The sequence below is a fragment of the Mustelus asterias genome, chromosome 22, assembly GCF_964213995.1.
Source record: "Mustelus asterias chromosome 22, sMusAst1.hap1.1, whole genome shotgun sequence".
NCBI lineage: Eukaryota > Metazoa > Chordata > Chondrichthyes > Carcharhiniformes > Triakidae > Mustelus > Mustelus asterias.
Genome location: NC_135822.1, coordinates 50,353,480 through 50,425,568, shown reverse-complemented (window position 1 = coordinate 50,425,568; position 72,089 = coordinate 50,353,480). Strand labels below are relative to the sequence as shown.

General features: G+C 44.2%; 1 pseudogene; it reads left to right on the top strand.

The window, feature by feature from the left end:
• The first annotated feature begins 38,610 nt into the window (after window positions 1-38,610).
• On the top strand, window positions 38,611-65,430 carry LOC144510225 (scavenger receptor cysteine-rich domain-containing protein DMBT1-like; annotated as a pseudogene).
• Window positions 65,431-72,089: the final 6,659 nt, after the last annotated feature.

Genomic DNA, 72,089 nt, shown 5'->3' with positions numbered 1-72,089 from the left:
TCGGCTGGGGGACCCACAATTTCCTCTCTCGCCTCCTACGATGTCCTGGGATACACTTCATCAGGTCCCGGAGATTTACTGACCCTGATGCACTTTAAGACTTCCAGCACCTCCTCCCTGTAATGGTACACACCTCAAGACATCACTACTAATTCCCCAAGTTCCATAAGATCCATGCTTTTCTCAAGAGTAAATACTGATGAGGAATATTCATTTAGGATCTCACCCATCTCTTGTGGATCCACACATAGATGACCTTGTTGATCCTTAAGAGGCCCTATTCTCTCCCGTATTACTATTTTGCCCTTTCTGTATTTGTCGAAGCTCTTTGGATTCTCCTTTGCCTTATCTGCCAAAACAATCTTGTGTCTCATTTTTGCCCTCCCAATTTCTCCCTTAACTCTACTCCCACCACCCCGATACTCTTCACGGGATTCAATTGATCCTCTGCATTTCATGTGCCTCTTTTTTCTTCTTGACCCGGGCCTCAATGTCCCGTATCATCCAGGGTTCCCTACTTCTGCCAGCCTTGCCCTTCACACTAAGAGGAATGTGTTTACCCTGAACCCTGGTTAACACACTTTTGAAAGCGTGCCACTTACCAGACGTCCTTTTGCCTTCCCACAGACTCCCCCATTTAACTTTTGAAAGGTCCAGCCTGATGCCATCAAAATTGGCCTTGCCCCAATTTAGAATTTTAACTCTTGGGCTACACCTATCATTTTCCATCGCTATCTTAAAACCAGTAGAATTATGGTCACTGATCCCAAAGTGATCCCTCATGAACACTTCTGTCACCTACCCTTCTTTATTTCACAAGAGGAGGTCAAGTTTTGCCCCCTCTCTAGTCGGGCCATCCACATACTGAATGAGCAATTCCTTCTGAATACACTCAACACATTTCTCTCCATCCAACCCTCCAACACGATGGGTGTCCCAGTCAATGTTGGGAAAGTTAAAATCTTCGGATGTTACCACCCTATTTTTCTTGGAGCTGTCTGTAATCTCCTTACATATTTGCTCCTCAATTTCCCGCCGACTATTTGGTGGCCTATAGTACAACCCTATCAATGTGATTCCCCTCTTCTTATTTCTCTGTTCTACCCACAGAGACCCAGTGGCCGAACCCTCGGATATATCCCCTCTCAGCACAGCCGTGATGCTTTCCCTAATCAAAAGTGCAACTCCCCCTCCTCTCTTATCTCCTGTTCTATCTTTCCAATAGCATCTGTACCCTGGAAAATTGAGCTGCCAGTCCTGTCCCTCCGTTAGCCATGTTTCAGTAGTTGCTACAATATTCCAGTCCCACGTATGCATCCATGACGTGAGTTCAGTGTCACAAGCTTGGCTGTTTTCACTCTGTCCTTTGACATTGTGTCTGAGGACTGACTAGGTTCGCTATGTCCTTTGAGATTCAGTGTGATAGGCCTCATTGGGTTCATTGTGCCCTTTTAGATTCAGTATCACAGGCCTGGCTTGGTTCCTGCTGTCCATTGAGCTTCAGAGTCACAGGGCCTGTTGGGATCACTCTGTCCTTTCAGATTCAATTTCACAGGCCTGGCTGGTGTAAATGTGTACTTTTTGATTCATTGCTATGGGTCTGGCTGAGTTCAATGTGTCCTTTGAGATTCAGCGTCACAGGCTTCTCTGGGTTCACTCTCTCCTTCCAGATTCAGTGCAACAGGCCTCGCTGTGTTCACTGTGTCCTTGGAGATTCCACATCACAGGCTTGGTTGGGTTCACTCTGTCCATTGAGATTCAGGGCCTGATTTTACCATTTTCACTCTAAGTGTCGAATCTGGGTGTAATGTAGATACGAATTAGAAAGCTGCTTTCAAGCGCACCCATACGTTCTCAAGCATCTCCAGTCCCATTCGCGCTGTGGGCGGGGCGTACCACGGCCGAAACGATCGGAGCTCTGAACTGCGCGTGCGCAGTTAGAAAAAAAATGAAAAAGTGCGCCCGTGTCAGATCACTCCCGGGCCGCAGAAAGTGGAGAAAGCACCCAGAAACGAAAAGCGGAAGCAGGGGTGTATCTCGGGGGGGGGGGGGGGGCGGGCAGCGAGCGGGGGGCAGCTGGAACTCTGGTGGGCGGGCAGATGGAAATCTGGTGGAGGGGCAGATGGGTCTCTGGTGGGGGGGGGGGCGCATGGGGGTGTCCGCTGCCACTCTGCGGGCGATTGGTGGGGGGAGAGGGGCAGGGGGGGCGATCGGTCTGGGTAGTGGCGGGGGTGGATAAGGGGGGCAGTGATGTGTTTGCATCCCTTATCCATCCCCCACTATGCAGACGAATACCCACCCTTGTCCCCCTCCCTCCCACCGATCGCCCGCAGAGTGACAGCGGAAACCCCTGCCCCCCCCCCACCCCCACCCCCCCTCCCCCATCGGTACCAGAGATTCATCTGCCCAGCCACCAGAGATCCATTTGCCCCCCCCACCAGAGATGCGTCTGCCCACCCCACCAGAGATCCATCTGCCCCCACAAGAGATCCATCGGTGCCCACCAGAGATCCATCTTCCCCCGGCCCCAGAGATCCATCTGACCCCACCACAGATCTATCTGCCCCCCCCCCCCACCAGAGATCCATCTGCCCCAAAACTGAGATACATCTTACCCGCCTGCCTCCTCCCTCCCCCCAATGATCTGGTCTCACTCCTCCACCCTCCCCCCCCCCCATGACAACGATCCGGCCTCACACCATTCCCCGCTGTACAACAATCCGGCTCACTGCCCTCCCCCGCCCACCCATACAACGATCTGGCTCCCACCTCCGCCGGCCCCCCCCACCAGACGACGATCTTGCTCCCCCCCCCCCGCCACTCCCATATACAACGATCTGGCTCACTCCAACCCCCCCCCCCCCCCCGCCGCCTCCGCCCCCCCCCCCCCCGCCGCCTCCCCCCAGATGACGATCTGGTCTCACTACCGCCGCCCCCCTCCCCCTCCCCCCCCCCACGCGACAACAATCTCCCCTCACTTCCCCAACCCCAGAGAATGGTCTGGACTCACTCCCCCTCCCCTAAAGAGGAACATCTGACCCGCCTCCTTCCCCCCCGCCCCTCCCCCGCACCACTAGACAACGATCAGCCCTCCCCCCGCCGCCAGAGACACATCTGCCCCGCCTCCTCCACCTCCATCCCCCCCCCCCCCCAACCAGACGATGATCTGACCTCATTCCCCTCCTCCCCCCTCCAACCACAGAATGATCTGACCAGCCTCCCTCGCCCGCCCTCCCGCCTCCCCCCCAGCCCCCCACCTCCCCCCACACCACTGATCTGAGCCAGAGAGCCGTTGGAAACACTGAATGTGCTGCTCAGAGGCTGAAGCACCCGACTCAGACATTTATTAAGCAGGTCCGTTCCAGCGCGGTTCCAGACTGGCAAACATGGTGGTAAAGGGGAAATGCTGTTAAAGTTGGGCGGGCAGTTCATTAGTTCAATTTAAATGCATGCAAAGTGGCGATCTGCACGGATGCGGGTGCAGATCGCTTTAATGGCCTCACACCCGACTTTACGATGTTTTCGCAACTGAAAACGGGCGCGAGGTAAAATAGGGCCCTCATTGTAACTTGCCTGGCTGGGTTCAATGTGTCCTTTGAGATACATTGTCACAGATCGGGAAGGTTACACTCTGTCCGGAGACATTCAGTGTCACAGGCCTGACTGTGTTCCCTCTGCCTTTGAGCTTCAGTGTCACAGGCCTGGTTGGGTTCACTTTTTCTTGTGAGATTCAGTGCCAAAGGCATGGTTGGCTTTACTGTATTATTTGAGATTCAGTGTCACAGTCTTGGCTGGTTCACTGTGTCCTTTAAGATTCATTCTCATAGGCCTGGCAGGACACACTCTGTCATTTGGGATTTACTGTCACAGGCCTGGCTGTGTTCACTGTATCCTATGAGATTTAGTGCCATAGGCCTGTCTGGATTCAGTCTGCCCTTTCAGATTCAGTGTCACAGACCTGATTGGGTTCACTGTGTTCTTTGAGATTTTGTGTCACAGCCCTGGCTGGGTTCACTCTGTCCTTTCAGATTCAGTGTCACAGGCCTGGCTAGATTCACTTTGTCCTTTGAGATTCAGTGTCACAGGTCTGGCTGTTTTCACTGTGTCCATTGAGATTCAGTGTCACAGGTGTGGCTGGATTCACTGTATCCTTTGAGAAACATTGTCACAGGCCTGGCTGTGTTCACTGTGTCCTTTGAGATTTAGTGTCACAGGCCTGGCGGGATTCACTGTGACCTTTGAGAAACATTGTCACAGGCCTGGCTGGGTTCACTCTGTTCTTTGAGATTCAGTGTCACAGGCCTGGTTGCGTTCAGAATGTACTTTCAGATTCAGTGTCACTTGCCTGGCTTGATTCACTCTTTCCTTTGAGATTCAGTGCCACAGGGCAGTCTGGGTTTACTCTGCCCTTTGAGATTCAGTGTCACAGGCTGGCCGGGATTCACACTGTCCTTTCAGATTCACTGTGACAGGCTTGGCTGGATGTGCAGACCCTTTTTGTTCCTTGGAACTGAACGGAATTGGACATTTTCGGTTTTCCGACGGGGTTGTGACCAATTTCTGTGCAGATAAAGATTTGCAGCAGCAGACAGATTTTCAGCTTCCTCACCCTCTGGTTAAGTGGTTGTGTTGAGGTGACCTTATTTCATCATGTTGGGGAACACTGATCTCTCTCTATTTCCTACTACCAATCTCACAAATCAAGCCGACATCACTGCACATTTAGTGCTCCATCTGACCTCTGTCTTATTCTCACTGTGCATCAGGTAACACCTGATGTGGGACATGAGAAGTCCTTGGCGGTTCGGATCAAGGAAAAGCCCAAGGCCTTTTACTCTTATGTGAGGAATAAAAGAATGACCAGGGTGAGGTTAGGGCCAGTCAAGGACAGTGGTGGGAACTTGAGTATGGAGTCAGTAGAGATAGGCGAGGTGATGAATGAATACTTTTCTTCAGTGTTCACCAAGGAGAGGGGACATGTTTTTGAGGAAGAGAAGGTGTTACAGACTATTAGGCTGGAGGAAATAGATGTTCGGAGGGAGGATGTCCTGGCAGTTTTGTATAAACTGAAGGTCGATAAGTCCCCTGGGCCTGATGAAATATATCCTAGGATTCTGTGGGAGGCAAGGGATGAGATTGCAGAGCCTTTGGCTTTGATCTTTGGGTCCTTGCTGTCCACGGGGATGGTGCCAGAGGACTGGAGAATGGCGAATGTTGTTCCTCTGTTTAAGAAAGGGAATAGAAATGACCCTGGAAATTATAGACCGGTTAGTCTTACTTCGGTGGTTGGTAAATTGATAGAAAAGGTCCTTAGGGATGGGATTTACGATCATTTAGAAAGATGCGGATGAATCCGGGATAGTCAGCACAGATTCGTGAAGGGCAAGTCGTGCCTCACAAATTTGATTGAATTTTTTGAGGAGGTAACGAAGTGTGTTGATGAAGGTAGGGCAGTTGATGTCATATATATGGATTTTAGTAATGCATTTGATAAGGTTTCTACATGGTCGGCTTACGATGAAAGTGAGGAGGTGTGGGATAGAGGGAATGTTGGCCGACTGGATAGGTAACTGGCTGTCTAATCGAAGACAGAGGGTGGTGGTGGATGGAAGATTTTGGGATTGGAGGCAGGTTGCTTGCGGAGTGCCTCAGGCATCAGTGCTTGGTCCTCTGCTCTTTGTGATTTTTATGAATGACTTAGAGGAGGGGGCTGAAGGGTGGATCAGCAAATTTACTGATGACACCAAGATTGGTGGACTAGTGGATGAGGTGGAGGGCTGTTGTAGGTTGCAACGAGACATAGATAGGATGCAAAGCTGGGCTGAAAAATGGCAAATGGAGTTTAACCCTGATAAATGTGAGGTGATTCATTTTGGTAGACTAATTAAAATGTGTATTACAGGGTCAAAAGTAGGGTTCTGAAGACTGTGGAGGAACAGAGAGATCTTTGGGTCTATATCCACAGATCTCTAAAGCTTGCCACTCAAGTGGATAGAGCTGTGAAGAAGGCCTATAGTGTGTTAGCTTTTATTAACAGGGGGTTGGAGTTTAAGAGCCGTGGGGTTATGCTGCAACTGTACAGGACCTTGATGAGACCACATTTGGAATATTGTGTGTAGTTCTGGTCACCTCACTATAAGAAGGATGTGGAAGCGCTGGAAGGAGTGCAGAGGAGATTTACCAGGATGCTGCCTGGTTTGGAGGGTAGGTATTATGAGGAAAGTTTGAGAGAGCTAGGGCTGTTCTCTCTGGAGCGGAGGAGGCTGAGGAGAGAGGTAATAGAGGTTTATAAAATGATGAAGGGGATAGATAGAGTGAACGTTCAAAGACTATTTCCTCGGCTGGATGGAGCTATTACAAGGGGGCATAACTATAGGGTTCGTGGTGGGAGATACAGGAAGGATATCAGAGGTAGGTTCTTTATGCACAGAGTGGTTTGGGTGTGGAATGGACTGCCTGCAGTGATAGTGGATTCAGACACTTTAGGAACATTTAAGCCGTTATTGGATATTCACATGGAGCACACCAGGATGATAGGGCGTGGGATAGCTTGATCTTGGTTTCAGATAAAGCTCGGCCAACATCGTGGGCCGAAGGGCCTGTTCTGTGCTGTACTGTTCTATGTTCTAACACATTATCCTCACATGGTACTCTTTCCACTCTTCCAGGTAAATCAGTTATTCACTCGGAATATCACCACCAATCCAGTAACATCACTGAGATCGCCATTCATGTCACTAAACAACCAGGTTCTAACAATTTCCTGACTTGGATCATCAATCCGGATATCCAGAAACTTCGCTGAGCTCGGTCTTATTTTCATTACACAATCGGACACATCATTTAATTTATATCACCATGGCGGATATTATCTGATGTTAACCAGTCAATTTGAAATACCATCCATCTGTAGTTGCAGATGCCAGCCTGAAAAGTGGATAGATATTCTGTGGCAGGGAAGCAAAACATTGAATCGGGAAAATTGTTTGAAATGTGTGACTTATTGAGATCAAAATTTGTGTCATTTCTTCAAAACACTCACTATTCATATCATCTATTAGTTCATTTTAAATTCACTTTATTGTTGTCAGTACCCATTCAGGCACAGAACTGAACGGTCTTGCAGTTCTGTAAGGCGAGGTAAAGACATGACACATTTCTTCCCTTTGGGGAGGGTATAGAAACTTTAAACCTAATCCCACAATATGGAGCGGAATCTTTGGATTGCTCTTGGAGTACATTCATCGCACCGAGACTGGGAACACTTTGGAATCATTAATTTCATCAGGCGGTGACTGCTTGGTAAATGTGTATATTCAAGATAAGTTCAATCATTTTACAGCTATAAAATAAATCAGCGTATAGACAGTGTAAGAAAATTAGATTTTATAATTGAATGATGCATCTCGCTCGAGGGACCGAATTGACAATATCTGCACTTATTTTCTGTATACGTATGTCCAGATGAATCAGTGACTTCACTCCCATTGGCGATAATACACTATAAATATGTGACAGCACATGCAGAGACATTTTAGACCACATTCTTAACATATCAAATCGCCCATTTACATCGTTGAACAAATTCCTATTGCTATTATTTAGCAAGGCACTTCACTCGCTTCGATACATTTTTCTGACATTCCGGATTACATAAATAACCATATTTATTGCTCTTGCACCGACGAAGATACATTACTGATGTTCAAGTGAACGCTTTGTAATTTACTTCCCTCATTCATATTATTCCGACTCACCCAGCTGCATTGACCACTCAATGCGATTGTAATGACCCATCTAGCTCCAGACATCTGGCTGTATAGATGGTGCGTTCTGAAATGGTCGAGCTGGTCATTCCTTTCCATCAAACCACACCAGACAACAAACAGATGGACTGCAGTGGCTAATGAATTCTCACCACCCATTGCCCAAGTGCAATTTAATATGGACAATAAATGAGAACCTTACGTGTGATACCGACATGCCAAGAATGAATAAAATGGATCACTGCTGCAGCATTGCACAAGGCCATAGCCTCGGGAATATGATCCTGTCTTTCCTCTTTCCTTATATCTCAATGAGCATACGCAGAGCTGTGGAATAGAAAGTTAGCATCCACAATTTCAGTCTGTTCCTCCACAGTCACCTTAGGTTTCTTTGAATACGAAATCTATAATGTATTTTGAATAATACCAAAGATCTCAGGACAGAAGCATGATGTTAAATATTACCATTATTTATGAAAGTTTCTGTTTCACCATGACTGATGTGACCTGATGTCTGCCAGTTAAATTGATTTCCATTCATCTGTCGTTGCAGATGCCAGCCTGAAAAGTGGACAGATATTCTGCGGCAGAGAGGCAGAACATTGATTTGGGAAAGTTGTTTAAAGACATTGAATTATTGAGCTCCGAATTAGTATCATTCCTTCAGGACACTAGCTTTTCATGTCAACTATTATTTCAATTTAAAATAAAGAACAAAGAACAAAGAACAGTACAGCACAGGAAACAGGCCCTTCGGCCCTCCATGCCTGTGCCGCTCATTGGTCCAACTAGACCATTCGTTTGTATTCCTCCATTTCCAGAATGCTCATGTGACTATCCAGGTAAGTCTTAAAAGATGGCAGCGTGTCTGCCTCCGCCACCCTACTTGGCAGCGCATTCCAGGCCCCCACCACTCTCTGTGTAAAAAAACGTCCCTCTGATATCTGAGTGAAACCTCGCCCCTCTCAACTTGAGCCCGTGCTCCCTCTTATAGAACATATATAGAACATGGAAAGCCACAGCACAAACAGGCCCTTCGGCCCACAAGTTGCGCCGATCACATCCCCACCTCTAGGCCTATCTATAGCCCTCAATCCCATTAAATCCCATGTACTCATCCAGAAGTCTCTTAAAAGACCCCAACGAGTTTGCCTCCACCACCACCGACGTCAGCCGATTCCACTCACCCACCACCCTCTGAGTGAAAAACTTACCCCTGACATCTCCTCTGTACCTACCCCCCAGCACCTTAAACCTGTGTCCTCTCGTAGCAACCATTTCAGCCCTTGGAAATAGCCTCTGAGAGTCTACCCTATCCAGACCTCTCAACATCTTGTAAACCTCTATCAGGTCACCTCTCATCCTTCGTCTCTCCAGGGAGAAGAGACCAAGCTCCCTCAACCTATCCTCATAAGGCATGCCCCCCAATCCAGGCAACATCCTTGTAAATCTCCTCTGCACCCTTTCAATGGCTTCAACATCTTTCCTGTAATGAGGTGACCAGAACTGCGCGCAGTACTCCAAGTGGGGTCTAACCAGGGTCCTAAAAAGCTGCAGCATTATCTCCCGACTCCTAAACTCAATCCCTCGATTAATGAAGGCCAGTACGCCGTACGCCTTCTTGACCGCATCCTCCACCTGCGAGGCCGGTTTAAGAGTCCTATGGACCCGGACCCCAAGGTCCTTCTGATCCTCTACACTGCTAAGAATGGTACCCTTCATATTATACTGCTGCTTCATCCCATTGGATCTGCCAAAATGGATCACTACACACTTATCCGGGTTGAAGTCCATCTGCCACTTCTCCGCCCAGACTTGCATTCTATCTATGTCTCGCTGCAACTTCTGACATCCCTCCAAACTATCCACAACACCACCTACCTTGGTGTCGTCAGCAAACTTACCAAACCAACCCTCCACTTCCTCATCCAGGTCATTTATGAAAATGACAAACAGCAAGGGTCCCAGAACAGATCCGTGGGGCACTCCACTGGTCACTGACCTCCATGCAGAGAAAGACCCCTCCACAGCCACTCTCTGCCTTCTGCAGGCAAGCCAGTTCTGGATCCACAAGGCAACAGCCCCTTGGATCCCATGCCCTCTCACTTTCTCAAGAAGTCTTGCATGGGGGACCTTATCGAACGCCTTGCTGAAGTCCATATAGACCACATCCACCGCTCTTCCTTCATCAATGTGTTTGGTCACATTTTCAAAGAACTCAACCAGGCTCGTAAGGCACGACCTACCCTTGACAAAGCCGTGCTGACTACTTTTGATCATACTAAACTTCTCTAGATGATCATAAATCCTGTATCTCAGGATCCTCTCCATCAACTTACCAACCACTGAGGTTAGACTCACTGGTCGGTAATTTCCCGGGCTGTCACTGTTCCCTTTCTTGAATATAGGGACCACATCTGCAATCCTCCAATCCTCCGGAACCTCTCCCGTCTCCATCGACGATGCAAAGATCATCGCCAAAGGCTCCGCAATCTCCTCCCTCGCCTCCCACAGTAACCTGGGGTACATCCCATCCGGTCCCGGCGACTTACCAACCTTGATGCCATTCAATAGTTCCAACACATCCTCTTTCTTTATGTCCACATGCTCGATCCTTTCTGTCCACCGCAAACCAGCAGTACAACCACCCAGATCCCTTTCCACCGTGAATACCGAGGTAAAGTATTCATTAAGCACCTCCGCCATTTCTAACGGTTCCGCACAAACTTTTCCCCCTTCACCTTTTAAGGGTCATATGCCTTCACATCTCATCCTTTTACTCTTGACATATTTGTAGAAAGCCTTGGGATTCTCCTTAATCTTACCCGCCAAGGTCTTCTCATGACACCTTCTCGCTCTCCTAATTTCCTTCTTAAGCTCCTTCCTACATCCCGTATACTCCTCTAAATCCTTAACACCTCCTAGCTCTCTGAACCTTCTGTACGCCTCTCTTTTCTTATTCACCAGGTTCATCACAACCTTCGTGCACCACGGTTCCCGTACCCTACCAACACCCCCCTGTCTCATCGGAACGTTGTCATGCAGAGCTCCAGACAAACATTCCTTGAAAATCCTCCACTTTCCTTCGGTACTTTTCCCCAAGAATGCCTCCTTCCAATTTACCCGTCTAATTTCCTCCCTGATGACACTGTATTTCCCTTTACTCCAGAGAAACACTTTCCTTGCCTGCCTGATCCTATCTCTTTCCAATGCTATCGTGAAGGAGATAGAATTATGATCGCTATCCCCAAGATGCTCAGCCACCGAGAGATCCTCCACCTGTCCAGGTTCATTAGCCAGCACCAGATCAAGTACAGCCTCTCCTCTAGTAGGCTTATCCACATACTGTGTCAGGAAACTCTCCTGGACACACCTAACAAACTCCTCTCCATCCAAACCCCTAGCCCTAGGGATATTCCAATCTATGTTTGGGAAATTAAAATCTCCCATCACGACAACTCTGTTATTCCTACATCTCTCCAGGATCTGTTTCCCCATCTGCTCCTCAACATCTCTGTTACTATTGGGCGGCCTATGGAAAACACCCAGCAACGTTACCGACCCCTTCCTGTTCCTAACCTCCACCCACAGAGACTCCGTAGTCAATCCCTCCACGGCGTCCACCTTCTCTATAGCCGTGACACTATCCCTGATCAACAGTGCCACTCCCCCCCCCCTCTCTTGCCTCCCTCCCTGTCCTTCCTGAAACATCTAAAACCCGTCACCTCCGACCTGGGAAAAAGCTTCCCACTGTTCACCCTATCTATAACCTTCATAATTTTGTACACCACTATTAGGTCTCACCTCATTCTTCGTCTTTCCAGGGAGAACAAGCCACGTTTACCCAATCTCTCCTCATAGCTAAAACCCTCCATACCAGGCAACATCCTGGTAAACCTTCTCTGCACTCTCTCTAAAGCCTCCACGTCTGTCTGGTAGTGCAGCGACGAGAACTGGACGCAGTACTCCAAATGTGGCCTCACCACCGTTCTATACAGCTGCAACATCAGACTCCAGCTTTTATACTCTCTACCCCGTCCTATAAAGGCAAGCATACCATATGCCTTCTTCACCACCTTCTCCACTTGTGCTGCCACCTTCTAGGATTTGTGGACTTGCACACCTAGGTCGCTCTTTGTTTCCATGCTCTTGATGGCTCTGCCATTTATTGTATAACTCCCCCCTCCATTAGTTCTTCAAAAATGCATCACTTCGCATTGATTTGGATTAAATTCCATCTGCCATTTCTCTGCCCAATTGTCCAGCCTATCTATATCCTGCTGTATTGTCCGACAATGTTCATCGCTATCCGCAAGTCCAGCCAACCTCGTGTCATCCGCAAACTTGCTGATAACAGCAGTCACACCTTCTTCCAAACCATTTATACATATTACAAATAGCAGATAAGATAACTTTATTGCCTTGATTGATCTGCTAGTTTTAAATTTAATCTAATCAATTTGTGGTAAGATATATGTGACTGAGTGTTGGAGAAGAAAGTTCTAATTCTGTTGCTCAGTTATTAGAATGAATATTCTACATTCTACAACCTGCATAACTGTATTAATTTACCATTAAATTATAGTTGCAGTTAGTTAAATAATCAAATTTACGTGTGTTTTCTCGTTACGTTTTATGAAATCACAGAGTATTTTTCAACAATTCCCGAGCCAAATTCGCCACGGAATTTCACATCTCCGTCCTTTTCAACTGAATCGTTATATGAAAATCGGCAACTACCTCTGCGACTTCAATTCCCCCTGCAAAATGTTGACATACATATTCAAATTTGCTGTCAGGAATTTCAAAGTGTTCTTAAGTTGTATAGTGTTGCCCCATTGTCTATTGCAGTCCGAGGGTTCTGCAAAACGAAACATGAATTTTCTGTCTGTAAACATCGACTTCAGATTTATAACGTGTCAAATACTTTGAGACAGCTATCAAGAAATACAGATGAATAGTGTCTGTAATCTTCTTTCATTCCAGGGATGTGGCACCGCTGTCAAGGCCAGTATATTTTGCCACTGCTTAATTTTTATTGAAACAAATAACTTGCTGGCAATTTCAGTGGGCAGTTAAGAATCAGAAGTATATTTTGACCTGACATGACAGGAATGGCAGACTTCCTTCGGCAAGGAAACAGATAGTTTGTTTATGACAGCAGATGGCAATTTGATCGTCATTATTACACAGACTATTTTAAAATTCCTGCCATTTTACGAATTGAATTTTAATTTCACTATTGACCGAGGCAGAATTTGAATCTCCATCCCTGCGTTAGGGAAGTGGTCTATTGATGTTAAAATTACTCCACAATCTCACACAGATATACGTCATGCATAAATATGCATTGATATTCAAGAATAGATCTGAACAATTCTCCCAACAAATGGCATCTGCCACACAACATGTTCATACCCAGTCACCGTTCTAACACACATTTCATTCCAATAAGCCGACTAATACTCAATCTAATATTAGACACACTGATAGTTAAATTTGGAGTGAGTGGAGTACGAAAGAATTCAGGCAAATAACACCCTGCATGTACCACTGCACTCGCTCAATGAGAGTTATTAATGGAACGTTGTTCTGCAGCTGCAGTGAATAGTTATTTGGGAGATAATTACATGGTGTCTTATATATATAATATTTGCTCAAATTAAATTGGCAACTTAAATCTACCTCTGCGTTATAGCTTCTCAGGGATCATTCAATGAGGCAGTGGGGATGAGAAATAAGCTTTCCTTTCCCTATTAGTGTTTGAAGGGCTTCAGTTAGATGAACGTTTGGCAGATGAACGTATGTGAGAATTTGGATAGCCCGAAGGTGCAATGAAAATTCTATATACTACTCAGTTTCGGATGTGTCCTCGAAGACGTTTCTCGTGATGTAAAACATGAAATGTACATGTTTTTATTCATTTATAGGATTTTGAATTTGTTTCATTGTCCAACATTTGGTTCGCTTGCATAATGCCCTTTCCAAGATGGTGGTGGGCTGTCTTCCTGACTCGCTGCAGACTCGAGTTGCAGGTAAATCAGACTGCTGATAGGGAGGAGATTCCAGGATTTAAACAGTGAGGAAATTGCGATGTATTTCCAAAACAGGATGTTGAATGGCTTGAAGGGGAACTTCCAGATGCTGGTGTTCCCAGTTATCTGCTGCTATTTTTCGTCCAGATAGTTGACATCGTGTGTTTGGAAGATTTTGCTTAAGAAACATGAGTGAATTCCTGCAGGGCATCGTGTATATGGTACACACTGATACCACAGCTCGAGGAATTGAATATTTGTTGCAGTAACAGCAATCAAGAGGAATGCTTTGTCTTGGGTTCGATGACCTGAGTGTTGTTGGAGCTGTACGCATTCAGAAAATGGGAGGACATTCCAGCACACTGAAGAATTGTGACTTGTAGTGAGTGGACAACAATGGAGACTCAGAAGGGTGACTAATAAGTGCAGGATTTCGAGCCTTAGACCTGAATTTGGTGTTTGTTGCAGGCCAGAGGGAGGGTCTGATGAAGAAGGCATTCTTAAGGGGGACTGGAAGGGTCTGAGTGGAAGGGGGTTGTGCTTTTTTCAGTCAGGCTGAGTATGAAGGAGGCTGGGGAGGTGGTCTGCGGCGAGACTGCGGCTGTGGGATACACTGAGGGTGTCTTAGTGTGAGGGAGGTGAGGTGGGACGGGACCTGAGGGGAGTTCAACAGTGTCTGAGTAAGGGAATGCGGCGGAAGAGAGATGAAAAGGGGGGATGTCGGATTGGGTTCCCTCATGCCTGCATGGTGTGAGGGTGACTCGCTATTTCAGGGCACTGGAGGAGGATGACTCTCTGGGGCTTCGTTGCTGGTTCTCCCCTGATCCCGAGGATATCAACATTTCGGTTTCTGAGGTAGGGGACCATGAACGCATGTGGAGATGGGAACCTCCTTTTAACTTTGTAACCCGATCTCTGAACATCTAGGCGGGTCAGCATGATTCGTGGGGTGCATTCCATTGCATCTTTCAGCTTGGTGAATCTCGCTTGATGGACGCTGCCATCGCCGATGGGAAAGACTTCGGATGTCGCGCTGGCAGCGATACCTGGTGCTATGTACCTGAATGACGCCCAGATCTCCCTGGTGCAAATCCCATTATGGCTTTAGAAACATAGAAAAACTACAGCACAAAACAGGCCCTTCGGCCCCACAAGTTGTGCCGAACATATCCCTACCTTTTTTGCCTACCTATAATCCTCCATCCTATTAAGTCCCATGTACTCATCCAGGAGTCTCTTAAAAGACCCAATTGAGTTTGCCTCCACCACCACTGACGGCAGCCGTGAGAATTTCCAGCCAGAATGGGATTTGCTCCTGTGTGGAGCGGGACCGGAAGTACTGCACCCCCATGAAAATTCCGCCTTTTTTTTGCATTTTGTTCTTCCTGGGAAACAGATTAAATTGAGCAAACTCAACATAAAGAACCGCTCAGACACTCAAAGGAACTCAAATGCATTATTTTACTCAATGGCTCTTTCATAACAAATTCAAAATACGTCCGTCCTTAAGCAGAGGAAGTATTCCTGTTACAAATTCCCCAGCACATGCAATTTCATTTTGTCAAACACGAATGAGGTTGCGGGAGATTGAAAATGGTGGTATTTCTGATGGACAGAAGGGGGAGCACTATTCAATGCAAATTTTGTCCTTGCATTAAATGCAACAACTTCATCTCAGCCTTGTTTTGGGTTTGCAACAAGCATCTCCCCTCTTGCTACATTGTTATTTGGATTTATTTGCACTCCTGACTTATTCCACAGTTCTCCCCACATGAAATCAATAGCACGTGATGGACAGTGCAAGCAGCCTCAATCTATGTGCCCGTAATGAAGCGAGGCTGGATACTGTATGTAAACACACTGGTGGGCATAATTGGTGGTTATTTTCAAAGTAACTTGATTATTACTTTAGTCGTGAAGACACAATTTACTGGCAAAACTCAAAGTATCTGGGATTATCTGTAGCGAAAATTTCCAGTTCAATGTGTTTCTTCCAGGCAACGCTGCAACGCCCTATTTGCATCTAGCATAAAATAAATGTAATCGGGAAACTCCTGTCATGATGTTGGAAAATTCTTTCAGTCTCAGGGTGTGTTCAATTTGAGGATGTTTGCCCTGCTTTTGAAAGAAGTAACATCTATTCGGAAGCTTAGGTCCGTTAATTGACAGGCAATCTGATTTAAATAGAAAACAACAGACTCTGCAGCTTTAAAAAGTGTCATTCTTCAGTTACAATAGATTGCATTGCTTAGATTATTGGCTTATATTGCACTTTATCCTATCGTAGGTGTTCGGCTGTGTTTCCAATTCTTCTGATGAGAACTGGGCGCAATTGGACTTTGGCGCTTCAAGATGGGATGTCAGTACCCATCAGTTCCCACATCTCCCGGATGTGTCAAAAAATAAAATGAATGGAATTTCAGGGGAAGTTCTGGTCAGCTGACTGGACTTTCTTGGCATTAATTAAAAAACCCACTAAACTCCTTGAGGTGAGCATTAACAGACCAGCGAAGGCCGGTCATTGATTTCAATATCAGAAAATACAGAGCCAGACGTGCTTTGCTGCATGTACACAGTTAATGCTCTCAACCTTTCAAGACATTATGTAATTAATTTTGCTGTGAAAATGTATGATTACTGGATAATTTTAATCGAGGTCCAAGAAAATGTATTTCAATTGACAATACGACACTTCTGTGCGCGGTGAAGCTGCTTCCTCCGCAAAACGCTGCCGACCACTAATTTGGTAAAAGCAACATCCTGAGGATGCTAGAATCTGAAACAAAAACAGAAAATGCTGTAAAATGTCAGCAAGTCTGGCAGCATCTGGGGGAGAGAATGCAGCCAACGTTTCGTGTCTAGATGACCCTTCGTCAGAGATGTCAGACCGGCTGAGATCTTCTGGAGCTGACGAAGGGTCATCTGGACTCGAAACGTTGGCTCTATTCTCTCCCCGCAGATGCTGTCCGGCTTGCTGAGATTTTCCAGCATTTTCTGATTTGTATCAATAATTTGGTGCTAGGTTCCCCTCTCGTCCTGTTCTGGCATCTCAATTTTAAAATTTCATCTTGGACACTATCGAACATCTAGTTCCTGATCCCGAATTAAATGAAGCCTTGAACTCTCTCTTCCTCAGAGATCTCCTCTCATTTAGCAGACCGATCCAACAAAGAGAGAAGGAAAATGCAGCAGTCTTGTTTTGGAAGTGCAGAGCAATTCTCAGCATTCCTTCTCCCAACTAACAGCACATCAGTAATCTTGGGATCTGGAGCATTAATTATTCCTTAAAAGAAACACGCGCCAGAAACGTAGCCCAAAAACTGTTAAAATCAAAACGTAAAAGATTATTTTTTTCTTGCATCCCGTCATTAGAGATGTAACATGAAGTCAAAACTTGGTTGTTTATGTGTCATACAGCTGCAAGCAAAAAAGAAAGACAATTAAAGGATAACATTAAGACACATGCTAGTGTGAGTCAATTGTGACCCAACTTGTCAAGTTAACCTGGATCCAATGTACTTTTATCGTATTGATCATTCTGCAATGTGGTAAATTGTCAAAGCGTTTGCTGGTATCCATAGAAGTTATATCAATTGTACTTGGTCTATGGTTCTATGGTACTTCCCTCATCTACGCATCCAATCACCTTGTTGAAAAATGCATCACATTTATTCGGCATCATCTCCCTCTGACAATACCCTGCTGACTGTCGCTGAGTAATCCTTGACTCGCCAAGTGGATTCGGCTTCTGAATTATTTCTAGTTCCCTGAAAACTGATGTTTTCAACATTTACCAATAATTTGCATGTACAAAGGACAAAGAACAGTACAGCACAGGAAACAGGCCTTTCGGCCCTCCAAGCCTGTGCCGCTCCTTGGTCCAACGAGACCAATCGTTTGTATCCCTCCATTCCCAGGCTGCTCATCTGACGATCCAGCTAAGTCTTAAAAGATGTCAGCGTGACTGCCTCCACCACCCTACTTGGCAGCGCATTCCAGACCCCCACCACTCTCTGTGTAAAAAACATCCCTCTAATATCTGAGTTATACCTCGCCACTCTCACCTTGACCCGTGACCCCTCGTGATCGTCACTTCTGATCTGGGAAAAAGCTTCCCACCGTTCACCCTATCTATCCCCTTCATAATCTTGCACACCTCTATTAGATCTCCCCTCATTCTCCGTCTTTCCAGGGAAGACAACTCCAGTTTACCCAATCTCTCCTCATAGCTCAGACCCTCCATGAGAGGCAACATCCTGGTAAACCTTCTCTGCACTCTCTCTAACGCTTCCACGTCCTTCTGGTAGTGCGGCGACCAGAACTGGACGCAGTACTCCAAATGTGGCCTAACCAGCGTTCTATACAGCTGCATCATCAGACTCCAGCTTTTATACTCTATACACCGTCCTATAAAGACAAGCATACCATATGCCTTCTTCACCAAATTCTCCACCTGTGTTGCCACCTTCAAGGATTTGTGGACTTGCACACCTAGGTCCCTCTGTGTTTCTATGCTCTTGATGACTCTGCCATTTATTGTATAACTCCTCCCTACATTATTTCTTCCAAAATGGATCACTTCGCATTGACCTGGATTAAATTCCATCTGCCATCTCTCCGCCCAATTTTCCAGCCTATCTGTATCGTGCTGTATTGCCCGACAATGCTCATCACTATCCGCAAGTCCAGCCATCTTCGTGTCATCCGCAAACTTGCTGATGACACCAGTTACACCTTCTTCCAAATCATTTATATATGTCACAAATAGCAGAGGTCCCAGTACAGATGTACATCCAGCAAGAGCAAAAAATGAACAAATTCCACGATCTAATTAACAATAATTAGTAAATTTTGCAAAGATGGTCAGACTCAATGACCATAAAATAAATCCAAGCAGCTAAAATGATCTAGCGAAAATCGGTGCTCAGTCTGTCCTGAAACTGACATACTAGTAATGTGTTGACGAGAAACCAGGCTTTGACCAAGAACTTGTTAACTCACTGAATTCACTGATGGAATCTCATTGATGTTCCGCAGGCTGATAGATAGCAATGAACATCTCCATAGAATATTCTGCATCTGTAATTTCAGTTAAAGGCCATAATTTAAGCCAGCATACAAAACCTATGTGAGAGGAGCAGTGTTCTTGTGTAAGATTCATAAGGAGGTTGTTTACCTCAGAATCCAACGTGAATGCATTGTGTGTATTTACCGAATTAATTGTCAAGCATTTAAACTCAGTCTTGCGATTGAGCTTGACATTGAACCTGAGTGAATATGTTAAAAAATATATCATGCGGCCTGCAAAGGAACGCTGGCTGCGATTTTCTGCTGAGACGAACAGTATCTCTTCGGGGTAGATGGTGTTAGATTTATATCACAAAATATTTGGATCTGTTTTCAAGAGAGGAAAATGTTGCAGGACTTTCAGAGGAAGCATTGCACATTTTAGATATACATAAGACAAGTAGGAGATCAATAGGTATTTGGCAGTGTTCAAAATAGCAAAATTGCCTGGTGAATAATGGGCGGGATATCGTAAGAAGTCTCACAACACCAGATTAAAGTCCAACGGGTTTATTTGGTATCACGAGTTGTCAGAGCGCTGTTCCTTCATCAGGTGAGCGATGAAAGAGCAGAGCTCCGAAACCTCGTGATACGAAATAAACTTGTTGGACATTTACCTGCTGTTGTGAAACTTCTTACTGTGCCCACCCCAGTCCAACGCCGACATCTCCACATCGTGGTCAGGATGTAGATAGCAGAGAGAGACATTGAATGTTCATTTGTACAAAGGAACTGAACCATTCCAAAACAGTGCAAAGGTGGGCAGGTTAGGTCAATTACTAATTGCCCCTCAGTGTCTCCGCTTTAGCGGTATAAATATGTGGAGTTACAGGGATGAAGCATGAGTAAGATGCTCTGTTGGAGAGCCAGATCAGGCTCGATGCGTCGAATGACCTCCTGCTGCAAAATAGGGATCCGATGGTTCAATCACTGAGTGTTAACCTGTGAGTTCCGGTATGGGGGTTCATGCATGTATGTTGGGATTTTAGTTAATACTTAGGTAACTAAGATTCTTCACCAAGACATTTAGACACTGATCAAACAAACAGTCAAATAACCAATATATTTTTACTGGGAGATGTGGGAAGTGAGAAATTTTAGCTGGAAAAGTATGTTCGGCAGGAAGGTGCTGCCAAATGGAAAGATGAATGCTAATGATATCAAAGAGCAACCAATGCTTGTTAATTCAACCTCCATAAACAGACTCTATACACACAGTCCTTCTTTAATTACCTGTACGTGGTAGAATAATGAGTCTCCACCCTGGATAATATATCAATATCCGAAGCTCTAATTTCTATGGCACCCAGTACCTGCTTAAGACTTTATCTCTTCACAAAGTGACGACAGTGCTCAAGCCACTCTCTCAGTAATAGAGGAAGCCAGGGATGCCAACGTAACCAAATGACCCATATGGAAATCACCGCGTGTTTATTGTTTATCATTTCATAGATTGGATACATTTCTGAGAACTGAAACACATTGAAACTGACCAAAAACAGTAAAGATATTTTGCCACTAAAGGAGGAGCTCAATCCATTATCCCAAGTTCTTATCTGTTCTCATCTCAACGTTATAAGTGAACTTGTGCACCCGGTCTGCTGTGTCCACCGAGGAAGCACTGAGGGATAATAGATATGGGGCTGAATGGTGGGTCCACTGCATCGAAGTGTGGCAAAGGGCTATGTGTTATCTATTGATTTATGCAGCCCAGGCAATTGTTTTAATCTCAACTATTGATTTTCATGTTGTTGAACACAAGTGAAATTTAATAAGGTTTAGCTACACACGATTCCTGGAGTCCACGGATAACTGTAGGAATATTTCTAGATACCATTCTATCATATGCTGCTGTCGAATTCATGAAGGTACTTGAAGTTTTACATGTTCCAGTGCACTGCCCGGCACAAGTTCGAATGTCCAATTGCAATCTGTCAATGTTCAAGCGTAATAGCGACTAACATGAGAGCAGAGACCTGACCACAAGGCCAGGTGTTTCCTGTCGGTTCAACAAAACAGGAAAGCGCACCTCGAATTTTCGGAGGCTGTGCAGACTGCGAGCTGCTTTGGGACGACACAAAGTATAATTCAATACCAATTGCTCAGCTTCTCAGGAATCATTTCTTCTTTTGTGGAACAAATATGTTTGTGGGCTTCCCTTCTCTGCACGCGGCTCGGGAAAGACATTAACTCAAATGACTGTCAAGTTTATCAGTGAAAGTAAAATTACATTTGTCCAGTAGATAAGAAATATTTCTGAGCGACATGGGCCCGACATACTCTGTCACTCTAAACTGGGCGCAGGCAGCAAAATCGCTCAGAGATGTAATGGTGGCCTCTGCAGTATGTTCGAAAAGTAATTAAGTTCAAATAAAGAATGAGTGTTTTAAATGAAGAATTTTATCCAAGATTTCCTCACAGAGGCGTTACATATGGGAAGTAATTTGTGATTTCCTTGATATTTAGATTGAATATCGTTTGAAGAGCAACAGCTCGCTACAGCCCTTAACTGCTTATCGTCTCTGTAAGCACGTTCTTGGCGGTGATACATACAGTTTTAGTCCGTAGGGGAATCACGTTTTATAGAGATCAGGTAGGAAAGTGCATTTGAGGATCATCATATCATATTAGGCATGATCTCTTCGAATGCCAGAGCACATTCAATGGGCCAAACGGCAGACTTCAGTTGCTGCGTCTGGTGGATTTATGGTCTGGAACGCAGATTAAATCAATTAGCTATTTCTGTACAGCATCACAGACAATAATCTTCGGCATATTTCAATATTTTAATTGGTTGGTGATTGTAGAAAATCCGGGGAAACAATATAGACGAGAAACAAATTCAATTTGGATATCATGGCAGTAGCAAATTAAAGTCTAAAACAATTTTAAACTGGGCGCTTTAGTTCTTTGGAAATAGCAATAAAAGTTGTAATCAGATGTTCCATATCATGGTTTTCATTCTTTTCCAACTGTATGAAGGGCAGGATAGAATATTTCCGAATGTGTCAGATCTTGTTTTCAGTTAGTAGTTAAAGAAGTTGTGGAATATTGGGTGATACATTTTGCATTCTGCGATTGGCATTGCGCGCTGTAAAACACAATGTGCACAAAAACTGACTGCAGCCAGGATAGTGTTAGGACACAGAAAGTGGTGGTAGAATGCGCTTTGTCGAACTGGAGGCCGGTGTCCACCGGTGTACCACAGGGATCAGTGTTAATTCCCTTATTGTTCATGACATATGTCAATGATTTAGGGTGGGACTATGTGTGTGTGTGTGTGTGTGTGTGTGTGTGTGTGTCTGTTTGTCGGGTTGGGGCGACGGATGATTCTGTTTGATTACGGATGATACCAAGATTGGAAGAATGGTTAGTACTGAGGAAGCAGGTCTCACTTTGCACGAAGATATAGCCGAGTTGGTAAAATTGGCAAATCGGCAACAGATTGAGCCCCGGGAAGTGCGAGCTGATACATTTTGAAAGGATTAGGAAGGCAAGGGAGTACTCAACGAATTGCAAGACCCTAGGATGGTTCTGGCCTGCTACATAGGTCCTAGAAGGCAGCAGACGACTTGAAAAGGATAGTTTAAAATGCATTTGGGAAAATTGTCGGCGGGGCAGAGATTATTAGGGAGAGAGGTTATATTGCAGCTGTACAAAACATTGTGTAGGCCACAAGTGGGTTACTGTGTGCAGTTCTGGTCGTCACACTACAGGAAGGATTTGTTTGCAATGGACAATGTGTAGATGAGATACACCAGGAGCATTTGAACAATGAAGAGAGGCCGGTTAGCCTCTTGTTGCTTTTGTTAGAACAGAGAAAGCGAAAGGGGGGGGGGGGGCTGATTGAGGTGTACAAGATTATGAGGCGTATGGACATAGTGGATATGAAGCGGCTGTTCCTCTCAGTTGAAGGGAAAAGGACGATGGGGCACAACATTCAAGGTGAGGAACTGAGTGGTGTGGGGGTGGAGTCATCCAGAAGGTCATGGCAGTCTGGAATTCAGTACCTGGGAGGGTGAAGAGGTAGAAAACCTCACAACCATCAAAAGCAACGTGGATGAGATTCTGAAAGATCAAATTATGCACGGTTCTGGGCCAAGTGCTGGGAAGAGCGATTAATGTAATTTTATCGGTGCAGACACAAATGGCTGCAGGGCCTCTTCCGTACTGTGTGACATTCTGACCGTGTGACTCTGAGCCAGTCATTGGTGCTGGTTCACTTTGTCAGTGCTGATCGGTTTATCTTGCTGAACAAGCATATTTGTCCAATATCTGTTGATCTGTGCAGAGATCGATCATTCAGACTGGGCTATTTGATTTGTGGGGCAGATAATGCTTGGTGCCAGGGAGCTGCGTGATGTATAGCCCGACATTACTGTACATAGAAACATAGAAAAACTACAGCACAAACAGGCCCTTCGGCCCACAAGTTGTGCCGAACACATCCCTACCTTCTAGACATATCTATAACCCTCCAGCCTATTACGCTCCATGGACTCATCCAGGAGTCTCTTAAAAGACCTTATACAGGCGAATTGTCTGGTCACAATAAACTCCAAGGACATTTACAGCTGTGGGATAAATATTGATAGCACCCAGCTGCATAATTAAAACGTGCTACTGCTTATGAATCATCGTAGTGAAATTCCTGAGTATAAAGACAGAAATCAGAGATCATGTTCTGAGCATACATTCTGAAATCAACCTTCCGAGAAATCCCTGCCGCAAACTCTAACATCAAATGGTGGCTTTCCGTGTTAGATATGCAAAACAGATTCGTGAGGTTTGCAATTTCAGCTGTATGCATACAAAACATTCATTACGTTGCATTGGAGGACATGAAAAGTAAAGCATGTGATAGCTTGATGAACAACTATAGAATCTGATCCTGCAAAATATTTTCTACATTTCTGTCATTATTTTTTGAGCAAATGTTCATGAATTTTACTTGATTATGTCATAATTTTATGTGTTTTGCTTTTTAAAGATCCAAAACTCTATTTTTAAAAATATTTCATTAAATCAATGAGACTAATCCTTTCCAGCAGTTGCACTGCCAGATTTCTATCCTTGCAAGCACATCTATTCATGGGAAAAACTTCACGGAAGACTGCGTCAAATTCCTTTCATTTTCTGCCGTCGCATCCAACGCTCTCAGCTCAGCTTATCATCTTCCTCATCAATTCAACCTGCTCGATTCTGCTTTAATCCATGAAGCTGATAATGTATTGCTTTCACCATGGAAAGTACATCCTTACTTTCCTGAATTCATGCTGGATTTCTTTGACCTATCTTCATTCCACGCTGCCTCTATGCCTTTCCATTCTGCTGTTCCGTGCTGACACATTTGTATAATTGACACTCCAAAGTGGATCATGCAGCAACATTAACTATTTCCGTCGCAAACTTTGCTCCATGTTAATGCCATTCATCAACAAGGCGGCACGGTGGCACAGTGGTTAGCACTGCTGCTTCACAGCGCCAAGGACCCGGGTTGAATTCCGGCCTCGGGTCACTGTCTGTCTGGAATTCGCACATTCTCTGCGTGTCTCTCCTTCAGGTTCTCTGGTATCCTCCCATAGACCAAAAAATGTGCGGGTTAGGTTGATTGGCTGTGCTAAATTGACCCTAGTGTCAGGGGGATTAGCAGGATAAATATGTGGAGTAATGAGAGTAGGGCCTGGTTGGGATTGTGTTCGGTGCAGATTCAATGGTCCGAATGGCCTTCTTCAGCACTGTAGGTTTCTGTGATTCCAATTTCCACGCTGTTTCCCCAACCCTTCTTTTGCAATCAATGTCCTCTTCTCTTATCGAATTTCCATTCACTCAATTCATTTAACTTGCCTTTTATTTGCTCCCTTGCTCACTCTCCATTCCCTAATGCACCTTCATACGACAGAACATCTCGGAAAGCGTATTTCATCTGATGAACAGAACATTGGAAAATCTCACCTTGAGTAACGCCATCGCCACAACACCACCCGTCCGAACAAGGCCGTCAACATGCTCACAGTTTTGTAGTCTGGATTGCCACTTCTGTATGCTGTACCCTTGTACATTCTGTACACAGCTGTACTGCGGGAGGACACCACAGAGGGCTCATACAGTGAGGCAATATGTGTCGAGCTCAGTAATAGGAAGGGTGCAGGTACAGTGTTAGGGGTTTACTATTGGCAGCCCAACAGCCAGCGGGAGATAGAGGCAGAGATATGTAGGCAGATTTTGGCAAGGTGTAAAAGTAACAGGGCTCTTGCGGTGGGAGATTTACCTTCCCCAAAATTGACAGTGACTCACCTGGTGCTCGGGGCGTGGATGGGGCAGAGATGGTAAGGAGCTTCCAGGAGCGCTTCTTGAAACAGTATGCAGAGACCAACGAGGAAAGGGATAGGAGTGGACCTCGTATTGGGGAATGAGCCCGGTCACATGGTCGACATTTCAGTCGGGGAGCAGTTTGGGAACAGTGACCACAAAATCAGTCAGCTTTAAGGTACTAATGGAGAAAGATAAGTGTATTCCTCAAATGAAGGTGCTAAACTGGGGGAAGGCTAATTGCAGCAATATTAGGCAGGAACTGAAGAATGTTGATTGGGGGCAGATGTTAAAGGGCAAACATCTGGAAAGTGGGAGGCCTTCAAGTGTAATTGACAGGAATTCAGGATTGGCACATTCCTGTAAGGATGAAGGCTAAGCATGGCAAGATTTGGGAACCTTGGACTACGAGAGTTCATGTGCGCCTAGTCAAAGAGAAAAAGGAGGCACTTGTCAAGTCCAGCAAGCTGGGAACACGAAGCAAGTGTTTAAGACATGGAAAATAGAAAAAAATAACTTAATCAAGGAGTAAGGAAGGCTCTAAGGGGTCGAGAAAAGTCATTGGCCAGCAGGATTTAGGAAAATCCCAAGGTTTTTTATGCGAATATAAAGAGCAAGTGGGTAGCCAGGGAGAGGGTTGGTCCAAACAAGGACAGGGGAGGAAATATATGCGTGGAGCCAGAGGAAATGGATGAGGTATTAAATTAGTACTTTGTGCCAATATTCACTAAGGAGAAGGACTTGGCGGATGATGAGTCTACAGAAGGTATGAAGATAGTTTGAGTCATGTTAAGTTCAAAAAGGAGGCTGGTCAAGTCCCCAAGGCCTGATGGGGATATACCCCAGAATTCTGAGAGATGCAAGGAAGGAAATTGATGGGGCCTTGAGAGAAATATTTGTATCCTCACTGGGAGGTCCCTTGTTTTCCCTTGTTTAAGAATGGTAGCAAGGATAATCTGGGTTATTGCAGGCCGGTGGGCTTTACGCCAGTGGTAGGGAAGTTATTGGAAAGGATTCTTCAAGGCAGGATTTACTCCCAATTGGAAATAAGTGGACGTATTAGCGAGATGCAACATGGTTTTGTGAAGGGGAGGCCGTGTCTCACTAACTTGATCGAGTTTTTCGAGGAAATCACGACGATGATTGATGAGGGTAGGGCAGGTAATGTTGTCTACATGGATTTCAGTAAGGCCTTTGACAAGGTGCCTCATAGCAGATTGTTACAGATGGTGAAGTCGCACGTAATCACACGTGAGCTGGCAAGGTATATACACAACTGGCTCGTTCAAAGCAGTAGTACTGGAAGGCTGCATTTCTAAATGGAGTGCTGTGACAAGTAGCCTTCCTCAGGGATCAGTGCAGTGACCTTTGTTGTTTGTAATGTATAAACATGATTTGGAGGAAAATGTAACTGGTGCGATTAGTCAGGTGCGAATGACACAAAGGTTGGTGGATTTGTGGATAGCGATGAGGACCATCAGAAGTTACAGCAGGATCGGTTGGAGACTTGTGTGGAGAGATGGCAGATGGAGTTTAATCCTAACAGATATGAGGTGATACATTTTGGAAGGTCTAATTCAGATTGGAAATATACAGTAAATGGCAGAATCCTTCAGATTATTTATAGGTAGAGGGATTTGGGTGTACAGGTACACAGTTCACTGAAGCTGGCAACGTAGGTGGAGAAGGTGATCAAGAAAGCATACAGAATGCTTGCCTTCATCGGCCAGAGCATTGAGATTAAAAATTGGCAAGTCATATGGCAGATTTATAGAACCTTAATTAGGCCACACTTGGAATATAGAGTTCAATTCTGGTCGGCATTCTACCAGAGGATGTGGAGACTTTGGAGAGGGTACAGAAATGATTTACCAGAATGTTGCGTGGTACGGAGGGCATTAGCCATGAGGAGAGGTTGGAGAACTTGCTTTTGTTCTCACTTGGAAAATCGGAGGTTGAGGGGCCACTTGATAGAAGTGTGGAAGATTATGAGGGGCCTGGACAAAATGGATAGTCAGAAGCTTTTTCCCAGGGTGGAAGAGCCAATTACTCGGGGGCACAGTTTTAAGGTGCGAGGGGCAAGATTTAAAGGGGTTGTGCGAGGCAAGTTTTTTTATACAGAGGGTGGTGAGTGCCTGGAACTGGCTGCCGGGTGAGGTAGTGAAGCAGATATGATCGTGACGTTTAACGGGCGTCTGGACAAATACATGAATACGATGAGAATGGAGGGATATTGTCGCTGGAAGGGTAGGGGGTTTTATTTCATTCGGGTAGCTTGGTCGGTGCAGGCTTGGAGGGCCAAAGTTCCAGTTCCTGTGCTGTAATTTTCTTTTTTCTTTGTATTCTATAAAGTATGATCGCAAAGGCCGTTAGTATTGACGGCAAGTGGGGTTTGCGGTTGTGTCTGTGTTCGGCAGAGGGCGAGTGGTTGGGGTGATGGTGCGGTGGAGTGGGGCTGATGATGCCAAACTAATATGGCCAGATTATCTTTGGAAGGTGAAGAGAATGCTAACAGAGTGAAGAGATCAAAGTTGATGTCCTTTCTTTTACTCTCATTGTTATAACGTTTTCATTGGACCTCAGGTATATTTTAAGCAATGCTGCGGAGGATATTTAAACATATGGGAGAACTTGTTCACATCTCTGTTTTACAAGCACACAAACTCATGTTAAACCGTCAAGTGACAAGCATCTTTTAACATTTTGGCAAGGTGCAAAGCAAAACACGATGGCAGATAAATTTATCCTTTTGGGAACAATGCACATATAATGTGTTGATAACGTGTTTTACCAGTTAGGCCTTTATTTCATTTTTCTTAATTCGTTATGCAATTATTAAAACTGTTTCCAAACTTACAGATTGATCGCTTGGCACAGGAACCTCTATTTGTGTTGGTATATGAAAGAGTATCTCCCACCCTTCCTTCTCCCAACTTTTAACAGGAACAACGTTGCCAATAAGTTAAAAATGCAATATCCGACACTATTCAAACATAAATGAGAATTTCAATCTCACACTGTTGTTGTGTCTAAGTTTAAAATGACATTTAAAATGCGGATTATGGAATTGAATCATGGAATCATAGAATCTGCAGCACAGAGTGGGACCATTCTGCCCATCATGTCTGCATCGGCTCCCGTAGCCAATCCCATTCTCCACCTCTATCTCTGTAGCCCTCTTAATTACTCACTGTCAACTATGTATGCAGCCCTTCTTTGAAAGCTTCTCTGGAATCCGCCTCCACTCCTCTCCCAGGCAGCACATTCCAAATCCCAACAACGCTTCAAGTGAAGAAGATTCTCCTAATCTCAATCCTCACTCTCTTTCAGATGATCATGACATTGTGACCCCAGTCCCGGATATACCGACTCGTGGAAACAGAATATCCTTCTTTACCCTTTCAGTTTGGAACACCTGAGTAAGGTCACCTCGGAATATTCTCTGCTCTCAGGAGAGTAAGTTCAATTTCTCTGAGCTTTCCTTGTGTCTAAAATTTATCATCTCAGGTAAACTACACGTAAATCTCCCTTGCACTTTCCCGAGGGCTTCGACATGACCCATTTCCTACTTAAATTCTACATTTTGATTGTGCTGCCGATATCTGTGTTATGAACCCCACTTTCAGCTGGAGAAGGACACATCACTCAGCCTTCACTGGCAGCTGCATTTCTGGGGAGAATTGCATCTCACTATCGGACAGAGTAGTTGTTTCAGGAGAAATTTCTTTGCGAATGATTCTGGTTTATGTTTATTTATGAAAGTCATCTTAGCATGAAAGGCTGCATGATTTCCTGCAAACATGCTACATGATCTGGTAATTCATTCAAGCATTTTCCATTGTATGTTTATAATCTGGGACCTGGGTTCGTTTCCCGGCTTGGGTCACTGTCTGTGTTGAGTTTGCACATTCTCCTCGTGTCGCGTGGGTTTCCTCCGGGAGGTCCGGTTTCCTCCCACAGTCCAAAGATGTGCGGGTTAGTTTCATCGGCCATGCTAAAATTTCGCCTTAGTGTCCTGAGATGGGTAGGTTAGAGCGTTTAGCGGGTAAATATGTAGGGATATTGGGGCAGGGCCTGGGTGGGATTGTGGTCGGGGAAGACTCGACGCACCAGATGGCCTCTTTCTGCACTGTAGAGTTTCTATGATTCTATGATAATTCATATCACCAGGTTCGCCGCTATTTTGCTTATGTACAGCATAACGAACCTCCGTCCAAGAAACAGGGAGATAGCAACACTGAGAGAAAGAGAGATATATAAAGAGTTAGAAATTTAATTACAAATACCGAGCCAAAAATATAACGAGAGATGGACACATGCACCCTCACGAGAACACATTCATACATGCACACAATCACACAGACACACAGATTTAAAATTTTTGATTGAAGTGTTGCTGGAGTGAATATCCTTCACTTTTCCCTTGTGAAGATGTGACAATCAGGTTGCGAATACATGCTGTATTCAGATTCCCCAGGATTCTTGAACACCTGATTAGATTTGTCGGTAATACACTTAGTTACAGATTTCTTGAGGAAAGTTAATGGATCTGACATGCAGCTGCGATAGGCCGCTGTGTCTGTGCTGTAAGATATGATGATTCCACGATGCTGGGTTGGTGACTCACTTCCTTTTCCAAACGGTAGGCCTCATTAGCCGCACAGGACAAAGAGGTGGATATAACTGTCATTGGTATCTTTTATCAAACGGCAATTTACAATTCATACATGGGAGCATCGATTCGTCAGACGGGAGGAAACATTATTTTATGAACCAAGTGTTCTCAAAGAATTCATTCCGGGTACGTTTGGTGTTTCAGAAATTGTTGGAAGGACAGCCCGGTACCTGTGTACAAAGCTCGGTGAATAGTCAAATCTGATCGCAGCAACCGACAGTCGGGACGATGCTGCGCTCCTTCCTGACTCTAATTGCATTGCAGCTTCTCAACTGTGAGTTATTATTGATTGAAAGTATCCCGATGTCTATTGAGAATTCACTAACATAAAATTGTAACAAATGCACGGATATATTGATCTTTCGTAATAAAAATGTTGGTGACCTATGCAAGGAAAGGTTGATTATTTGAATAATAAGTGCCATCTCGAGATAATGGGATATTAACGTAGATCAATTTACAATGAGAGGAGCCGAGTTCAGCGTCTGAAAATGTACTTGCTTATGCGTGTGAAGTATTGGAACGCACAAAGGAGCCAAGGACAGGCTATTTGGGTTTGACTGAATTGGTTTTATTCCACCCGGCACAGTCACTCTGGACCGAGGGGCCTAACGCTTTGGCCGAATATTGCTCTGAGTCTACGAGTGTCCAACGGAAGTTGTAGTTAATCGCCGTCGAACTGACATTCGTGTGCAGACTAAATAAATTGGAGTTGAAAATCAAAATGGATTGTCAAATCCAAATCTGGAAACGTATATATTTTTCCAGCAGTGTTTTGGATTCTCCGCTCCACTTAGGAAAAAGGCTGTAATATATACAAATGCGTCCTTCATTGTTATGAAGCGCGCATTGAAATTGCGAATTTATTTAGCAGAAGTTTCATTTGCTGAATAATTTAGGTTTGCTGTTCCTTTTTTAATTATTTCCTTTCAAATATATTTAGAATATAGAACAGCTGATTAATGCATGTTTTAATTTCCCAGACGAGACTGACGGCAACCTGAGATTTAAATACAAAATTGAATGGAAATGCCGTGCTTGTGCATCGACAACATATTACTATAAAACCTCTATTCGGACTCCTTGATTTGTGTCGGTACAAATTAGAGCAGTCGCCGTTAGAATCTGCTGAAAAGGAGTTTGAGTGGAAGCCAACTCGCTGCGTTTAAAAATTGAAGAATTTTAGCGAGGACCGTCCACACATATTTCTCTTAGATATATCTCAGTATATTTTCCATCTGAAACCCGTGTAGAGAGAAAACAAACAAATCATTTAAAATAGATGCCTCAGCCTCGGAGTGTTGTGCAAGGTCTGTGAATAATGCATTTTAACACATTAATATGAATAGCAATTAATAATGTCATTGATTGATTTCATTAATATGAAGACAATACTTATGTTGTTATGTTGATGATGTAATTTGCTAAATATGCGTGATTTGCTTTGTGATGTTTGCTGCTCAATTACCTCATATCTTCTACAGAAATATTACCAGAATGCGTTAAATTAATATTTCTATGCATTGATTTTTTCACGTTCTAATTATTTTTCTTTCTCAAAACTATTTCACGCTTTCATGTTCTCTCTGTCTCATGTCGTTTTCATTGGTATATCGAGACCTGTTCTTTCATCTCCTTCCAGGCCCAGTCGTTTTGTTGAGATTTAAGTCGTTGACTTGGTCCAATTTCACTCGCTTCCCAATGTGCCTCTTTGGTAATGTTTATTAATCCCAATGCTGTTTAACTGATAGAGAAGCGCCCCATCCCTGTTAACAAACACTTCACGCAGTAAAGGACATACAGTCCGCGAAATAAATTCTTAAAAATACTGTTTGGACTTTGCAGTTGCTTAAAAGAACATGTCTTGTAAAAGAAAGCAGAACAAATGTGATGTTGCGATGCAATAAATCCGTTGCTCAATAAACTCATCTCATTGAAACTTGATTTTTTTTCTTGCTACTGATTCTCCAGTTAGCGTTTTATGAAGTGAATTTCGAAATCGCTAATTAACTTGTCGACACTTATCAAAACATACTTTGAGCAAAGTTGCATTTTCAGTTCATTAGTCTCCAAAAACAGCAGCAAATGAATAAGAAACTTAGATTTACCACGGAATCCAACTCAGATACGGCGGCAGGTAGAATTATATACCCCACTGGGTCTGTTGTGCAGACGGAACATACATGAACTGAAATTCTAGCTAAATAGCGCAGTCTGGGTGTAGATCGCCGCCACTGTTCGAATAGCATGCATTGCCGAATGAAATCTACTTGAATTAAACGCTTGCAGAATCCCAGTAAAAGTTACAGTTGCTACTAATGGAATGCGTGCACTGATTTGGGATAGACATTTCTCAGCGGAATAGTGTATGCTCGTCGTGTGGTACAGTGAGCTGCCAAATGTTAAACAAATTATTTTGAGTTGGAGTATTGGACACGGCTGTAAATACTGAAAAGTTAAATACTAAATCTAGGTGGGACCAACATTGCTTTAACAGGCATATTAAGCAATAAACTTAATATCAGTCGCACCAGCGAAATAATAGGAGAGTGAAAAATCCGAATTCTTCGGCGAATTTGCAGCAGCATGAGTATTTCTGATTGTTATTTAGAAATTAAAACAAAGCTTTCAAATCCATACATTAACATCAGCATTGTGCATCAGTCACTGGATATTTGACAGCCTCTTCCCAGACACTCTCAGTATCCATTGAGCTCTCTGTTGCGTATAATGAGCTATGAAGACCTGTTACTCCTTCCAGATAGGCGAGCTCCACCATTTCCTTGTAAAATGTTTTGAACCATTTTATACCATTAGCTTCGAACTCCAGGCCCAAGAAAAACATCACCCTGTCTCGCAAATATTGGATAAGTGTTCGCTTATATTCTAAATGTGATATCTTATATCAGGCAAGTGTTAATTCGGTATGGCCATACATTTGGAAATTGTGGTTCCACGAGCGATTCATAATCTGTCCTTTCTGCTGTGAGCTAAATCGTTCCAATGTTTAACGGTGGTTTTAAAGTACGATTACTGTGATATACAACTAATTCCACTCGTAAGACTGATATTTATTTGTTACGTGTTAGGTCTCATAGATTAGGATAAAATATTATTGACCGATCGAATGCTCAGTCATGGGGAGATATATTTGCTGCCTGACTGTTTTGTGCTCATGGCGTTTTGTGATCTTTAAATGGGCCTACATTTTACATTACCCAACTCTCCTTGTCTCTGTATCTCTTTCAAAAAAAGCTTGATAACCTATATTGTGAGCCTAGTCAAAGCTAGGAGTCTTGGAGCATACAAAGCAAGTGTGGAATACAAGGAAAGTAGAAATAAACTTAAGTAAGGCCTAAAGGGATTCACGAAAAAGCATTAGCCAGCAGCATTAAAGAAAATCCCACGACTTTATATATATAGAGAGAGAGAGCAAGAGGATAGCCAGGGAGACTATTAGCCCACTCAAGGACAAGGGAGGGAATCTATGCGTGGAACCAGAGGAAATTGGCGAAGTATTAAATGAGTACGTTGCGTCAGTATTCACTAAAGAGGAGGACTTGGTGGATGATGAGTCTGGGAAAGGGTGTGTAGACAGTTTGAGTCGTGCTGAGATCAAAAAGGAGGAGTTATTGGGGTTCTTGAGAAACATTAAGGTAGACAAATTCCCAGGGCCTGATGCAATATACCCCAGAATACTGAGAGAGGCAAGGGAGGAAATTGCTGGGGCCTTGAGAGAGATCTTTGTATCCTCACTTGCAACAGGGGAGGTCCCAGAGGATTGGAGAATAGCCAATCTTGTTCCTTTGTTTAAGAACGGTAGCAAGAATAATCCCGCTAATTACAGGCCGGTGAGCCTTAAATCAGTGGTAGGGAAATTATTGGAGAAGAGTTTTCGAGACGGGATTGATTCCTACTTGGCAATAAGTGGATGTATCGGTGAGAGGCAACGTGGTTTTGTGAAAGGGAGGTTGTGTCTCACGAACTTGGTCGAGTTTTTCAAGGAAGTGACAAAGATGATTGTTGAGGGTGGGGCAGTCGATGTTGTCCATATGGACTTCAGAAAGGCCTTTGACAAGGTCCCTCATGGCAGACTGGTGTATAAGGTGATGTCGCATGGGAGCAAAGGTGAGCTGGCAAGGTGGATATAAAACTGGCTCGGTCAAAGAAGACAGAGCGGAGTAGTGGAAGGGTGCGTTTCTGAATGGAGGCCTGTGACAAGTGACATTCCTCAGGGATCACTGCTGGGATCTTTGCTGTTTGTAATATATATCAATGATTTGGAGGAAAATGTAACTGGTTTGATTTGTAAGTTTGCGGACGCCACAAAGGTTGTTGGATTTGTGGATAGCGATGAAGACCATCAGAGGATGCAACAGGATACAACTCGGTTGGAGACTTGGGAGGAGAGATGGCAGATGGAGTTTAATCCAGACAAATGTGAGGTAATACATTTTGGAAAGTCTAGGAAATAGGCCGTAAATGGCAGAACCCTTCAGAGTATTGGAAGGCAAAGGGATCTGGGTGTACTGGCACACAGGTCACTGAAAGTGGCAATGCAGGTGGAGAAGGTAGTTATAGAACATAGAACATAGAACATAGAACAGTACAGCACAGAACAGGCCCTTCGGCCCACGATGTTGTGCCGAGCTTTATCTGAAACCAAGATCAAGCTATCCCACTCCCTATCATCCTGGTGTGCTCCATGTGCCTATCCAATAACCGCTTAAATGTTTCTAAAGTGTCTGACTCCACTATCACTGCAGGCAGTCCATTCCACACCCCAACCACTCTCTGCGTAAAGAACCTACCTCTGATATCCGTCCTGTATCTCCCACCACGAACCCTATAGTTATGCCCCCTTGTAATAGCTCCATCCACCCGAGGAAATAGTGTTTGAACGTTCACTCTATCTATCCCCTTCATCATTTTATACACCTCTATTAAGTCTCCCCTCAGCCTCCTCCGCTCCAGAGAGAACAGCCCAAGCTCCCTCAACCTTTCCTCATATGACCTACCCTCCAAACCAGGCAGCATCCTGGTAAATCTCCTCTGCACTCCTTCCAGCGCTTCCACATCCTTCCTATAGTGAGGTGACCAGAACTGCACACAATATTCCAAATGTGGTCTCACCAAGGTCCTGTACAGTTGCAGCATAACCCCACGGCTCTTAAACTCCAACCCCCTGTTAATAAAAGCTAACACACTATAGGCCTTCTTCACAGCTCTATCCACTTGACTGGCAACCTTTAGAGATCTGTGGATATGGACCCCAAGATCTCTCTGTTCCTCCACAGTCTTCAGAACCCTACCTTTGACCCTGTAATCCACATTTAAATTTGTCCTACCAAAATGAATCACCTCACATGTATCAGGGTTAAACTCCATTTGCCATTTTTCAGCCCAGCTTTGCATCCTATCTATGTCTCTTTGCAGCCTACAACGCCCTCCACCTCATCCACTACTCCACCAATCTTGGTGTCATCAGCAAATTTACTGATCCACCCTTCAGCCCCCTCCTCTAAGTCATTAATAAAAACCACAAAGAGCAGAGGACCAAGCACTGATCCCTGCGGCACACCGCTAGCAACCTGCCTCCAATCCGAAAATTTTCCATCGACCACCACCCTCTGTCTTCGGTCAGACAGCCAGTTACCTATCCAATCGGCCAACTTTCCCTCTATCCCACACCTCCTCACTTTCATCATAAGCCGACCATGGGGGACCTTATCAAACGCCTTACTAAAATCCATGTATATGACATCAACTGCCCTACCTTCATCAACATACTTAGTTACCTCCTCAAAAAATTCTATCAAATTTGTGAGGCACGACTTGCCTTCACGAATCCGTGCTGACTATCTCGGATTAATCCGCATCTTTCTAAATGGTCGTAAATCCCATCCCTAAGGACCCTTTCCATCAATTTACCAACCACCGAAGTAAGACTAACCGGTCTATAATTACCAGGGTCATTTCTATTCCCTTTCTTAAACAGAGGAACAACATTCGCCATTCTCCAGTCCTCTGGCACCATCCCCGTGGACAACGAGGACCCAAAGATGAACGCCAAAGGCTCTGCAATCTCATCCCTTGCCTCCCAAAGAATCCTAGGATACATTTCATCAGGCCCAGGGGACTTATCGACCTTCAGTTTATTCAAAACTGCCAAGATATCCTCCCTCCGAACATCTATTTCCTCCAGCCTATTAGCCTGTAACACCTTCTCTTCCTCAAAAACATGGCCCCTCTCCTTGGTGAACACTGAAGAAAAGTATTCATTCATCACCTCGCCTATCTCTACTGACTCCATTCACAAGTTCCCACTACTGTCCTTGACCGGCCCTAACCTCACCCTGGTCATTCTTTTATTCCTCACATAAGAGTAAAAAGCCTTGGGGTTTTCCTTGATCCGACCCGCCAAGGACTTCTCATGTCCCCTCCTAGCTCTCCTAAGCCCCTTTTTCAGCTCATTCCTTGCTAACTTGTAACCCTCAATCAAGCCATCTGAACCTTGTTTCCTCATCCCTACATCAGCTTCCCTCTTCCTTTTCACAAGACATTCCACCTCTTTTGTGAACCATGGTTCCCTCCCTGCCTGACAGGAACATACCTATCAAGGACATCCAGTATTTGTTCCTTGAAAAAATTCCACTTTTCATTAGTTCCTTTCTCTGACAGTTTCTGTTCCCAACTTATGCCCCCTAATTCTTGCCTAATCGCATCATAATTACCCCTCCCCCAATTGTAATAGTTAAGAAGGCATAAGGCATGCTTGCCTTCATCGTCCAGGGCAGTGAGTTTAAAAATTGGCGCAGTCATGTTGCAGCTTTATAGAACCTTAATTAGGCCGCACTTGGCACATAGTGTTGCATTCTGCTCGCGACACTACCAGAAGGATGTGGAGGCTTTGGAGAGGGTACAGAAAATATTTGCCAGGATGTTGCTTGGTATTGAGGGCATTATCTATGAAGCGAGGTTGTTCGAAACATCGCTTGCCCTCATGGAACGACGGACTTTGAGGGGCGACCTGATAGAAGTCTTCAAGATTACGAGAGGCATGGACAGAGTGGATCGTCAGAAGCTTTTTCCAAAGCTGGAACAGTCAATTACTCGGTGGCTCAGGTTTAAGGTGCGAGGGGCAAGGTTTAAAGGAGATTTAGAAGGCAGACTTTTAACACAGAGAGTAGAGCGAGTCTGGAACTCGTTGCCGGGGGAGGTAGTGCAACATCATATGGTAGTGGTTTTTAATGGATGTCTTGACAAATACATGAATAGGATTTGGTCCCCGGAAGGGTAGGGGGGTTTAGTTACGTCGGCCAGCATGGTCAGTGCAGGCTTGGAGGGCCGAAGGGCCTGTTCCTGTGCTGTAATTTTCTTTGTTCTTTGTTCTTATTCAGCCACGGCTTTTGCACTCTTTTTATTATTATTTTATCTGTTGTGAAGTCAGTGTCCCTGGCAATGGCAGCATTTATTGCCTGTAGCCAGATGCCTTCAGGAAAAGATATCTGAGCCTTTTTTTGCTGCCTGGCTGCAGCGTACGATGTACTATTGCAAACATAGTTATATTAGGGATTGACCTCACACGAGAATGAAGCAACCCCGATATAGTCCCAACTCAGCATGGTATCCGACTTAGAAGGGAATGCGCAATTCAGGGTATTGCCGTACGTCTGTTCTTTTACTTCTAGGCGCTAGAGATCGCTGGTTTGGAATGAACTTTCGAATGAGTCTTGGTCATTTGCTGCTATGTATCATCTACACGGTACACAAATGATGCAGGTCATGAATGGTATGTCCAGAAAATCAGGCTGCTGACAAGCACCTTCTATTTTATTCCTTGTTACTGTCATTAGTGATCTGTTACAGGAGGAAAGGGGGTACAGGTTTAAGGTGAGAGGGGGAAAGTTTAAGATGTGTGAGAGAAGCTCAGAAAGTAGAGCCTGTCGGGAACGCGCTGCCAGAGGAGGAGGTGGAAACAGGCACATTAGCAACATTTAAGAGGCATCTGGATGGGAACATGAATAAGGAGGAAATAGAAGGATACGGACCGAAATAGGGCTGCATGTTTTTTTTAGTTGGGCATCATGATGGACAGGGGCTTGAAGGACCGAAGGGTCTGTTTCTGTGCTGTACTTTTCTTTGTTCTTCAAATTGGGCAGCGATTCAGTGGGAGAATTACTGAATGCTGAAAAGTTGAGCAAAAGATAGAAAGACGGAATGGGTGAAGAGGATCCAGAAATTCCAGTTGGACCATAGTGATTGTGAACATTTTGAGTAAATATTGAAATATTATCCCACAATTCTGGCAATGAGCACAAAGTAAGTGGAAGTTGTGCGATATTGATTGCGACGAGTTAATAAGGACAGCTGAGGATTGTCTGCATTGGAAATAAATGACGCACTCTCCGTATTGTGGAAGGTGGTGCAGAGATATTCGAGCAACTTTCTGATTGTTACTCTGTGTATCACGTTAGCAATTTCAGCAATCCAACCGGAGACAAGAATCACTGCCCTGCTGATTCTATAATGTAAATTGGAACTAAAAGGGATTAGGAGATTTGACAAACACAAAATCTCCCAGTTTGGGAATACGGTAACACGCGGTTAAAAATATATATAAAAAAGGAATGAGACCAGGATATTCATCGGGCATCATACCCCGGATGTGGTAATTTGAATAAAACGTTTTAACATCAAGTGCTTGCAAATCATATCGTGAAGAAATAACACAGATACTCGGTGCTGACTTGAGATGTATGGTTTTGGCAGTTTTGTTCATCTCGTGTTCCAGCAAAGACTAATTTTCAAAATTTCATTTCAGGCAGACCAGGGAACGGCCAGGCTGATCCATCAGGTAATCGCCCTCCAAGGTATTATCTGACATTTTACTGCACTAATCCATCCAACTGAATGACAAATCCCTGAGACAATTTCAGTATCTTTGCGTTCAATGGTTCGGTTCAATGTCTGACTGACACTTGTGAAGGAAAATTGGCTTGCCATGTTTTCCTGGAATTCTTTAACTGCTGCTCCCTAATTCAGAACGACATTAAATTAGATCCCTGAGGAGCAGGATGAGAGGCAAAGTGGCCCCGCTGCCGTTTAGAAATACATTTTCACTTCCCTAGTTTCCAGCCTTCAGTGAAATGCAATGCGATGTTATGGCCCTTCCACCGCCTGTATATTAGGGTTCCGCCGAAAACTCGCCGCATCTTACTGCCCCGGGATGGGCTGGAGACTACCTGACTATCCAATTCGGCTGGTTGCAGCAGGGCGGCCCTGGTTCGACAATGATGGCAGATATCAAATCCATACTAAGATTGGGATTCCACTATATTAGTCCAGGCAGTATGGTGGACTGCGGACCATGACAGTCCTGAGTTGTGTGGATTGAATCAATTAAACACCTATTGACACTCCTGCCTGACGCAGCCGAATGATGCTTCCAACTTCCAACTGATTTGCGGATGTTTCCCACTGTCAATCCATATTCCCGCTTCCACTTGCAATGTCTCATATTATCCCAGGGTTTGTTGAGATCCTGGACATACTCGATGCTTGACGTGATACCTATCTGACCTGCTGCATCAGCTGGCCAATAACTGTTGGTTTATTTCTGTATTTTACAGAGGCGGTGAAGCTGAGACTGGCGAATGGGCAGAGTCGCTGCGCTGGGAGAGTGGAGATTCACTACAGGGGACAGTGGGGCACTGTGGATCATCATTTCTGGGATGAGCCGGACGCCGATGTTGTGTGTGGGGAGCTGGGCTGCGGGACCGCGCTCTCTGCACCAGGCGGGGCTCACTTTGGGAAAGGATCGGGACCCATTGTGACGTCACGTGTTCAGTGCAAAGGGAGCGAGACCGCTCTGCGGGAATGTCGCTCTGTTCCATGGGGTCACTATGACCTTCCGCACTACAGTGATGTCGGTGTGATTTGCTCAGGTAAAAAAAAACAAATCTGTCCATCATCTACAGCCTGCTCTCCGGGAAGGGGCGGATAAAGTATTCTGTGACTGTACACAGTCGTAAAGAGAGTGGTGAGCAATTTCAATGTTCTGACAATAGAGGCGTTGTTTCATTAACACCAGGATTTAAGTTTTTAACAAAGTAACTTTGTTGGGGGGTTGCGGACAGACTTGCGGGGAGGGAGATCCAGGAATGTTAATGTGTCCCGATCTTGCCTGTGCAGATTCAAAAGGTCGGGCATGCTTTGATCGGTTGGCTTTATATGTAAGTATATTTAGGAAGTATATTTCAGGGAAGTCCGGATCATTCGGCACTCCGTCAGAATTGGAGGCTGTCGCTGAATTAAATCCGGGTGTCTCGGTCCATGTGTTTGACATTTACTGACTATTGATTGCGGAGGCCATAGAGCGTTTATCCAGTCACTGCGGCTATTTTCAGAGTAGCAATCACTGGCCAGATTGAAGTTGTTCCAAGAGCGGAGCGTGGATGAGAAGTGTCTGGAGGAAAGCCATTCGGACTGGAAAAGTCCCTCTATTCTTCGCTCGCCACGAATTCTGCCACAGTTGCTGAATTCTTCCAACATTTTCTGATTTTGTGTGAAAGGGGACTGACTGGATATCTCCTGTCTCTCCAGGCGTGCCGTTGTAGTAACTGTCATGTAAAGCCTCTTATTCAAATGTTTGATACTATTTGAAAACTTATCTCCCTCTTACACCCTAAATCTGATGAATACCAACTGTTCCTATATGATTTCCCCTCGTGTTTTTTTTCGGACGAGTTTACCTTCCGAGTCCGTCAGGGGGAGAAATCAGAAATGTTATTGGGAGAGTGTTCCCTTGCATTTGAATAAATTGTGCTGGATCAATTTGTTCAGGAGGTTGTATTTTAAACACATGTGTTGCAGTTGATATTTTCTCCAGATTAAAATGAAGGAAGATTAGCTGTTTTAACATTTAAAGCTGCTGCAGCTTCAGGCACATTTCACACAGTGTAAGCTGATAGAAGGAAATGTTGTCTAGATTCAGCAACCAGTAGCCTGGGACACTCTCCCTGGACTATTGTCCAGAACAGGAGATCCTTTCAAGGATGCAGTTCCCGGAATTGTTTATTCCATTCCAGATATGGGCGGAGCAAAGTTACTGAAACTTGAAGCAGAAACTCTGCCCCTTCATATTCTAGCCGTCTAAATAGAAATGTTAAAATTCGTGAGGATTTTTGATTACGTTTTGCATCTGGCCTTAATGTCTTAGCGACCTGTGCACATGAACCCTCAATAGGTACTCGAGTGTTGTTTGCTAATGACCATTTAGACATCCGGCGATCCATCGTTTCATTTCTGGTTGAAGTCGTTTGAGAACGTTCTTTCTCAACCGGTTTCAGCTCTAAAAGAGAAACAAAATGAAGATGTTCATTTCGGTGTCTACCGGTTAGAAAATCCCTGGGCAAATTAAACCAAATGTCCTTTGATTCGTGTCCGCCTGCAGCACATGGGGATAGTTCCCATCACAAGGTGGTAGTGGGCAGTCATACCCAGGTTTTTCGAGATAAACCAGCAGTCCGTTCAATTTCAGGGCGGGTGGTGAATAGTGTTCCAGATGAATCGCTGGAAGACTGGACACGGCATCTGAAGAGAATAATAGTGGACTCATAGTGAACTTGATGAAAGAGCTTTAATTGTTTAATTCAACGAACTGCCTCATTGTTCCAGTAAATCGGTCCAAGTGCAACCACCGGAACGATGTCAATGTGATCTGTTCCGGTGAATGCAGGCTGAGCATACTTGAAAACTCCCTTATTAATGTTTCAGCAAGCCAATAAGTGGCAATCTTTTTTCTCTCTGACATGCACATATTTAGCAGGCCATCATATTTCACTGTCATTTGTTGTAAGTCTGGAATAACGTTTCAAATTACTCGTACTTGTAAATTAGAAACGTCCACGAAGGGAAAGCGGTAGATGTGGTTTATATGGATTTTAGCAAGGCGTTCGATAAGGTCCCCCATGCAAGGCTTCGAGAAAAAGTGAGAGGGCATGGGATCCAAGCGGCTGCTGCCCTGTGGATCCAGAAATGGCTTGCCCAAAGGAGGCAGAGAGTGGTTATAGATGGGTCTTTTTCTAAATGGCGGTCGGTCACCAGTGGTGTGCCCCAGGGATCTGTTCTGGGACCATTGCTGTTTGTCATTTTCATAAATGAATTGGATGAGGGAGTGGAGGGATGGGTTGGCAAGTTTCCCGACGACATGAAGGTTGGTGCCGTTGCGGATAGTCTGGAGGGATGTCAGAAGTTACAGAGGGACATAGATAGGATGCAAGACTGGGCGGACAAGTGGCAGATGGACTTCAACCCAGATAAATGCGTAGTGGTCCATTTTGGCAGGTCAAATGGGATGAAGGAATACAATATAAAGGGAAAGACTCTTAGCACTGTAGAGGATCAGAAGGACCTTGGGGTCCGGGTCCATAGGAGTCTAAAATCGGCCCCGCAGGTGAAGGAGGTGGTTAAGAAGGCGGATGGTGTGTTGGCCTTTATCATTCGAGGGATTGAGTTTAGGAGTCCGGGGATAATGATGCAGCTATATAAGACCCTCGTCAGACCCCACTTGGAGTACTGTGCTCAATTCCGGTCGCCTCATTACAGGAAGGATGTGGAAAAGATTGAAAGTGTGCAGAGGAGATTTACAAGAATGTTGCCTGGATTGAGTGGCATGCCTTATGAGGATAGGCTGAGGGAATTCGGTCTTTTCTCCTTGGAGAGACGTAGGATGAGAGGAGACCGAATAGAGGTATATAAGATGTTGAGAGGCATAGATCGGGTGGACTCTCAGAGGCTTTGTCATGGATTGGAAATGGCTGCTCCGAGAGGACACAGGTTTAAGTTGCTGGGGGGTAGGTACAGGGGAAATATTAGGGGGACGTTTTTCACACAGAGGGTGGTGGGCCAATGGAATCGGCTGCCGTCAGTGGTGGTGGAGGCAAAATCAACAGGGTCTTTTATGAGACACCTGGATGAGTACATGCGACTTAATAGGATGGAGTGCTATAGGTAGGCCTAAAAGGTAGGGATATGTTCGGCACAACTTGTGGGGCAGAAAGGCCTGTTTTGTGCTGTAGTTTTTCTATGTTTCTATGTTTCTATTTTATTGATCTTCTGAAATGAGCAGATCATTGTTGTTGATTTAGTGCTGAGGCCAGTCATCGATTTCCTTTAAACATTTGATATCGCATTCCCTTTCGAGCTATTAAGTATTCGTATTCTGCCTCCAAGCCATGAATGACATAGATGTATTCCAGAGACCCAGGGCCGGATCTGGGGACCTGAGTTCGAATCACACCAAGGTAGACGGTGAAATCTGAATTCAATAAACGATCTGGAACTAAAAGTCCACGAAACAAGTGTCGATTGCCCTGAAAACCACGCTGGTACACTAATGTCAGTTAGGGAATAAAATCTGCCATCCTTACCTGGTCTGGCATCGCATTGTGGTTGACTCTCAAGGGACCATTGAATTACATGGAAAGCCGTTTAGGGATGGGCAATAAATGCTGGCCCAGTCAGCAGCACCGACATCTCTTAAGTTAATTTTAAAAATAAGTTTTTTTCAAGAGGATGGAGCACAGAATAAATGAAGAGAGTCATATTTCAATCATCCTGCAGAGTTCAGAGTAACAGCGTTGTAACTGTACGAAAAGCTCAAGTGGATAAAATGTAGAGATGAATATGTTTTCAAAACATGGAGAACGTGCTAATAAACCGCACATTCGCTGGAATGATACTATATTTTTTTCGAACGACATTTATTTTCTTAATTACCCATTCCGAGATGCTGTCTAATATTTGAAGTGCCTTCGGTATTTTCAGTTCAACTATATTGCTCGAGAATGATGTCCAGAGGATATCGTTTATAACACTGAATCATAATACAATGCTTATCCACCTTGTGCACCTTTTTAATTTATACTGCAGCTTCGCCAAGTAATCTTATTCTTCCAATCTCCCATTAGTTTTCTTTTCAGGGAACTGTCCGCTTTGCATCGAAGCACATTCCTAAAAGCGTCATTTATCACGTTATTCGTTTTTACGTCATAATTTGTCAATTTTGGGAAATGGATATATATATATATATGGATAAACAGATATGGATGTAATATTTTTTATCGTTGACACAAAAAAGAGTTTATGTTGACTGCAGTGAACAAATTAATTGGGTCTGTGTGTTTTTCTAATCTGAAATAGGAAGCCACGAACCCCGACTGGTTGGTGGAAAGAACAGGTGCTCCGGCCGGGTGGAAGTGCTGCATAGAGAACACTGGGGGACGCTCTGTGATGCTTACTTTGGTTTAGAAGACGCCAGTGTGGTCTGTGAGCATCTTCAGTGTGGAATGGTAGAGAAAATCCCGAGAGGTGCAGCCTTTGGGAAGGGAAACGGCCCAGTGTGGAAGGAGAACTACAGATGCCATGGGAGTGAGTCCCGGTTGAGGGATTGTCCTGTTTCATCCGTGGAAGAGTTTACCTGCTCACATGAAAATGATGCCAGTGTCATCTGCTCGGGTGAGTCCTGTCAATGCAGACACTCATAGAACAATAAAACTTGGATGTCGTCATCAAAGAAGCCATTCGACCCGCGAGCCTGTGCAGACTTATTGAAAATGAACCTCACCCAGTCACAATCCACACATATCCTCACAGACCTGTACTATTTTTCCCTTTACATAATTGTTCAATTCTCTGAAAATATTTCGTTGTCCTTCACCAACCAAATACTCGCACAATTCGTTTTCAAACCTGATCACTTGCTGCAGCTGATTAGAATCCGGTCACGATTGGCATTTTGTGAATTATTTTAAATCTGACCCGCTCCCTTACCAGGACTTTCCCACACTCTAAACTGCCACCAATGAGAGCATTTTCTCCTGTGCACTTTTTTTTTGTAGAACCCTCGGGATTTTGAAGTCGCCGTGAAATCTGGAGGTTAAAACAAAAACCCATCCGAATTACATTAAGTAACTCAAGAGAATTGTTCTCCACTGTCCAGACTAGTATTGTCCCTTTCTCAGCATCACATAAGACACTATGTCTTTCCTGATGAAAGCCTATTGATGACACTGATAAATAAACTCAAAACGTATCACAGTGTTGTATACGGGTGTTCTGTATGTGCTAACTCGCTATTTTGATTATTACATTTCAAAAGTAACTGTAATTCACAATGCTCATTGATGACTATTCCGGACTTTGGGACATCCAGCGGTTGTGAAAAACGTCGCGGAAAATAATCGTTGTCTTCCTTCCCACCAATATGAGTCAATTCCGATTTTTCTACATCAGATGACCCTGCCATTTCTCTGTGCATATCACCAGCGCGGCATTTCAAAATTTTAATCCTGCCCATCACACCACAGTCAATGTCTTTAACATATCTCACGTACAGCAGGTATTCACAGATTCTCCTAAGGACGCCGCGAATTACTATTTCCTGTCGAAGGGCCAAATTCACATTTGCCCTTTCATTTCACAGACGCGAATTTACCAGTGAAATATCTAACGTGGCCTTTCTGTGTTCTTTGGAAAACAACGTGTATAACAGCATCCTTCCTACCATTATTAACTTTCCCCTTTCCCTTCTCCCAATATAAAACACCAGAAAGCTTCTGAAATATGTTTTTCCTGAAAAAATCTCGCTGGTGTTCTTAATAGTTAACATTTTTTAAAGTGATTTTTGTGTGTCAAATTATCATTTCGAACAAATAATCCCACAGCCAGAATAACCTTTCTCCCTGCTGTGTTGGGTTGCAGCATATCCCAGCATGCAAGGATAAACTTTCACAGAAGTGTTGCCCATATTGCAGGAAATGAATGTCCAACTCTGGCACCATCTCCTCCTCTGGATAATCATCCATTGCATCCCATTTAAATCACTCACCAACACGTGGTGCTGGGATTAATGAGGATGTTTCTACATTTGTCCGCCCAAATGCAAGCCCATTGCTGCGTTCTGCAAATATGTATTATCTCTCTGCTGAGCAATGCATTTACTTTAGATACAGAGGAGGAGTTCTGGCTGTTCAGTCTCCTGCCTGACTGTGCTGAACTGCCTCTCAGTAACATCCTTCACCTTTCAACAAACGGAGATATACTGGTGAAAGCTGACATCAATACGGGATAATTTGCTGCACTGTAACCACTGTTCTAAATGTCTTTCTTCGCCTAGATGAAAACTGGTCACTGAGATTGATGAATGGGGGAAGTCGGTGTGATGGGCGCGTGGAGATTTACCACAATCACAGCTGGGGCAGAGTGCAGGACAGCCTCTGGGAACTGAATGACGCGAACGTAATCTGTAGACAGCTGGGCTGCGGCGAAGCGGAAGCCGTCTATAACAATTCAAAGTACGGAGAGGGTGAAAGGCCTGTGTGGGTGAATGATGTCCGGTGTGAAGGAAACGAATCGCATTTCCGGGACTGCAGCACATTCACATTGAACCCGCATCGCAGCGACAGCATTGGCGTCGGGGTTCTGTGCTCAGGTGAATAAAAAGGTCACTTTCCCAGAAACGTTGAGGGAACAATGTAATCTTGGTCAACTGGACAATATACTTTACTTCTTCCTGGGGAGCCCGTAGATGAGATATTTGACAGTGACGCCGGGGTGTAGAACAGGATGTCACGGAAGAAAAAAACCCCGTAAAAGTTGGTTTGAACTAATTTGATGCATTAAACAATTTTGCTCATCTCTCGGTAATTCCCGGCAGTAAATTGAGACCAACACAAATAAAGACAGTATCGGCAATAGGGACCAATGTATTGACCAGAGGGGTGAATTTCAGCAGAACAACGAAAGGAGAGAAGGGAGATGGTTAAGGTGGTAATTCCAAACTTGCGTCCTTCTCGCCAGCGTCATGACCGTTAAATAGCGGTGTATAAAGGCTTGCTGCAAAAAGTGTCAGGTGTGAAGGAAATCCAAGCCCTTAATTGGATGCATAGGTGCTGGTTATCATGAACGCTTGGGGTGGTGCGGTGGGCTGTGGTGGAGCGCGGTCAGGGGTGGAGAGCATTGATGTCTTTGAAAATGATCATGATATTTTGTAGCCAATTTTTTTATTGACTGAAGAGAGTCCAATGAAGATCAAAGAGCCAGTACGAGTGGTGGTGTAGGAAGGGATCGGGTGGGAGTGAGTGCGGGTCTGTACGAGCTGCTGAATTGGAATGCGCGCGTTTCTTTAGAAATGTTTTGCTTGCATTCATGTTTTTGGATGAGACGGTCATCAGAATAGTTTTTGCATTGGATTTACTGAGTAAACAAGCGACTTCTGGACAGTTTAGCAGCAAACTGGGTGAGTTTCCACTATAGATCACTGTCTGAAAGGTTAAGTCTATTTCACTGTCCTCAGATGCTGTCTGGCTATTTGATATTTGCAGCATTTTCTGATTAGTCCCGATACATAAAGGAGAGCTACATAGTTTCTCTTGAAATATGCACGGCAAGAAAATGCAGTGAAAAGCAAAGCATAAAATGTCTGCTTAGACCATTGTTTGTGGAACGACTTACTTGCAGAATTACACTATTATATGGTAAAGTTAATCATGCTGCAGAGAATGGGTCAGGTGCAATCTGTAAAACGTTTGTGTGAGTGTTACGAATATCAGAAATATATGTCTGCTCGACATTTATTATTTTGCGTCAGATGAGACAGGTGTCCTACTGCATAGATTCATTTACCTGTCAACGCCAGCTAAAATATAGGTTATAATTTAGATCGACATTATACGATAGTTTCAATTTAGCAATGAGGTTAATATGTTGAAAGTATAATATGACAGTTTACATTTTCTATTAGAACACAGGCAGTTAAGGCTCTCTGATGGTGGAAGCCGATGTGCTGGTCGATTGGAGATCTATCACAATGGGACATGGGGTTCAGTTTGTGATGACTCCTGGGATCTGGCAGACGCTGACGTGGTTTGTAATCAGCTGGGTTGCGGAAACGCTTTGCGGGTTCTTCTTCCTACTTCGGCTGGACCAGATGCAGACCCAATTTGGTTGGATGAGCTGCAATGTTCTGGGAATGAATCATTTCTCTGGGAATGTCCCCATGCATTGTGGGGTAACCACGACTGTAATCATAAAGAAGATGTGAACATCATGTGCTCTGGTAACTATCCCATTTTCTGCAGTTATAACTGAAGCTTCATAATAAAATATATTCCTGAATTACGTGCGAACAGCGCTTGCGAAGGTGATTTGGCCAAACGCCCCTCTGCGTTACTTGTTCTGGACCGAAATATTGCCAATTGAGTGGTCGACCCTTTTTTATGCGTTCCCTTCTGTCTCTTTGTCATTCAGTTCGAACGTAAATGCACCTTTAACGCTTCAAACGTCACATGTATCCAGAGATCTATTCACCAGACTCTCTTCAAATTAGAACAAAAAGCTTCTCCTTTTTCCATCGCACAAATATTTCGATTGAAATTCAATGTTGCTTATTCTTGATTACATCGTTTGATTTCAGCTGGGTTTTTTTCTGTGACCATTGCAAAATAATACCACCAAACTGTGAATTCAACTGACGCAACATATGGTTATTATTGCACTGTGAATACAGAATTGATCATTGAACCAACTGGATGTTTTATATTTCATTGACAGAGCACAAAGAGTTGCGTTTAGTGAAGGGATCACATCGCTGTGAGGGGAGAGTGGAAGTGTTCTATAATGGGACATAGGGAACAGTGTGCTCGGAAGAACTGGATTGGCATGATGCAGAAGTGATCTGTAAACAGTTATCCTGCGGTAGACTCGATTCCATTGACTATTACTCTGGGCTATTCGGAGTAGGATCTGGCCCTATTTGGCTGGATGAGGTCGAATGCCTTTCACACGTGTCGACCCTTTGGCAATGTCAGGCAGACCCGTGGGGCCAACACAATTGTGATCATTGGGAAGATGCTGGTGTCGTTTGTTCAGGTAACACAATCAATCATTTTGCTTGCAGGTGTGATTTGAAATATTGAGGTAGCTCATGGAGTCAGCTTGTTTGTCTGATCCACAGGGGGAGATACACCAAAGCAAGAGCAGGAAAATCTAAACGACTGCAAGCGAGAATCAGGTGTTTTCTCAACCTTATTAAAACACATTCTCCGATTTGATTCGTCGCTTGTGCTAAATTATGGCGAGTAACTATATTTTTTGACACATTTAGGGCAAAGTTTGCGCTTGGCTGGAGGTAACAACAACTGCTCCGGGAGAGTGGAGATATTCTGCAATAGAGCCTGGGGCACGGTGTGTGATGATTCCTGGGATATGAACGATGCCAGTGTTGTCTGCAGACAGCTGGGCTGTGGTTCCGCTCTAATGGCCCCAGGAGGGGCTGTTTTTGGCCAGGGTAACGGTACTATCTGGCTGGATGAGGTGAAATGCACCCGAAGCGAATCAATTTTGTTTGACTGTCCTTCGTCATCCTCAGCTCAGTTTGAATGTGATCATAAGGAAGATGCCAGTGTGATTTGCTCCGGTAAGCGTCCCACTCAGTGGTGTGGTTTTGGGCTGCGTGACGGTGGTCGGTCCTTGTTTTCTGAATTTGAATCATGTTTTCCGATGTCTTCCTAACCAACAATCCAAATAATTGTGTCCCTTTTACCATATCGTCAGCAGGTCCGGATTTACTACCAACTTCCCCGTCCACACCTTCAGGTATTTCTCATTAATAAATAGCATTAATTATTCATGTTAACTTTATATTAAGATGCACAATCTGGACATATTGGCATTGGCTTAGTTTTGTAAATTGCTAATGATAATCATGTGTTTGATCATCATGTAAGCATTAAAAAACAATGTGGACATTTGAAATGCAAATACTTTCTTGAATATTTCATCAAGGACATGAAGATGAAAGCACTTCCATCCCTCAGGTGATTTGCATATCACTCGGTGTCCTGTTGATCTGTGCGTTAATCGCCCTTTTGGCAGTAATGCAGAGGAAATCATCAATAAAAGGTAATGTTCGAATCATATCCCTGAACCCACGCTGAATCGCCAATAACTGCTTCAAACCCCTGTGGGGATTCTCTTCTACGCTACTTCCCACAGTTTGACTTCTGTCCATGTAAGAAACAAATTATCCAGCCAATTGTTTCTTCCGATCTATTTGGCAAGGAGTGAAATATAACATTTAAGTGAGGGAGTTACCCACATTTGTAGTTCTGGTTCATCCACTAGTACCTGAGACTCGAAATCATTTTTTGATTTGATTTGATTTATTATTGTCACACGTATTAACATACAGTGAAAAGTATTGCTTCTTGCGCGCTATACAGACAAAACATACCGTTCATAGAGAAGGAAACGAGAGAGTGCAGAATGTAGTGTTACAGGCATAGCTTGGGTGTAAAAAAATATCAACTTAATGCAAGGTAAGTCCATTCAAAAGTCTGACAGAAACAGGGAAGAAGCTGTTCTTGAGTCCGTTGTTAGGTGACCTCAGACATTTGTATCTTTTTCCAGGAAGAAGGTGGAAGAGAGAATGTCCGGGGTGTGTGGGGTCCTCAATTATGCTAGGTGCTTTGCCGAGGCCGCGGGAAGTGTTGGCAGAGTCAATGGATGTGAGGCTGGTTTTCGTGATGGATTGGGCTACATTCACGAACTTTTGTAGTTTCTTGCGGTCTTGGGCAAAGCAGGAGCCATACCAGGCTGTGATACAACCAGAAATAATGCTTTCTATGGTGCATCTGTAAAAGGTGATGAGAATCGTAGCTGCCATGCCAAATGTCCTTAGTCTTCTGAGAAAGCAGAGGTGTTGGTGGGCATTCTTAACTATAGTGCCGGCATGCGGGGCCCAAGACAGGTTGTTGGTGTGTTTTTGAAAGAATAGATCAAACATTGGAATACAAACACTTTGCACTGTGAGATCAGTAATTATTTAGCAACTAATATTTCATTTCCATTTATCATCGCTTGCAAACCAATGCTTTTGGAGTTAGGTCCAATGTTAACCTCTCGAACCGAATTCAATCCAGTTTGAGACGTGATGTGATACTTTTTTAATGAATTTCCATGCCTGTCAGTGAAATTCTGCATCGCAGCATCGGCAATACTGGAGTATTGCAGGATCAATGCTGGATGCACAGTGAGCAGCGTCCCTCGCTCTGAGCCAGAAGTTTCAGTTTCGGGTCCCAAGACTACAGACCAACAAAATATTAAAAATAATACAGCAAAGTCCTTCCAAGGCAACAATGTCAGGCAGTGGGAGCGGGAGAAGTTCCTGTTCGGCCATGCTTGGTGGTCGATATTAAAACATGGTAAAGGAATCTGATGAAGGATTGCCTTGTGTACCACTATTTTTAGAACATAGAACATAGAACAGTACAGCATAGAACAGGCCCTTCGGCCCACGTTGTTGTGCCGAGCTTTATCTGAAACCAAGATCAAGCTATCCCACTCCCTATCATCCTGGTGTGCTCCATGTGCCTATCCAATTACCGCTTAAATGTTCCTAAAGTGTCTGACTCCACTATCACTGCAGGCAGTCCATTCCACACCCCAACAACTCTCTGCGTAAAGAACCTACCTCTGATATCCTTCCTATATCTCCCACCTCGAACCCTATAGTAATGCCCCCTTGATATAGCTCCATCCACCCGAGGAAATAGTCTTTGAACGTTCACTCTATCTATCTCCTTCATCATTTTATAAACTTCTATTAAGTCTCCCCTCAGCCTCCTCCGCTCCAGTGAGAACAGCCCTAGCTCCCTCAACCTTTCCTCATAAGACCTACCCTCCAAACCAGGCAGCATCCTGGTAAATCTCCTCTGCACTCTTTCTAGCGCTTCCACATCCTTCTTATAGTGAGGTGACCAGAACTGCACACAATATTCCAAATGAGGTCTCACCAAGGTCCTGTACAGTTGCAGCATAACCCCACGGCTCTTAAACTCCAACCCCCTGTTAATAAAAGCTAACACACTATAGGTCTTCTTCACAGCTCGATCCACTTGAGTGGCAACGTTTAGAGATCTGTGGATATGGACCCCAAGATCTCTCTGTTCCTTCACAGTCTTCAGAACCGTACCTTTGACCCTGTAATCCGCATTTTAATTAGTCCTACCAAAATGAATCGCCTCACATTTATCAGGGTTAAACTCCATTTGCCAGCCCAGCTTTGCATCCTATCTATGTCGCTTTGTCGCCTACAGCAGCGCTCCACCTCATCCACTACTCCACCTATCTTGGTGTCATCAGTAAATTTACTGATCCACTCTCCAGCCCACTCCTCTAAGTCATTAATAAAATCACAAAGAGCAGAGGACCAAGCACTGATCCCTGTGGCACTCCGCTAGCAACCTGCCACGAATCCGAAAATTTTCCATCCACCACCACCCTCTGTCTTCGATCAGACAGCCAGTTACCTATCCAATCGGCCAACTTTCCCTCTATCCCACACCTCCTCACTTTCATCGTAAGCCGACCATGGGGGACCTTATCAAACGCCTTAAAAATCCATGTATATGACATCAACTGCCCTCCCTTCATCAACACACTTAGTTACCTCCTCAAAAAATTCAATGAAATTTGTGAGGCACGACTTGCCCTTCACGAATCAATGCTGCCTATCCCGGATTAATCCACATCTTTCTAAATGGTCGTAAATTCCATGCCTTAGGACCTTTTCCATCAATTTACCAACCACCGAAGTGAGACTAACCGGTCTATAATTACCAGGGTCATTTCTATTCCCTTTCTTAAACAGAGGAACAACATTCGCCATTCTCCATTCCTCTGGTACCATCTCCGTGTTGTGGAGATGCCGGCGTTGGACTGGGGTAAGCACAGTAAGAAGTCTCACAACACCAGGTTAACGTCCAACAGGTTTATTTGGTAGCAAATACCATAAGCTTTCGGAGCAATGCTCCTTCGTCAGATGGAGTGCAACTCCATTTGATGAAGGAGCATTGCTCCGAAAGCTTATGGTATTTGCTACCAAATAAACATGTTGGACTTTAACCTGGTGTCGTGAGACTTCTTACTGTACCATCTCCGTGGACAGTGAGGACCCAAAGATCAAAGCCAAAGGCTCTGCAATCTCATCCCTTACCTCCCAAAGAATCCTAGGATACATTTCATCAGGCCCAGGGGACTTTTCGACCTTCAGTTTATTCAAAACTGCCAGGACATCCTCCCTCCGAACATCTATATCCTCCAGCCTATTAGCCTGTAACACCTTCTCTTCCTCGAAAACATGACCGCTCTCCTTGGTGAACACTGAAGAAAAGTATTCATTCATCACCTCTCCTATCTCTACTGACTCCATACACAAGTTCCCACAACTTTCCTTGACCGGCCCTAACCTCGCCCTGGTCATTCTTTTATTCCTCACATAAGAGTAAAAAGCCTTCGGGTTTTCCTTGATCCGACCCGCCAAGGACTTCTCATGTCCCCTCTTATCTTGAACAGATAAACAAAAGTACTGCCGCTATCTGAACTCGCACTGTGTGTTCTTGATTGATATCTTATTCGCCGACAGACGTTGGTCTGAAAATGGCTCAGTTATCCTTGTGATGGAGGCAGAGATATCATCACTTGATTCATGATCCAGGGAAATAAGGAAAACCTCTCGGGACCCTGGTTCGAATCTGGCCTCAGCAAATAGTGAGATGTGAAATCAATACCAGTCGGGAACTATATTTCTAATTGTAAATGTAGCAATATATTAACAACCTGAATCCCCCTGCAGCAGGTCCTCCCACTGACGGCTGGGATCCACCTTCTGGTTTGTACCAAGGCACTTATGAAGAAATAGATAACATTTCGCATGGCAATGATTCCGCTCAGTCCCAGGCTTCAGGTTTGTGTTTTTATTTCATTTCAAAACCAAGCTCCAATGGAAAACGGTCACTTCAGGTTTACCTCCCTTAACCGTCAGTGCACTGATTGGTTGACAACACCATTTTCCTCATCGTTCAAATGGAAGAGGAGAAATATCGCAAAGCCTCATTTCCCTTCACACTATTAACGGATTTGATTAGATTCCCACTCTCCATTATCGTTGAAGGAGGTTTTGTGCCATTTGTGTAAAAATAGCAAGCAAAGCAGTTGTTTCGAAATTCCAAATGGGCTGCATCTTGCGTCAATCAAGGTTCAGAAGTAAAACACAATAGATACACTGTTTGACCGAACATATAAATCAATCCCAGACATTACTGCTGAAATCGAATTACAGGAATAGTGGTGTCTGGGAAAATGCCTGGAGTGCAATCAGATTTTTTTTTGCTTCACTTAAAAATTTTAAAATGACTTTCAGCCGAAGCGAGAATATATATTGTCATTGAATAACAAGAAAAATGAATGCAAGCCATTAAGTATATAGGCACACAGCCAAAACAAAGAGGATAGCGGGGGTGGGAGGTGGAGGGGGGAGTGTTAGACTATGCGGGCAGCAAACAAGGGCAAGGGAGATGACAAACAGGGAAGGAGAGAGAACAAAATTAATTAAGGTGACAAAGACTATTAAATAAATGAATCATTGAGTGTTAATTGAATTAACACAAAATCCAATGGAAGCAGAAATAAGGTTGGCTATTCAGAATAACTTCACATGTTTTCGTCCGGAACAGTTTTAATAGAAATCAAAAATGCTGAAATGGCAGAAATATTAAACAATATTTTTGTTGAAGTTTGTATTATGATAACACTTAAGCACGTAACATCAGAAGATTTGAATAGGAATGGTAGAATCACAAACAAATGAACAAAATACACCAAACGTATTCAGATCACTTTTCATCCATGCATTTTCAAAGCAAGGAAAGTTCTCGCAAAGGCACCATTGCAATTTTTCACCAAATCACATCTAAGGAATATAATTCGAGACTCATTGTGGAAAACAAATATTGATATCATGATTAGAAAAGAAGAAGGAAACTGTGTAGGAAAATAGACATCAATCGACTGAACATTATTGGCAGGAACATTAATCCAATTCCGACATAAGGATGGAAAAATATGTACAAGTCAAAAACTGTAAAGAACAGTCAGTGCATTTTTCATGACCGGTTCACTCACACAATTAACAGCATGAAAGTCGGACAATTGACAACTGACCTGAACTGGTGAACACCGTAAATGCATTTTTCTATTTGTCCAAAATTCGTTTGTGAAACAACCACTTCAGAACACTAATGGATGGGATCAGAATATACCTGTCAGCTCCAGTTCAGTGGGTGGCCATCTTGCCTCTAACTCAAATGTTTCCAGGTCCAAGTTCCATTGCAGAATTTGGACAAGTAGTTCAAGTCTGACACTATTTGCAGTGCTGAGACGGTGCTGTACTATTGGTGATGTGACATTTCATAGGAGCTATCATCCATGCCGAATATGTCTTCTATTGAGGATTGACCAGATCAATACTTACCCCTTGAGCAAATTCGCAAAATTAAGTTTCATGCATTTTTTATTACTTTGTTGTCATTTACAGTGGAATATTGCAGTGCCCAAAATGTCTTCTGTGTTCATACATTGCAATAGCGACTACACTTAAAACATGCATCGCCAAAGGTGGATGAATCAGTCAGGCAGTAAATTGCACGATATATAAGTGTTTGATTCATGTGTACAGAATCATGGGGCAAACTTAAACTTGGAACCAGGTTGCTGTCATAATCTATGTAATTGTGGGGTAAATGTTTCTACAGGCGGAAGAAGATTAGAAATGGTGTTCTGTACAAATGGGTACTGCGATCACACGCTTATGATTTATTGGAATTAGTTAAGGTTTGTAATCACATTTTAACAGTGGCAGTAAATTTTGGTGGTCAGACAAGTACTGAAGCAAATGACAAGAAAATGTTAACATACTTGCTATAATAGTCATACAATTGAAGAATGAAACTCAACAAAAGCAACAGATAAATGAAAACTCGGTGATAAAGAAATGCAATTCTGCCTATTACAGTGCAAAATAAATAGCATAGTTCATAAAATGTACTCATATGCAATGGTCCAAAAATGATTCGATGCAAAGTTTAAAAAAAGGTCACTGAAGCCAAAACAAACACAAAAGTTCATTTCTGAAGTAAACAAAAGAGAAAGAAATGTTGGGCATCTCAGAAGGGCTGCAGAGACAAGTCCAACACTTTGTGTGTCTATGACTTTTCTTCATGCCAGACCTGCTGACTTTGTCCAATATTTTCTGTTTTTCTTTCCTATATCCAGCATCCACAAAGTATGTGACGTTTATTTAAAAAAAACTCAATATGTAGGGTTAAAGTGAAGTTAGAAATCAACCAGATAGTGGAGTGGATTGCATGTCTCTGAGCATGATGTTGTTGAAAGGCTACAGGAGACAGGAACGGTTTGAAAACAATTTACAAGAATGTTAGCAGTATTGAGGACTAAGTCTTATCCAGAATGGCTGAACGGAATGAAATTAATGATCCGGATGGGATGTACCCCAGGTTACTGTGGGAGGCGAGGGAGGAGATTGCGGAGCCTTTGGCGATGATCTTTGCATCGTCGATGGAGACGGGAGAGGTTCCGGAGGATTGGAGGATTGCGGATGTGGTCCCTATATTCAAGAAAGGGAACAGGGACAGCCCGGGAAATTACCGACCGGTGAGTCTAACCTCAGTGGTTGGTAAGTTGATGGAGAGGATCCTGAGAGACAGGATTTATGATCATCTAGAGAAGTTTAGTATGATCAAAAGTAGTCAGCACGGCTTTGTCAGGGGCAGGTCGTGCCTTACGAGCCTGGTTGAGTTCTTTGAAAATGTGACCAAGCACATTGACGAAGGAAGAGCGGTGGATGTGGTCTATATGGACTTCAGCAAAGCGTTCGATAAGGTCCCCCATGCAAGACTTCTTGAGAAAGTGAGAGGGCATGGGATCCAAGGGGCTGTTGCCTTGTGGATCCAGAACTGGCTTGCCTGCAGAAGGCAGAGAGTGGCTGTGGAGGGGTCTTTCTCTGCATGGAGGTCAGTGACCAGTGGAGTGCCCCAGGGATCTGTTCTGGGACCCTTGCTGTTTGTCATTTTCATAAATGACCTGGATGAGGAAGTGGAGGGATGGGTTGGTAAGTTTGCTGACGACACCAAGGTAGGTGGTGTTGTGGATAGTTTGGAGGGATGTCAGAAGTTGCAGCGAGACATAGATAGAATGCAAGACTGGGCGGAGAAGTGGCAGATGGACTTCAACCCGGATAAGTGTGTAGTGATCCATTTTGGCAGATCCAATGGGATGGAGCAGCAGTATAAAATGAAGGGTACCATTCTTAGCAGTGTAGAGGATCAGAAGGACCTTGGGGTCCGGGTCCATAGGACTCTTAAATCGGCCTCGCAGGTGGAGGATGCGGTCAAGAAGGCGTATGGCGTACTAGCCTTCATTAATCGAGGGATTGAGTTTAGGAGTCGGGAGATAATGCTGCAGCTTTATAGGACCCTGGTTAGACCCCACTTGGAGTACTGCGCGCAGTTCTGGTCACCTCATTACAGGAAAGATGTTGAAGCCATTGAAAGGGTGCAGAGGAGATTTACAAGGATGTTGCCTGGATTGGGGGGCATGCCTTATGAGGATAGGTTGAGGGAGCTTGGTCTCTTCTCCCTGGAGAGACGAAGGATGAGAGGTGACCTGATAGAGGTTTACAAGATGTTGAGGGGTCTGGATAGGGTGGACTCTCAGAGGCTATTTCCAAGGGCTGAAATGGTTGCTACGAGAGGACACAGGTTTAAGGTGCTGGGGGGTAGGTACAGGGGGGATGTCAGGGGTAAGTTTTTCACTCAGAGGGTGGTGGGTGAGTGGAATCGGCTGACGTCGGTGGTGGTGGAGGCAAACTCGTTGGGGTCTTTTAAGAGACTTCTGGATGAGTACATGGGATTTAATGGGATTGAGGGCTATAGATAGGCCTAGAGGTGGGGATGTGATCGGCGCAACTTGTGGGCCGAAGGGCCTGTTTGTGCTGTGACTTTCTATGTTCTATGTTCTATTTAGACTATTCTCTTTTCTTGTGCCTTGCCTGCGACTTCCATGACTTATTTTCACTACTGATAAGAACATAAGAACATAAGAAATAGGAGCAGGAGTAGGCCATCTCGCCCCTCGAGCCTGCCCCGCCATTCAATAAGATCATGGCTGATCTGACGTGGATCAGTACCACTTACCCGCCTGATCCCCATAACCCTTAATTCCCTTACCGATCAGGAATCCATCCATCCGCGCTTTAAACATATTCAGTGAGGTAGCCTCCACCACCTCAGTGGGCAGAGAATTCCAGAGATTCACCACCCTCTGGGAGAAGAAGTTCCTCCTCAACTCTGTCTTAAACCGACCCCCCTTTATTTTGAGGCTGTGTCCTCTAGTTTTAACTTCCTTACTAAGTGGAAAGAATCTCTCCGCCTCCACCCTGGATTATCATCTGTGACGATAAAGGGCAGGGAAACAATATGGCAGTGGGAAGGGATTCTGGATCAAAACACCCTCTCCACTGACCCAGCCGTAACAGGTTTTTTTAAACATTATTTCCTGTTCTCCATATCTCACACATTGTCTGCTAAAGGACTGGTATGTTCAGAGCCAGAATAATATCAGTAATCCAATCATAGTTGCCCCAATAAGGTTGTGCTGGTTTTTCACCTGAAACCAATGCAGTCAGTCTGCTGATTGTTCTCCCAAATTGGTGCCATGATCAAATGTCAGGACATTTGCACAGTGACGATGAAGTTGTTGTGATATCGAATTCGAGTTTCTGAATCATCCTTTGTCATGATGAAATCGTAATGATTCAACCGCAAACAATTTGCCTAATAGCCAATTAGTTTGTACTTAACAGTTTATTCAAGCATTGACTCCTTCAATCCGATTGAATATTACACCAGTCACAGTTTGGGAGACACGGATCCTGGGTCAGAATATCCTGAAGTGGAATTCTCCTCTATTCAGGGTAAATCGAAATTCGCATCCTACAATTTCCTTCCGAGCCGTCTCACTCTGTAATATCTAAACTAACTTCTGAAATCTCCAAACGTGTACACCATGACGTGCACACCATGAAATGACAGTGCCAAGTAGCTCAGATATTGCAGAATGATTTCAGTTACAGAAACTCTGAGTCTGAAACAATGTCTTATTGTAGTTCGCAGCAATTTAAATAACGCTTGCTTTTCTTTTTAAAAAAAAAAGTCATTTTAAAGTTTAACGTTTAAAAAAAAAGTTCCATGTGTTTCCCCAGAAGCCTTTCTGGGCTGTGAAATATGTGCGGGTTGTTGGAATCGATGACTCACCGGAAAGGGTACAAACTTCAACGAAAGTTGAAAATGCTACGACAAAATTTGGCTCAATTACTCTTCGCGCCCAAACTCAGTGGTCTCCACACCATAAGAGATACATTTTTTTCTGTCCCGTAATTATTGTGGAAATAGACATTTAAGGATATGATTCTATTCTTCATTACAAATTTATTTCAATTCAAATGCATTTACCTCTCAGCTCCTGTTTTGATAGACTATGACGGTGCTGGGACTGAAACCAGTGACTCTCAGAGGGGGCACTTGCTGCTGAACCGGAGCTCTGACGGTATTTTCACTTTGACAAGTTCCAGCGGTGATCTCGGCACTCTGGGTGAGATAAGTCTTTGATTGTTCCGTTTCTTAGACAATCGATCGGAATCAGCCCATAATAAGTGGATAAGAAATTAGAACAGGATTAGGCCGTTCAAAGGTGAAGGAAGGGCCGTGGATGTCGTCGATATGGATTTCAGTAAGGCATTTGACAAAGTCCCACATGGCAGGTTGGTTAAGAAGGTTAAGGCTCATGGGATACAAGGAGAAGTGGCTCGATGGGTGGAGAACTGGCTTGGCCATAGGAGACAGAGGGTAGTGGTTGAAGGGTCTTTTTCCGGCTGGAGGTCTGTGACCAGTGGTGTTCCGCAGGGCTCTGTACTGGGACCTCTGCTATTTGTGATATATATAAATGATTTGGAAGAAGGTGTAACTAGTGTAATCAGCAAGTTTGCGGATGACACAAAGATGGCTGGAATTGCGGATAGCGAAGAGCATTGTCGGGCAATACAGCAGGATATAGATAGGCTGGAAAATTGGGCGGAGAGGTGGCAGATGGAATTTAATCCGGATAAATGCGAAGTGATGCATTTTGGAAGAAATAATGTAGGGAGGAGTTATGCAATAAATGGCAGAGTCATCAGGAGTATAGAAACACAGAGGGACCTAGGTGTGCAAGTCCACAAATCCTTGAAGGTGGCAACACAGGTGGAGAAGGTGGTGAAGAAGGCATATGGTATGCTTGCCTTTATAGGACGGGGTATAGAGTATAAAAGCTGGAGTCTGATGATGCAGCTGTATAGAACGCTGGCTAAGCCGCATTTGGAGTACTGCGTCCAGTTCTGGTCGCCGCACTACCAGAAGGACGTGGAGGCATTGGAGAGAGTGCAGAGAAGGTTTACCAGGATGTTGCCTGGTATGGAGGGTCTTAGCTATGAGGAGAGATTGGGTAGACTGGGGTTGTTCTCCTTGGAAAGACGGAGAATGAGGGGAGATCTAATAGAGGTATACAAGATTATGAAGGGTATAGATAGGGTGAACAGTGGGAAGCTTTTTCCCAGGTCGGAGGTGACGATCACGAGGGGTCACGGGCTCAAGCTGAGAGGGGCGAAGTATAACTCAGACATCAGAGGGACGTTTTTTACACAGAGGGTGGTGGGGGCCTGGAATGCGCTGCCAAGTAGGGTGGTGGAGGCAGGCACGCTGACATCGTTTAAGACTTACCTGGATAGTCACATGAGCAGCCTGGGAATGGAGGGATACAAACGATTGGTCTAGTTGGACCAAGGAGCGGCACAGGCTTGGAGGGCCGAAGGCCTGTTTCCTGTGCTGTACTGTTCTTTGTTCTTTGTTCTTTGAAGGGGGGGAGGTTTAACACAGATATCAGAAGGACATATTTCACACAGAGGGTCGTGGGGGCCTGGAATGTGTTGCCGGGCAAGGTGGTGGAGGCGGACACACTGGGAACGTTTAAGACTTATCTAGACAGCTATATGACCGGAGTGGGAATGGAGGGATACAAAAGAGTGGTCTAGTTTGGACCAGGGAGCGTCGCGGGCTAATTGGTCCTTGTTTCTCGTTTCAAGGCTTCATTCTATGATCATCTTGCTGGTGCCAGTACAGAGCGAGACTGCGGATAGTTGGGAACCTGTCTCGGGGGCAGGGAATTCATATGGTGTTCATGGAAGTGGAAATGACTAGCGTTGGGAAGCATTTTCCGATCAGGGCCATTGTGATCTCCTGGACTCGTTTCGATCGCCTCAGGGGGTCGGAGAGGAAATTCCCAGATTTTTTTTTCCCCATATTGGCCCTGGGGTTTTTCACTCTGGGTTTTCGCCTCTCCCTGGGGATCACATGGTCTGGAATAGGGGGGGTGGGGGTGAGTTAATAGGTTGTAATGAACAAAGCATCGTAGCTGTGAGGGACAGCTCGGTGGATAGGATATTGGTATGTAGATAGGCTGGAAAATTGGGCGGGGATCCTGGATTCAGGATTCAATCCTGGACCGGGGAGCGGCGCGGGCTTGGAGGGCCGAAGGGCCTGTTCCTGTGCTGTATTGTTCTTTGTTCTTTGTTCTTTGTTCAGCCCATCGAGCCTTGTCCGTCCTTCAGTGGATCATGGCTGATCAGACAGTCATCACATTGACCCTCTTGCCCTTTCCCCGTATCCCTCGATTCGTTTACTGATCAATAATCTACCTATCTCAGCCTTAAATGTGCACAAGGACTCTGCCTCCACAGCTCTCTGTGGAAATGAGTTCCAAAGATTCACAGCTCACTGAGAGGAGATATCCCCTCAGTCTTAGGTTGGTGTCCCTTTATACTGAGACTACACAGTCTGGTGCTGGCACCTTTAATAGGGGCAACATCCTCTCAACATTTACCCTGCCAATCCCTAAATGAATCCTATTTTTGAATGAAATCACCTCTCATGATTACCTGAGATCTTTGTGTACTGCTCTTCTATGATTCCGTCATTAGTACCACCAATTTACTGTGTAATTTAGCTTTCGGCAGTTTTTCTTCAATTAAATAATTCAACATTGTTTTGTTTTCCTTTCTGAATAGAATAATTTCTTATTGTATTCCCTGTGCCAATCTTTTGCTCACTCAACCGATCAATATATCTTTTTAAAATATTTGTAGCCCTCGCAAAACTTGTCTTTCTACCAATTTCTACGACCTTTAAATTTGGCTCCAGTACATTTGTTTCCTTCCTCCAAGTTATTAAAATATGTTCGAAAGAATTGCGTCAAGCAGTCATCGCTGTGGACCCCCACTGGTTACAGCTCGCCAAACTGAAAAAGAACCCCCTATCACCACTTCTTGCGTCCAGCCCATTAGCCAATTTTCTATCAATACAAATGTACTACTTCCAACACCATGGGCTCTTACGATATGAAATAACATTTTGAGAGCTAGAACTAGAACCAGAAGACACAACACTGTTCTATTTTTTATTACTGTTTCTCGTGTTTCTCCTTCCTATGTCACACAGTCTGCATTCCCATCCATCTGTCATTCCATTTTATCCCTTGCTAAACACATCAGTAAATACTAGCAATGAGACAGCATTTCCAGTCATGGCCAGCTGCAACCGGTTCATTTTATTCTGGTGCCACCTCCCCCAGAACCGGTCCCAATGTCGCAGGAACCTGAAACCGGTCACCCTCGCAAAACTTTCCCAGTCATGTAATCAGCTGACATATCCGGCTCTGTGTACTCTGACGAACACGAGGAGCTGGTAGCAGTCCTGAAATTACTACATTTGAGGGAATAAATTTACTTCCGAACTTCCCCTTTTCGGCTTTTTGGATCTGATGTTTTTTTTTAAATCCCATTTGGTTAATACCGACGCATATCATGACAAGTGGCTGTTCAGCGCACCCTGCAGAATATCCTGCAACAGTTCTGAGAGATCCTTGACCCGAGCACCAGGGACACAACATACCAGCCTCGAGTATCGTTTCCGGCCAAATAAATGCCTTCCAATTTTCCTGACAATTGAATCTCCTATAACTATTGCATTCCCACACTTTCTGCTTCTTTTTCGTGCAATGGAGTCAATTAACTGGGATGTTACTCCGATGAGAAGCCATTCCCCCAACAGTATGCAAATCAGTCTATCTGCTTTGCAGCGGAATGGCGAGAGAATGTTTCTACACTGAAGGCCCATCGAAACTGTACCAACAACAACTATCCCCGCCCCCCCCCCCACCCCCGAGCCAAGCCCTATATATTTTCCCTGCGAGACCCCTGACATTTAGGGGCGATATAGCATGGCCTATCAACCTAATCTGCAGATCTTTGGACTGTGGGAGGAAACCGGAGCACCCACAGAAAATCGACGAAGACAGGAGGAGAACGTGCAAGCTTGACACGATCGGGTATCAGTTGATCCCGGGGTCCTTGGGCTGTGAGGCAGCAGTGCTAACCACTGAGTCACCGTGCAGCCCTTATTTTGTTTTTACTAATTAAAAAAATCCCGACTATAGATTGAAATTTAGATTGAAATTAACCTTAAATTAAATTACACCATTCAATCAAACTCAGCTCTTGAAACTCACTGTTTCGTCAAACTCCAGACAAGACCTGGAGCCTTCTTTTTTGGCCCGAAATTCATGGCTTCTGAAATTAGATTATTCCTGCATTCCAATCAACTAGCTCCAGTTGAGGAGCTGTGAAAACTTGTTTTCAACCTGCGTTTAAAATTCACCCAATCAAAAGCGCAATGTTTAGTTGATTGCTAAATTAAGGAAGAAACTTGACTTCAGATGGAAATTTAGCATTTCATGGATACTCCGAGGAAACCCCAGTCATTTTATGTTACCCTTCATGGAGTCCCATGCTGAGAGTGCATTCTGATTGGATTATCACCTCTGATTATTACTGCAGTCTCCCGCTGTCTTGTGTGGAATATACTCGCTCTGGTGTGATGTCGATGAAAAATAATGTGGCATTTGGTTTTAGTTCCTATCGCGAATACACAGAATTGTATTAAACAAAACACCTACTGGAATCGCAATGTTCTCCAAAAATCTGTCTACCCCCGCAGGGTACAATAGATCCACATTGATCTCATCTTACTGGTTCCGTCCACGCCAGCCAAGAACAGCAATGTTATCTGTGGCGCTTGTCCGGGCTTATAACCGCCATGGGCAGTGACCATTCATTTCCGAAGTTTACACAAAGACATTATACTGTTAAACCGTATTTCTAGGACATTTTCCAATGCGAGTGCCACAGTGTCGGGATATGACCTGTACCCCGTGGTTTCTGCTTCATGATTCCGTGCAGTATTTTCAGTGGTGCATTACATTGAAAGTATCGGAGAGAATGTGCAGTGTGTGTTAGATAGGATTAACCGGCCAGTTGAATTGGAATACAAAAAAATAACTATTTGTTACGTGATGAACTGATTGTGGAAATGATTGAAATTCTCACTCATTTCTCTTTTACCGTTTCAGATCATAGTCATCAACAAATCTAGCATGTGACGTCCTCAGATATTTGACTCACTGCATTAAATAAAAGGACGCCCCTGAACTTTTCCGCAAGTATCACCATGTCGAACATGCTTTAACTCCAGGTATATATATATATATATATATATATATATATATATATATATATATATATATACATATAATTGTTGTTTTTGTATCAATAGGCTATTAATTCATGCTGTGTTTTAGGAATTTGCATATCTCTCATTGTTTTGCGTGAAAGTGTAAATGCTTTGATCAGTCAACAATGAAAACCAACTTAGAATGTATATCGAGTATTGCACTGTCCATTTTAAAGCTGTTACATCGCATTGCATTGTACAATAGAACCGTTATTATGATTCAAGATCTGATCTGTAATTTTTTCAAGGGCTTTTGAAATTTATTTTGTAAAAGCTTCCCTTTTTATACCATTAAATAAAGATTAGGACAGATAAATACATGGTTTGTTTCCGTCATCGTCATTTAATGTACTCTCGACCGTCAGGGAGGAGAGAGGGAGGGTCCTCTGCATTTCCCCAGCAACTAAACGCAACACGATGTTGCATTCCAGCCCTGTCCCTAACACTCGGGATCTGGCAGTTGCGAAGATGCTGATTCAATTTCCATGTCTGCTTTTCAATTTAATTCAATAGGATTTATATCCAGTGATCCATTGGTGTTGATTTATTCCAGAAACCCCCGTGCACTATGGTCTGTCAATTGTGACTATTCTTTGGTGCGTAAGCCATTAAAATAGAAATATGCATGAGCTGAAACCGCCATTTTACACATGAACAAATACAGGAAATGGTGGTAAAACCAAACAATTCAGCTACATTTTTCTGAGAGGAAACTAAGGCGGGAATATGCAAATACCGCTCCACTTCTCTGAAGCTGTTTTCTGCCTGTTAACTTTCTAGATTCTGCTGTCCCATGTCCACAACTTATTGTCCATATAGTTAGCGAAAATGGAGTTGCAAATTGCTGGTCGGGTGAGGACTTTTCGCAGATGGAAAAAGAACACAAACGAGGTGGCATCACGAACCATCTCCTCCTGGATCATGCAACCAACAGCTAACCTCAAGCAATCCATCCCGAAAACCTGCAATTGCTGATATTATTCGGAGCTTTGCAAGCGAATGCCACAAACCTCATCATCCACCAAACATGCACAACCCTTTTCCTAATCTATCCCAATTGGCACAGCCTGGATAAAGATTGGCATCATCCATGACGAAGTGGTTGGCTTGAGTGACAAACCGTCGATCAAATTGAACATTAATTCACCAGTCATCCCGCCCCGTTGCCTGCAGTGCACAGCGTTTAAAAGATGCACTGCAACAACTCAACTTGGTAACTTCGACAACACCTTCCAAACAGCGAACTCTATCAGCTAGTTGGACAAATCATTATCCTTCCCAGCCACTCACCATGCTGAGGTGGAAAATTATCACCGTTCTTTCAATGATGCTCGGTCAAAATCATGGAACTGCCTCCCTAGCAGCTCCTGCTCCATATGGATTGCAGCGCTCCAAGAAAGCAGTTCATAACACATTTTCAATGGCAGTTAGCGATGGGCAATGTATGTCAGCCGATACGAGAACAACATTACATGCAAAAAAAAATCGCAAATGACATTGCCTTCCGAAGCTTCAATTTCAACATCGCCTGCAATCACACTCTCTCTCTATACATATATACATTTCCAAATGCAATTGTTTTTACTCGCATTTCACTTATCTTCGAGAATGACTCACATTTTCAACATTTCCAGTAACAAAGCTTTATGAATGTCTGATTCATTCTGATCCTCCGCTGATCTGTCCAAACCAGAACATTCAAACTCATCCATATCACCATTCAGTCAATGTTGATGGACCAAATTCAATCTAATTATTTTCTAACAGCACTATGGATCTATTAGCAACTGACATTAGCCTGCAGGCGGTGAAAGAAACTCGCCACCACTTTTCTAAGCACAATAATTGATGCTTAACAACTGCTCAACTTGCCATGATTCTCGTATCTCAGGAAACAATAATCTTAGTATTAATAGAAATATTTTTGTTATAATTAATAATATTATTCGTCATCATCCGTGTCGTCGTTGTCGCCATCATCAACATTATTGAACGATATTCATTTTATTAGGGCGGCACACTGGGACAGTGGTTAGCACTGCTGCCTCACAGCACCAGGAACCCAGGTTCAATTGCGACCCTGGGTGACTGTGTAGAGCTTACAGTTCTCCCGTGCCTGCGTGAGTTCCCTGCGAGTGCGTCATTTTCATTCCACAGTGCATTGATGTCCGTTTAGATTGATTCGCCTTGCTGAATTACCCCTTAGTGTCAGACAGATTGCCACGCTAAATATATGGTGAAACAGGGATAAAACCACGGTGGGATTGTTGGTGATGCAAGCTCGATGGGCCGAATGGCCTCTTTCTGCACTGTAGTGATTCTATGATGGTTGTTTTAATAATACTGCTGCTAATATTACTAGCAATCATAAAATTGGGTGATCTGGACCCATTACCTCTGCTCTGATAAATGTCCTGTTCCACGTTAAAAGCTTAGAATTCTCTTCCTTTCTGGTTCGCCAATTGACTGTGGTCCACACCAACCGCGATCACAAGTAGTCTTGTTCAGAAGACGCATTCAGACCCATTATTGTCACTGTCAGCACCATGCAAGTGACCCACTTCAATCCTTTCCACAGCACCTTAACATCAAACAATAATGTAATTCTCACTTTGTTCAAGCTTAAATACATCTTTGTCTCACATAAGCTGTCAGCGTTTAGAAATATATCGCTTCTCCCAGTTATCAGTGTTTAGTCCTGCGTGCATTAACGTCACTGACCTTTCATGGAAAACGTTCAATGCAAGAGTTTTGGAGTAAAATTCCTCTATTTCCTGTGCTCCCTTTTAATTTTCCAGGCCCCAGAATATCCTGCCTGGGAATCAGTCATTTTCTGGTTTTCTCCCTGTTTCCAGCACTGTGTTCACTGATCACAGCGAAGTTTGGGGATAATATGGCCTGCACTGTAGTAGACAGAGACGAGGATATCCTTGCTAATGAAGCATTGTACTCAGCTTCTAAAATCGGCAGAGGGAGGTGTAATGCGCTCAGATATTCTGGTCAGCTGCTGCTGGAGGGATGGATGGATGTGTTAGATTCAGTGCACTTGGAATATGTGGGGTATTATGCTTAATGAAGCGATCCTCCATCGATTCACAGCCATAATGGGATCCACCTGACTTAGATCCACCGCGTTCATGATGGAATTGTCCATTCTGACTCCTTCCCTCTCCTTATCCTCCTGAATGAAATTGTCCACAACGTTAGAACTGAATAATGGAGGTAGTTCTCTTTACAGACCAAATTTTGATCTTATCGGCCAATTGGTTGGGTGAGGAATCACACAATTCCCTTTGACTCTCGCTAAATTCTCAAAGGTCTTGAGCGGTAGTACGCGAGTACACCTCTTCATCAATCGGGAAATGGGGTCACCAGCACCAAACTGAACAAATGTGAACTCACCAGCTCGAGGAATGATCACACAAACAAAATCTCTAACCATTATGGGGCAGTCAAACACATAGAGCTCACCAAATATTGAGTGACTCGCACTTCAAGCTGTGTCCCAATATGAACATTGAATACCGACTCTCGCAAACGCACAAGAAACCATATGTTTCATTGTATCTCAATATAAGTGACAATACTGTATCAAATTAAAGCAAATCCTCTGGCTGTTTTAATTTCCATACCGAATCAACCACCTGACTGTGATTCTGGTGGATCCCTGGACCAGACAAAATAATCAATTCGACCTCGAGACGCCAAAATTGACAGCAACAGCCCAGACTTTCAGGCCCACCCACCCTCCTATGATGCCTGCCTGCTGTGCAGCACTCTCTTGTTTTCGCGACCAAACCAAATGTTGCCCTGGATCAAAGATTACCCTCCGTCCACCCTGCCTTCCATCATCCACATTTCCCAGCTGTCGTAAGCAAAACTGTAGATAGCTACCAACTTGAGCCTCAGTGTTCAACCGGATATGCCAATCACAACTGCAGAAACCAGAATGACACTTTCAGAATATGGTGAACAACCTTAAGATACTTATGTGCCGCTTCCTTATCCCGAATGTAAGACGTATTAAAGCCGAAGGAGAATATATGGCACAACGGATAGAGCAAAAGTAACCCATAACAAGCCCTCGTTCAGCTGGACTTACAACAAACATGTCACTGCTTTCATCCATCACCATTTCCTTCCTATTGACGTTAATGAGTATTTAAGAGCACATTGTGGTCACACTCGGGACATCTCCAGCTGATGAGCAATTAAATAAATAGCAAAAAATGAAAGTATATTTCTCGGCCGAGCAGTGTACAATACTGAACGAGCAGAGCGCCGTCAGGAGGCAAATTGTAAAGGAACATTATAATTTCCGTCGGTCAATATCGAGCGTGTGTTATACTGAGAGAGCCCAAGTGCTGTCGGAGCACCACACTGGCATAGGGTCTGCACTGAAGGAGTACTGCTCTGTCAGAGAATGCGTCTGCAATGTCGGGGTTACTACGGAGGAAGTGTGACAGTGTTGTGTGGTCAGTCAGTCACCTGTGCTGCACTGTCTGAGGGCGAGTACTGAGGGCTGTCACAACTCATAAACAGAAGATATTGTGGGAGAACGTCACTGTCGGATTTTCAGCACCGCGTGACTGCTGCAGTTTTGGACTGTCAGCACTCATGAATTCCGCAGTTTAGGTGTATCAGTTCATCAGGACCGTTGCACCAATCGAGCGTCAGGACACAGAAGTCACTGCACTGTTGTATGTCATTGCAGAAGGAAAGCAGCCCAGGCAGTGCATTGATGAATCTCCGAAATATCATCGTTCAGGACCAAAGTGCAGTGCACTGTTGGAGCATCGATACAGAGGGACATATGCTCAGTCAAAGCTTCAATACCAAAGGGAGAGGAACACTGTCGGAGATCGAAAGTGCATTTTCACTGGTAGAATAATAAACGAGATCTAAAATGTCAAAAGGCGCTCCGCGAAATGAATGCTCGCATGTCGCAGTGCCGGCAAATAGAACGCCAGACATTTTTTCACGAAAATCGCAAAGGGAGCGTGGGATTGCTGCAGCGACAGTGTAATTTGGTGAACAACGCACATTTAGAAGGTCATTACTGCGGAAGAGCTGCATGGCCGATGGACAGTACAGAATGAGCATTGTCCTGTCGCATTGTTAACACTGATGAGGGGTTACTCTGCCAAGAGGCACAGCGCTGAAATAATTTGATGCAGTCAACGGGTCAGAACTTTAGCATCGGTCATTTCTCGGGGTCAGAACAGTGAAGTGACTCTACCGTTGAAAGGACAGTGCTGAGGGAGTGCTGCATTGTCAGATGGGCGGCAATGATGGAGAATTGCACTGTCAGAATCTCAGAAGTGCAGACAGGCTGAACTGTCTGCGGTAGGATAGCGAGAGTTCTGCACTGGATGGCGCAGTTTGGTGTCTTCGGTGAAGTGCAGAATTGTCAGTATCTGCACATTATACCTCTTCGGATGTTTAGGGATGACATGTTTCTGGATTATCACGGGCCTAATCCTCATAAACTAATTTCTGGAGGTATAGTATTGAAGAGGCCCTGCATTGTCAGACAATCACCATTTTGGCGGCGCTGGACCTTCGGACTGAGAGTACGGAAAGATAACGGAATGACAGGACTATTGGGGGGCAAATCTCTTAGGCAGCTAAATATCGACTGGGCTGAATCACCAATACAATCAGTACGGGAAGGGGTGGGGGGCGGCTTTCTCTCAAAGGTTGCACGAAATAGGTGATAATCCAGGTCACAGTCAAGCTTCTCATCTTCATAGGACTGCATGCAAGCCTTCAGCCAAGCCCACTGTCGAGGTCCACAGTACCTCACCATATCCAATCTCGACCAGTTCACCAGAATTTCCAAAAGACACCAGCCCACACAAAGGGGTGAGACAGATCAAAGGGAACGTTGGGGAGGGTGTGGGGCGTTTATGACAATTATATCTGCATTTTACTGATTCAGAGGGATAATTATTCACGTCAGCTGACATTCAGACTGGCCGGCCTCTTCCACCCTCTCTTCTGGAGCTCAGCCACTGCTGCTGCCTTGGACTTTGTGCTTGGTACAATCTCCTGTACAAACACATCCTCCTGCATTATCCAAAACCGAAAAATGTGTTAGAACAGGAGCAGTACTGGAGGAAATACTAGCGCAGCTGTGTAGCTATTTTACTCCCCTTGAAAGTCTCTGTTTGTAGTGTGACCACCTCAGTCCACAGGTATCCATTAAGGTTCCATCCTTGTGCCTACTCCACAGTAACTGCAGCCACAGCTCCAGCTCCATGTCGTTGCAGCAAGAAACTCTCCCGGCAAGTGGATACACCCGAAACACTGGAAATGTCCTTGCCTTCCCAGATCGGAGATCATACTGCTCATGGCCAAATTGCTTATTCCGTTGTAGTCGTGACTCATCTGTAATGTAATCCCTTCACTTTTGCATCATCTGGTTTAGATTTTTCTAAAGGTTGTCGGAATGCCTACCAGGTCCTAATTCAGCAGCTCTTCTTGCAGAGGAAAAGTCGGAAATGAATGGAGCATCTCTCTGTCCTCTCTTCACTCAGATCCCCAGATCCCACACTCACCAAATGCAACTACAATGTAGATTGCCAACATGGACCAAAACAACATTCAATAACAGCTCAATTATGCTCTCTGATCCGAGCTTCTAAAACCATCTTAAGCCAGTTATCAAACTACCTTGGAGAGCCTGTTTGAAAGCTAGACCGTCCTCTTCTGAACAACCTAAGAAATACAACTTTAGCAATTTTGAAACTGAAATGGCATTAAATTCTTTGCGTGGATGTACCTCGACTGTTGAAAAACCACCTCCAGTTCGAATACCACAAATGGTCACTTTGTAGCTGTTTATGGCATTCGTAAATTTCAATGCAGTTGCACTAGATCCATTTTCACTCATTGCAAGTTTTACTTCTCACTGTTTTTGTTTTCTATTTAATGGTGCTTATTATTCTATTTTCAGTCAAATCTTAATCGGTTGTTAGGAGAATAACCGTGGCCTAAATTATCCTCAACGATACATGATTAAATCGGCGCAAATCATCCTCGTGAATTTGGACGCCCTATTTCAGTGTATGATCGGCAGCGTGGAACAGAGAGAGGGAGAGAGAGGGGAAGAGAGAAGAGAGAGAGATGGAAAAGGAGAGTTGGGAGAGCGAGGGTGGGAAAGAGGGAAAGAGGGAGGAAAGATGAAGTTAATCTGGGGTGATGCCGAAGCACTTTGTGTCATCTTTGTATCACTTGTAACTGTTTTGAGTGGATATCAATGTGATTTTACGCACAGTTGTCTGTGTAGTCGTGGCCGAGTGGTTGAGTCGATCCAGTAGAATTCAATTGGGATTTTCCCGCTGGCTAAGTATTGCTAATTTCTGAATTCAGTTTCAAGTTTTTTCCACTTTCTGTTGGAACGAATCCTGCTTTATGCAGAATGAAATTCCCCACATTTCAACAGCAGCAAATGTTTTTCTTTCAAAAATATATTATATTTATAAATACTCTGAAATAAACCATTGTAGAAACGACATTTCCAATAATTACAAGCAGTGGAAAATAAAAACCCAGCCATATTTGCAATACTTTACGGTGCTCTGTTCCAGGACAG